The 58,420-nt window shown below is 51.7% G+C and overlaps 2 protein-coding genes and 1 long non-coding RNA gene across 7 annotated transcripts; all 3 read right to left on the bottom strand.

The window, feature by feature from the left end:
- Positions 1-1,622: 1,622 nt before the first annotated feature.
- On the bottom strand, positions 1,623-22,373 carry NYNRIN (NYN domain and retroviral integrase containing). 4 transcript variants are annotated; one of them, XM_032343961.1, is made up of 9 exons: positions 21,795-22,373; positions 21,439-21,653; positions 11,196-11,863; positions 9,542-11,074; positions 8,536-8,666; positions 8,348-8,444; positions 6,516-6,617; positions 6,188-6,289; positions 1,623-5,077 (listed from the first exon to the last, which is right to left on the bottom strand). In XM_032343961.1, the coding sequence occupies exons 2-9, from the start codon at positions 21,634-21,636 to the stop codon at positions 2,230-2,232; spliced, it is 5,679 nt and encodes a 1,892-aa protein (XP_032199852.1). In that variant the 5' UTR covers positions 21,637-21,653; positions 21,795-22,373; the 3' UTR covers positions 1,623-2,229. The 4 variants fall into 4 exon arrangements, with proteins under 4 accessions (XP_032199852.1, XP_032199850.1, XP_032199853.1 ...); XM_032343959.1 differs by having other exon boundaries at positions 21,439-22,373; XM_032343962.1 differs by having other exon boundaries at positions 11,196-11,380; positions 21,439-22,373.
- A 9,599-nt stretch (positions 22,374-31,972) lies between these two features.
- On the bottom strand, positions 31,973-39,475 carry LOC116591206. The gene is made up of 3 exons (XR_004285867.1): positions 39,364-39,475; positions 32,557-32,642; positions 31,973-32,101 (listed from the first exon to the last, which is right to left on the bottom strand). It is a non-coding gene; the product is annotated as an uncharacterized LOC116591206 (long non-coding RNA).
- A 3,442-nt stretch (positions 39,476-42,917) lies between these two features.
- On the bottom strand, positions 42,918-52,850 carry NFATC4 (nuclear factor of activated T cells 4). Of its 2 annotated transcripts, XM_032343957.1 has the most exons (11): positions 52,562-52,850; positions 51,830-51,958; positions 49,611-50,706; positions 47,882-48,044; positions 47,097-47,296; positions 46,612-46,784; positions 46,030-46,170; positions 44,948-45,003; positions 44,546-44,672; positions 43,770-44,351; positions 42,918-43,037 (listed from the first exon to the last, which is right to left on the bottom strand). In XM_032343957.1, the coding sequence occupies exons 2-11, from the start codon at positions 51,927-51,929 to the stop codon at positions 42,970-42,972; spliced, it is 2,706 nt and encodes a 901-aa protein (XP_032199848.1). In that variant the 5' UTR covers positions 51,930-51,958; positions 52,562-52,850; the 3' UTR covers positions 42,918-42,969. The 2 variants fall into 2 exon arrangements, with proteins under 2 accessions (XP_032199848.1, XP_032199849.1); XM_032343958.1 differs by lacking the exon at positions 51,830-51,958 and having other exon boundaries at positions 52,562-52,847.
- Between the last annotated feature and the right edge of the window lie 5,570 nt (positions 52,851-58,420).

Raw genomic sequence — 58,420 nt, 5'->3', positions numbered from 1 at the left:
TTACGCCATACTCGGCACCCCAGTAGCCTCTTTGCACAGATAATTTCATGTAACCCTCGCACCATCCCATAACTTGGGAATCGCTACCCTGCATCAGACAGATGGGGAACCCAAGGCCTCAGGAAACAGATCATACAGGTAGCGGAAACAGAGTCAAGCTCCAAGCCGAAGTCTATCCTGTCTCCAATCCCACAACGCGGGGCCAGCTCTGTGGCCGTTCTCTCACACCAGCCTTAATCCAGCTCTTCCAAGAGCTGGAAAAGAGCGTCCCCAAGGAAGCGCCCGGCCCTGGCCCCCTCCCAGCCCTGCCGCAGAAACGGCTGTGGGGCCTGCCACCTGTCGCTGCTGGGTACTGGTCTCACCTGTGAAATAAGAGTGTGGGTCAGAGGAGCTCCGGTGGATGGTGCCCAGGCCCTCAGCTCCGCATGTCAGCCTGGGACTGCCTCCCACCCTCCCCACTCCCAGAACTGAGTCCGCAGCTAAGAATAGACACCAGCTCCATTTGGATCCATTTATTGACAAATCAAATGAAAAATCATATAAAAGGATATAAGATCATAAATGTGGTTAGCAGCAGGGGTGGGGGGAGATGCATGTGGGTCCACCACGGAGGAGCAGGAGGTTGGCATACCATCGGAGGGAGGAGGCAGAGAAGCGGAAGTGGAGGGAAAAGAGAGAAGGGATCTGCTAGCAATCTCACAGCTCACCTTTCATTTCTCAGCTGTCACCCATCCTCTCCGGGACAGAATGGACAGCTGGAAATGATTTAAGAGTAACATCGAAGCAGTTTGTCTATAAGAGCTGGGAGATGGGGACTTGGAGAGGACTCAGGGATTTCCTCCCTTGAACCTGTCGCCACCACTGTTTAAAGCGAACTGAGAGTTGGGAAGCAACTCAGCCACCAACTAGCTGTGTGACTTTGGGAACACGGCTTCCCCCTCTGAGCCTCTTGGTAAAACCAGCAGATTGGACACGACAGTAGGCAATGCCTAGCTCTAGCAGTGCCAAGTGCTTTGGCAATCTGGGCCGGGCCAGGAGACTGGCTCCACTTTGGAGAAATAGAACCACTCAGAGGCCCTGCCAGAGTGACACAGTGCTGGCCTTCACCTGGAACTACTCTGTTGGTGGAACTGGCAGCCACTCAGAGGGGTCAGTGTTAAGCATACACACCTAGGAGAAATTCACTCTCCCTACAAGATATCTCTGCAGAGTGGCTCGGAGGGAGCCGAGGTTTGCTGTACACATAAGGCAGGTGCCGGGGACAGGTGATGCAACCAAAGCAGCCACACATGGTGCAGGGTCTGGGGGACACACGGCACAGTAGACATGGAAGGAGAGGGCTGTGGGCTTTGGGTGTGGTTGGGAGGGAGAGCCATGCCAGCACGTCACCATGTGCCAGACTGCTCATTTCAGATGCCCTGCCCCCCTTGAAACAGAGGCCTGGGCCCCTAGGTCTAGCTGAAGTAGCTTGTCAGATAGAGATGCCACACTTGGCATCGAGATCCTTGATTTCTGTATGTTGACGCCGTTGAAGCAGGGAACAGGGACTTGTCTCCATTGTCTGGAGCCAACTGAGGTAGGCTGACTGTCTCCCCTTAACATTCCCGTGACAAGTGGGATGCTCTCTGTGGCTGGCCATACTCCTACCCTGGCTCCGAGCCCCGGGCTCAGGACGGCCAGCCCCTCCTTGACAGCTGGGCAGACCTAGCCTAGCCTGAGGAAGGTGGCCATGAGACTGGGAATGGGCTGTGACAACCTCATGGATTTGTGTCAGCTGTGATAACTCGAAGGGCAAAGGGTCCCCAAATGAACAGTTCAGGGGAAGTCCACATTACAGAAGGGAATGTAGTTCCGATTCTGAGGCCCAGAATCACACCAGAAGTAAAACTCTGGGGGACATGTGTATACACCTGCCTGCGTGTGACAGGATGATGGGAATACTCGGGGAACGACATTGAGCCTGGCCTACCCTTCCCCCAGGGTGAAATCACCAGAGGCCCATTGTCTCACAGCCTTTGACACATTCTCCCAATACCCCAAACTGGGGATGTTTCCATAGAGACACTTGTCCCCAGTTCAAGGCAATTCAGCAAAGCTTTGTGAATTAACTTCTCCACAAAAGGCACAACCGAGGCCCCCAGGGGGCTGTGAGACCACTCCCCGGGGCTGGGGGAGGCCTAGCAGCAAAAGCCCAGGACCTTGGAGTGGGGGGCTCTCCCACCGCCCCGGTCATTGCTCCAAAACCTTGAAGGACAGGGGTGTGCCACTCTTGGCAAAGGCCTTCATCAGACTGCTAGGATAGATGCAGCCAAGCTTCTCCGGAGTTGGGAAGCCCCAAACCCTGTAGAGGGACAGGCTCAGGCGATCCCCAATATAGAAGGGGCCCACCCATTTGGCACTGCTGCCATTCCTGGGGAGGGACAGCAAAAGGACTTGGTCGCCCACATTCCACTCCTTCTCCTGACTCTCCCGCTTGAAACGCCTGTTCTCTGCCTTTTCACTAGCCTTGTCGGCCACCCGCCAGTGCAGCTCCAGCAGCTCCCCAATGAGCTGCAGCAGAAAGACATCCATCTTGAGGCCTTCGATATTGGCACTGCTCATCTCCCACCACAGGGGCTTGCCGAGCCTCACTTCGTCTCCTGTCAGGATCTGGACAGGCGTGGCCTGGGTGGAGGAGGCCCTGAAGGCCAGGTGCAGCAAGGGCAGGGAGGCTGCCCACTTCTTGCCATGCAGGAAGATGAACTCCTTGAGGGCCCTCTTGAATTCCCAGTAGGCGTCGGAGCTGGTCAGGCAGGGGAACTGGAGGTCCCGGCTCAGGGAGGCTGCCTGGGCTCCCAGTGCCAGCCCACAGCTCACCAGGACGTGCCGAGCAAACTGGGGGCCCTGGGCAGCCTCCAGCCTCACGGGGACGCCCCACCTGGCAAACACATGCTGCAGCAGCACCTGGGCCACCGCCGTGTGTGTGTAGGGCTTCAGCGGGAAGGCCTCCACCCACCTGGTGTTGGGGTCAGCCACGATCAGCACATGCTTGTGGCCCTCCTCGCTGATGGTGATGGGGCCCACCACCTCGATCTGCAAGGTGGACCAGGGGGCAGTAGACCTGAGAGGCCACGGGGACTCAATGACCTTCAAGTCACTGCCGGTGAGGTTTCGTGGGATACAGAACAGGCAGCTCCGGCAGTAGTCCCTCACATGCTCCTGCATCCCAGGCCACCACCCCAGCAACCGCAACTTCTTGTAGGTCTCCTCGGGCCGCTGGTGGCCACCCAAGGGTGGGTCATGCACACAGAAAATCAGGTCCCTCCGGAGTTGCCTCGGGACCACCCAGACCCTGGGCCTCTTATCCCCCTTAAACATGAGGAGGCCGCTCTCCTGGTCGAGGCTGAGGGAGTTAAAGACAGAACTGAAGGGGGAGGAGCCGGGCAGTTTCTGCCCGACCCGCAGTTTGGCAATGACCTCAGCCAAGGTGCTGTCACTCTGCTGCAATGCCAGCAAGTCAGGCCTCTTGCCCATGGTGTGGGGGGACACGACGGGAACCGGCAGGTCCTTGGGCAGGTCCCACCACTGTCCGCCCCCCTGTGCGCCCTGTTTGGCCAGGGTGTCCACTGTCACGGCAAACAGGGAGCCCCTGTAGGAGGTTCGGTAGATAAATGGGAGGGAGGAGAGGCCAGAGGTGAGCGAGATGATGTATGAGAGCAGGCTTGGGTGAGGTAGCGGGGCCCCGTCTGAGGAGAGGAAGCCTCGAGCCCTCCACAGGGGCAGGAGCTCCCAGAGGAGGCTGAAAATCCAGTTGCAGTGCGTGAGGAAAACCACTGGGAGGCGGGACTGGCCGAAGCGCTCCAGGCCACAGGCCACGGCTGCCAGGTGGGCATAGGTTGGTGTGTAAGGGGAACAAGAGAAGGAAAGGGAGACCGGGGCGCTGGTGGGAGACAGGACATAGAGACCAAAGCCGGCACACCACTCGTCCTCACGGTAAAAGCAATAGCCCGACATATGGATGCAGACGAAAGTGGACAGGTCAGAAAAAGGAGGCAGGACCTGGAAAAAGCGAGGCATCGAGGATGCGGGCGTCAGCAGCCGGTTTTCTCCCAGCAGGCCTTGGAGAAGGGTCAATTCCAGGGCCCTCTTGCCTTTGTCCTGTACCAGGAGGGACCATCGGATCAACCATGCTTTGGAAACCCTGCGGCCCTCCTGGGTCTCGGGGCCCACAGTGGTCCGGGAGGCGTAAGAAAGGTCCAGGACCACTGGGGTGTCTCCAATGCAGCGGGAAAAATGTTTGAGGGCCCAGGCCACAGCATAGGGGCTGTCTCCCCCTGACTGGGGGCCCTCACTCTCCTCGTCGGGGAGGAGAGGTTTTGAGGTATAGGCTATGGGGTGCTTCCTCCCTGAGTGCTCCTGATAGACGACGGCCGTCAGGGCCACCTGGCTCACTGTCACCTCCAGACGGAAGGGCAGCTGGGCATTGGGGGCCGTCAGACAGAGGGCAGACACCAGGGCTCGCTTCAGAGCCAGGAAGGCCTTCTCGTGCTCCCAGTCCCACTGCCAGTCCGGCTTCTGCTTGAGGAGGCTGTGCAGGGGGCCCACGAGAGCTTCGTAGTCGGGGATGACATCACGGTGGGAGTCCATGAACCCCACGAAGAAGGACAGGGCAGTGAAGTTGCTAGGGATGGTCAGCTGAGCCAGCTGGGCCAGGACCTGCTGGCAGGGTGCCTTCCCGTCCCAGGGGATGCCCAGGTAAGGAGAAGCTGGCGCAGGAAGGAGATCAACGTCTAGGGCCCCGTCTGGGGGGTCGTGGAGGCTGAGGCACCGGAGGATTTCCTCAGAAAGGGAAGAGCACTCAGCCATGAACACTGAGGCCAGGGAGGAGTCTGGGGCGTCTTCTTCAGGCAGTTCCTGCGCCCCCTGCCCCTCCCTCTGCTCCTCATCCTGCCCCTCCTTCTCCTCCTGGACGTCCTCTATATTCGGCAGACTCTCGGGAGGCACAAGGTCGACACCGTCACTAGGCTCAGAGGTGCTGGCTGAGCTGGGAGGAAGGGTCTTCCACACCTTCAGGAAGTTGCCCACATCAGTGTCCAGCCTACACCAGAAGAGCAGAGTGGAGGCGCTAAAGGGCCTCGTGGAGGACAGAGGGGCCCCGCAGCAGAAAACCACATCTGCAGAGCCTTGCCTCATGGCCAAGTGTCCCTGTGGCCGGGCCAAGTGCCAGCCAGGGACACAGCAGAGCCTCTGTCAGGACCCCGCCCACCGGCACCCCCTCCACCTCCAGGCTGGGCTGGGCCTCCCAGAGATGCAGCTGCCCCCTGAAGCCTCACCCAACCAAATCCTCATTAACCAAGCAACATTTTCAACCAGATCTAAGCTGATGACTTGGTAAGAGTGAGGCGACTGGCACTTCCAACTGGCCCCAAGAACGAGCAAGCCAGGGGAAGATCAAGAGAGGGAACAGGGCCCGATGAGGGATCGGGAGGGAACAGCAGACAAACGCAGGGAGATGAAACTGAGCGAGCTGGCCCTGGGAACAATCACTGTCCATAAGGTCCTGACCAGAGTTCCCCACGGGGCCCCAGCAACTGGGAGGTGGGCAGTAAGGTAGCTCAAAGGGAGCGGATACCAGGGCATCTGAGTTACTGCAAACCTGGCCCAGGATGACGGTCATATGTGTCTAACCCCAGCTGTGAGAATCAAAGACAATACATAGAGGGAAAAATCCATCAGAATAGACTCTAGCACAGCTGGCCTCGTTCACCAGGAAACAAGAATGAGGCTGTCCACAGCAGCCCCGGTGCGATAGCATAACATGGAAAATGTCAAATGAGCCTCAAATAAAGATTCGCTACATCTGCTAGGTACTTGTGGAATGGAATGCCACACAGCCATTAAAATGAACCACGTGAATTCACGTGGCATGGATCTGGGGAAAAAAAACAATAAGACGTTGAGTACAAATGCCAGCTGTGGCAGGGTGCGTGCAGTATGAAAGCATGTAGGCCAAACTGGAAAACTGAAAACCACACTACGGTTGGTTTATGGAGGCATCAATGCGGGAGAAGTGTGAAGACCTGAAAAATCTAACTACTCTGCTCATCATTAAGCACTAGACAAACGTTGGCTAGCACTGAGGCGTTTCTAGTCGGTCCCGGGGTGGGGGAGGCAGGGGCTGGGAAGCAGCAGAGGCCCAGCCCATTACCTGTTTGGCTTCTTCAGAAACTCGTCCAGGGTGGGACCATCACGGCCCAGGGGGTCATCTGGCACCATGAAGAGATTCCCCGCAAAGGTGAAGGGTAGCAGGCTGGACCCAGGAAAGAAGAGACGTGGTCATAGGGGAGGCCTTGACCCACCCATGGCCCCATTGCCCTCCCGGGTGTCCGTACAGGGAATGAGACCCCCATCTCCTCTTGCAGGCAGGTGCTGGTGGGCAGAGCTCCAAGGCCCCTCTCCCGGGCCCAACACCCACTGTCAGGGGCTGCCTGACATCCCCAACCAAGGAATAGCTCCAGCCCCGGGGATCACCTCACCGATCTTTGACCATCAGTTTCTTGGAATTATTCATCAGGATGTGGAGCTGCTCGTTGGTAACGATGATGCCGTCTGTCTCCTCTGCCAGCTTCACCATGAACCTGCAGGGAGAGGGGCTGCTGCTCACCACCAAGAAACCCTCCCTTGCCACGCCTTTGGGGAAAATGAACTCGCAGTGCACGCGGAGGTGTGCTGACCAAAGAGGCTGCCCCAGTGGTCGGGGAGCCAGGGCTCGGGAGCCCATGCCCTTGTCTATGCAACCATCCGGGGTCACCACTAGCCCCTGAGTGGGGGAGGTTGGATGCACACCCCCAACCATACAGGGGTCTGTACATACAAGCACAGACCCCTACTGAAGAGACACACATTCACAGACACATGCACAGACACGCACACGGGAACCCGCACACTCGCCCGCATTCACACATGCGTTTTTTACCGCTACTGTTTCCACATAGACAAAATGGACAAAAAATACCTACCCTGTATGACTGTGAGGATTAAACTAAGTGAGACGGGACACTGAAGTGCCTGCCTCAGTGCCTCCCACACAGCATGCACACAAATATTCCATTATTCCTCTTCACTAGTGCACAACATTCCCATACGTGCCAAGACAGATATACATACGTCTCTTTGTACGTATACACGCTACATATATACACCTGTATGTATGTATGTATATACATATAACCATATATAAAAACACATACCTGAATAAACAAATCCACTTTTCCAAGGATCACCTCTCCTTGAAAGAGGGCTGTGACCAGGAAAGAAAGCAAAGGCCACCTACTTCTCGGCATTCCCCGGAAGCGGCCATTCTGGTGGCCGCAAGCATGCTATTCCACAAGTGCCCAGCAGAGGGGCCTCTGCAGAAAAGCCACCTTCCCTCAAAGCCAGCCCTGAAATTGGAGGCACTTCAAGACCTTATCAAAGGGCCTAGCCCTTGAAGGAGGGATGCCTGGGCTATCATGCCCAGCCCTTCCCAGCCTGGGTAGAGGCCAGGTCTTGGGAAAAGTGGGCAGAAGCCGAACTTCTCAGTGCCCAGCACAGGAGGTGCCTAAGGGCAGCCAAGACCTGCGTGTGCCCGGCATCGGCTCCAGCCTAGGACCAGTGACCAGGGCAGGACAGTCCCTACCCCCACAGAGGCAGCATCACAACCCTCACCCGGAACCACCCCCACCCCCACCCCCGCCCGGGGCATACTGTCCTTCAGCCACGCTGGGGACTAGGTGTTTAGGACTGACAAGTAGGGAGGTCCTAGGGCTTTATCAAGGAGACAGGGCCAGTCAAACTCCATTTTCAGAGCCCAGCCAGGGCTCCAAGCACATGCAGTCACACACATGCCTCCTCCAGGTGCCAGGGCTGGAGGAAGGAAAAGACTGAGGCAGTTCCTTGAGACATGAACTTTAGCCCAAACTGGAGCCCTGAATTAGTCACTTGGGGAAGCAGCTCACTAGAAACACCGGAAGTCCCCTGGGCTAGTCTACCCAAAGTGGTGGGTCTCAGCTGGTAGGTCACAGGAGAAGAAAGCCTGTTGACTAAGGGAATGCAGCTGCAGAGTCCCAAAATCGGACTCACCCTTGGCCTTGGGTAGGGCCAATCTTGGAGCCCTCTCCTCATGGCATCCCTCCCTCTGCCTCCAGAGGGCCCCATGCCCCAGGCCATCCTCTCCAAAGTGCCCCTCATGCCCCTCAGAAATGCCGGCCTCCATCTCCCCAGAGCAGGGGAGGCAGGACCCCGCCTGACACAACTGCCCAGCCCCCCTCCGCCACCACCCAAGCCCACCCCCTGAGCCCTACAGAAGGTAGGCCTGGGACTGGCACACCTGTAGTCGTAGGTGGTGATCTTCTTGCCATTCTCTAGCTGGGAGGGGGTGATTGAAAGCATCTTGAGGGAGTGCAGCTTCGTCAGGAAGTGGCTCTCTGGAGGCGAAAGGCAGAAGACAGATATGCTCAGAGGACAGGCCACCAGGCAGAGGCCACAGTCGGGACAGAGAGGCAGCGGGCAGCTCACCTCTCACCCTCCGGTTCTTCTTCAGCTGCCAGGTGGGTACGAACACAGTGACCTCTCGGTGGCCCCGGTTCCAGAAATACTGCACCGCCATGGCAATGCCACGGCAGGAGAAGAAGTGCTGGAGGCCATGCCTGGAGGGGCGGGGGAGCGGGCAGGAGGTGAACAAGTTCCTCCTGAGGAACATGGCCCTGCCCCTCAGCCCTCCCTCAGAGCCAGGCAATGCCACGCACCCACATCTGCGCCGACAATGCCCTTGTCCCTTTCCTCCATCATCGAACATTCTGGAAAGACCCACTCTGTAAGTGTGTGTTCGCATGCTTGGGTGGGGGGTATGTTGCACACCTGTGTATGTGTGAGTGCGTGCACGCGCGTGCGCATGCGCATGAATAGGGCCCTCCAGGGAAAAGGAAAAAGAAGGCAACCTCTACACCCAAAGAACTCAATTCAGGGCTAGAAGCAAAAGAGCAGCCATTGCCACTACGTGTCTGCTGGGAGCACGTTCAGCACAGTAACTCCCATCTTCTGTGGGGAAAGACCACAGGTCTCCCACACACCTGGGCGAACACATGTACAGCAGTAAGCTCTGGGCAGGCAGGATGGTCTCTAAGGGTTGTTAGCGGAGGCAGGAAAGGCCACATAAAGGACACCTGGGCTGGGCCGCCAGGCTCCGGCTCAACACTGACCGCTGGCCTGGGGTTGACAAACACCGTACCACGTGGGACAGGCCACAGTGGGAGCACAGGCCTTGGCAGGGGACAGATGGGAAGCCAAGGCCAGCCTGGCCCCTTACTAGGCTCTGGAATCTGGGGCAAGATTCATCACCTCTTTGGGCCTGGTTCTGCTTCCATCAAAGAGGAAGAAGAGAAATCTCCCTTCTCGGGGCTGTCTTAACCTTTCCGTGCACACTGCCGTTTCCCCATTTGAACCCTGTGGCCCCACCCGCAGAGGTCAAGAGGGGATGCCACACTCTGTCCCCCTGGGCCACCCCACACCCATGGGTACTCACACCATGGCCACACTGCTACCATCGATGACCACTCGCCGCAGACCCTGGTTCCCAGGTTCCCCCGACAGGTTCAGCTCAAAAGGTGTGTTCAGGGCCTCGTGGTACCTCTGGAAGCTGGTCACCGTGCTGTTTGCCTGTGGATGGCGAGGCGGCTGCCTCGGGGCTCCCTCCCGCGCCCCCAGGAACCCCTCTGTCTGAGCTTGGTGCTTACGACTGGGAGCCGAGGTGCTGCCGGACTGGGGGCCCTGCCTTTCGGCCTCCCCCTTGCCCTTTGGGAAGGAGGCGTCACCCCTTGACGAAGACTGGCCCTCGCTCGGGAGTTTGGCCGCACCCAAGACCGGTCCCGGATCTGCGAGTGTCTTCTGAGCCGCAGGAGTTTTGGGAGCTCTGGGGGCTTTGGGGCCAGCAGACCCTGTTTTGGCTAGAGGCCCAGTTTGGGCTTTGGGAGCTTTGGGCCCTGCAGGTGACGATTTCGCCGAAGGCGTTTTCTGAGCTGCGGGAGCTTTTGGATTTGCAGGTGCCCCTGGAGTTGCTGATGCCGGCGGAGCCACGGCTGTCTTCTGAGCCGAGGGCACCCCTGGAGCTGCTGGCTTCGTGGGGGCCGAAGGCACTTCGAGAGCTGCAGGTTCCGCAGGGACTGCCAGCGTCGTCTGGGCTGTAGGCACTTTGGGGACAGCAGGCAGCCCTTGATCCGCAGGTGGGGTTTGAGCTGTGGCCACTGCTGCAGCCATGGGCACTTCAAGAGTTTCAGGCACTGTTTGAGCATCAGGTACTGATGGCGCGGTCAGCCCCCCTTGAGCCACGGGCCCCCCCTGAGCTGTAGACACTCCTTGCCCTGGCAGCAGCGCCGGTAAGGGCCCCTCTTCTGGCCCCTTACTGTCCCACTGCCCGCTTCCTTGATCCCCTGGCTCGCTTCCAGTTTGCAGTGGCGGTACAGAGGTCAAGGGTGGTCCTATCTGGGGAAGTCCGGGGCTAGTCTTGTCCTTTACACCTGAGCCCCCTGAGACTACCAATAAACTCATGACTTTCGGGGGGGTCTCCGGCCTCGGGCAGTTCTGTAGGGCTGCCTCTCCTCCTGGTCCCGCCTCTGGTCTGCACTCGGGGCTTTCCATGCTGGACAAAGGAACCAGCTCCTTCTGCTTCCACTCGAGATTCAAGGGCAAAGGATTCTGCCCTGGTAGCTTGAACTGAATGGGGCCTAGGGGCCTCTGCCAGAAGGGGAAACTGAAGCACGCCTGGGACAGGAGCCAGGCCAGGTGGAGGGAGTGCAGCTCATTGATCCTCCAGAAGGTGGCGGCGATAGCCCCAGGCCACAAGGGCCCAAAGGCAGGCCCAGGGGTCCAGGCCTTCCAGGGCGGGCACAAGCCCAGGGCTGACACTGGGGGCTGGAAGGGGACTTTGTCTTCCGCTCTCTGGCCCGGCTTCTGCTGGGACAGGGCCTGTGCTTGGGGTGCAGAGTCCTGGCTGCTGGTGGCTCGCGCTGGCCCTTCCTCTCGACCGCTGTCTGCGCCACCATGGCTGTTGGAATTGACCCTAGAAAAAGCCCACGTTTATTGGAAGGGTGGTTAAACCACAAAAGTCCCCCACAACTTCCTTGGGGTGGGGGAGCAGGGAGAGGATCAGAGAAGCAGAGAGCTTCTTCAGCAGAACTTACCGTACCAGCTGGTTTGCTGTTTCCTGTTGTGTGTTCTGGCCCGGCGCACCCAAGACCAGGGCCCTGGTGGCTCCCAGGCTGGTTAACCTCTTGGAATGTTCTTGATTCCTGTTCTGGAGGGTCCCCACCTCCAGGAAGGGCCCAGGACCGTCTCCCACAGACACCATGGCCGGGCCTTCCTTCTGCTGGTGAGGAGGGCAGATCAGGACCTCGGGGTCAGAGCGTGACTCGGAAGTGCCGATGCGGCCGAGCCACTCGATGATGTCCTCCTTGCCCGCAGCGTCCCGCACCAGGCTCAGCAGCAGCTCTTGGACCGCTGGGGGCAGCTGCAGCAGATCCCCTGCATACTGGTCACCGCGGATCCAGACCAGGGCCCCGAAGGCCCTGGTCACCTCGGCCTCCCAGATCCCCCGAGGGGTAAGCAGAGCGGCAGGGCCCCAGCGCAGCCGCCCCACCAGCTCCTCCAGCCAGTTCTGGGTCATGATGAAAGACTCAGTCAGCCCCCCCACCATCAGGGAGCCAGGGGGGCCAGGCACCAGGTAGGCCAGAGTGCTCCAGCAGAGACAGTCGAGAAAGAGGCCCTGGGCCCCAAGGAAGGCGCAGTGCAGGGCCTGTGGGTAGCGAACCTCCTTCCACAGCTCCGGGCTGCACAGGCCCTTCAGATACTCCTGAAGCCACAGTGGGGAGAGGAAGCACAAAGGAAGTCATCCTTTTATGGGCTTGCACTCACTGGCTTGCACTCCCCACCCCAAGGCCTGCCCCTCCCCAGGGACTTGTCCTACCATAATCCCATGCTGCCCCCATGGCCAGCCCCTCTCTCCTGGTCCTGCCCCCTCACACACTCATTTCTTCCCAGGAAACTCTCCCAAGAGATGAGGGAGGCACCCAGGGGAAGGGGAAAACACCTAGACTTGGAGTCAGGGCCTTAGCTCTAGTTCCAACTCGGCTGCACCAGGTGAGGCAGGTTAACTGTGGAACTTTACCTGTTTCCTGAGACCTCTGTCCCTTTGCCTGTAAGATGGCAGGTTAAGTGAGATACCCCAGTCCTAACCTGCAATTCTAGAAACAGGAGCCAGCTAGAAGGGGAATTGTACACTACTGAGTATCCTCCCCGTGCCAGGAACCTATGCGACCTGGGGCAAGTGATCCACCCTCCCTGTGCCTGCGATTTCTCATCTGTAAAATGGGGTAACAGTCCTCCCTCATGAGGCTAATATGAAGCTTCAATGCATTAATACAAAGAAGTGCTTAGCCTAAAGTCTGGCTCAGCCTATTCCCATTCTGCATGCTCAGAAGGGACACCTCACTTGCCCGATGACACACAGCTACAGGCTGACGGGCCAGGAACACAATCCACATCTGTCTGACCCTGAAACCAGGGCTCTTTCTACCTCCTCAGACTACACAGTGACCGCAGGGTAATCCTCTGGGATTCTGGCTTAATCCCCCTACAGAAGGTCTCTAGCACAACCCATACCTATAACCATGGTAACTCTGTTGCCCAGAGGGAAGAGGGTAGGAAGTAAGTCACTGGCCAGCATCCAGGGGAGCCCCACAGATATGCATGATGGCTGAACCAGAACGAAGGCCTCTGGCTCTCTGGGCAGACCATCTCCTCACGTTTACAGGCCTCACACACTCAGGCTTCAGCAGCCGCTGGGAGGGGACAGGTTGGAGCTCTCCCCTGCGCGGCTAAGCCATACCCGCATGGCCCCATGAGTTCCATGGGAGCATGGACACTCCCACTTCATCAGCCAACCCATGTCGATAACACTCGCCCTCATGTCCCTCCTGTCCCTCCACATCCCCACATCCCTGATTGTCATCCCTCTTCCTGTTTTCCCCTAACAGTTCCATTAGGGTGCAAAGGCTCCATTTTAGATCTCCAGCAGCTGTTCTAAAGACCACTCCAGCCCCCCGCTCAGAACTGTGCTTACCTCTTCTACCTGCGCTGGGCCACAGGCCTCCAACCCCTTCCCCAAAGGGCCTAAAATACACCTAGGCACTTAGGCCCAGGTCTAACCTCTTCGAGATCAGTCCAAAACCAGCTCAAAACCTGATAGACATCCCAAGCCAACCCCTCCCACCCAGAACCTTAGCAGGTCCCACTGCCCAGCAGGGTGAATCTGGATAGAGCGGGATAACTGTCACAGACCTTAACCAATCCCCACCCCAGCACCCTACATTCCAATTACTTGAAAAACAATATGTAAAAATGAAGAAACATGCTAGAGAAGACGACTGTGGGTGGTTTCTTCTCTTTGTGCAAAGAGCTTAAAATAGTTATTGTTCCATTAACTGTTCAATATTTTTTAAAAGACAGATTAAAAACTAAGACCATTTTCCAAATAATAAATGTGAACTAATATTCATTGAATACTTACTGTGTATCAGGCTTATATACACATGATCTCATGAGATTTCCTCTCTCAGCCCTAGAAGGAAATGGCTACCATCCCCATTTTAGATGAGCAAGGAAGGGCACAAGTCCAAGGTTACACAGATAGTGGGCTGGGATACTCAGGCACCCTGACTCCAAAGTCTGGGGCCTTAGCCATGGGGCTGTCTATATCATTCAGCAAAAAAAGGTAAAGAAACAACACAGTTGTAAGCTTGAGCCCCACGTTGGGTATACAGATTACTTAAAAATAAAATAAAATAAATAATAAGTAAAATGTAAAAGTAAAAACAAATAAATAAAAAGGTAGACTGAGGCAAAGTTGTTTGAGGAGTAGTTACAGCTGGGGAGATCAACCAGCCCCTCACATGAAGGCTGGGCAAGTACCTTCACATACCATGAGGTTTGCTCTCTAGACAAACTAGCAGGCGGGAAACAAGGTCCTGGGATTAGAGGTTCACCACCATACTTGAGGGTGTGGAGACCATACAAAAAAACATGAAGGAAGAGAAGAGGGCCAAATGATGAAGTCTGCAATGAAAGCTGAATGCAGAGCAACTCATTCTTCCCATTCAGCAACTCAGCAGCCAGACCGTGACCCTCCAGGACAGAACAGAGAAATACATTCTGGAAATCTGGCCAGCCAGAGAGCAAAGACCTAAAGATCACCAAACAGGCTCCCTGATAGACAGCACCCTCAGGTCTCTGCACAAACAAGTTCAAAACCAACAAGAGTCAGCCTCGTGCAAGGATTACCATGACACATGGGAAAAGCTTCTAATGTGAAATAAACACACAGGGGCGCCTGGGTGGCCCAGTCCCTTAAGCATCCGACTCTTGATCTTAGCTCAGGTCTTGATCTCAGGGTCAAAAAAAAAAAGTAAAGATGGAAGGAAAAAAAATAGAAAACATACAGAAAGGGGCAGGGAACAATCTGAAGGAAGAGAAACAAGGCAGAGAGAAGAAAACTCCAAAACATTTACTATCATTGCTCTCTCAGGGAGATAATATACAACACTGGCACATTAAACAAGAATAGGATACTATTTTTTTTTCCAAGATTTATTTTTTTGAGGAAGAGTGTGTGTGCAAGCGGGGAGGGCTGGCAGAGGGAGAGGGAGAATCTTCGGGCAGACCCTGGTTAGTGTGGAGCCCGAGGCAGGGCTTGATCCCAAGACCCTGAAACCACAACCTGAGCCATAACCAAGAGTCAGCCGCTTAACTTATTGAACCACCCAGACACCCCTTTGAAAAGAGAATTCAGAGAAACATAAGTGACTTTTTTTTTTTAATTTTATTTTTAAGTAATCTCTATACCCAAGATGGGGCTCAAACCTACAACCTGAGATCAAGAGTCACATGCTCCAACAACTGAGCCACTCAGGCACCCCCATAAATGACTCTAAGATATTAAAAAATATGATGGCAGTGGAGCACCTGACTCTTGATTTCAGCTCAGATCATGATCTCAGGGTCATGGGACTGAGCCCCACGTCAGGCTCCATACCCAGTGAGGAGTCTGCTTGAGATTCTCTCCCTCTCACTCTGCTCCTACCCTCTCCCAAATAAATATATAAGATCTTTTAGAAAATTAAAAAATAAAAAGGTTGGAAGATAAACTTCATGAAAACTCCAGAAAACAGAGCAAAAAGTCAGAATTGGAGAACAGGAGAAAAAATAAGAATAAGTACACCAGGCCAGAAAGCTCAATGTCTGAAGAGGAGTTCCAGAGAGGTTAGAGAAAACACAGGGGAGAATCATCAACGAAATAGTTTCTGAAAATTTTCTAGATCTGAAGAACATGAGTGTCCAGACAGACAAGCCCACAGAGCACCTGTGCCACAGAGCACATCTGAAGATGGATGAGACAGACCCAAACAAAGGGTTCCTACTGAGAAACCTCAAAACAGTGGGGAAACTACAAACTTCCAGAAGGAAGACATTTCACACACAAAGGACCTAGGTCCTGGAAGAGCTTCAGATGTCCCAAAAGCAAGAAGTCAATGGTGTAAGGCCTCTGCCTTCAGCTCAGGTCATGATCTCAGGCTCTCTCCTCAGCAGGGAGCCTGCTTCCTCCTCTCTCTCTGCCTACTCTCTCTGCCTACTTGTGATCTCTGTCTGTTAAATAAATTAAAAAACAAAACAAAACAAAAAAACACCTTTGGGTTGCGGGAGGGGGTTTCTCGGGAAGCTACTAAGGAATATCTTCCAGCTAATCAACAAAGGAAACCAAGAAAGGACATCGGAACAAAGCAAAGAATCTCCAGGATGATGACAAAGACAGATCTCTGAATGGATCCACCCATTCAACAAATCATCACTGAGCACCTACTAGGTGCCAGTCACTGTTCTAAGAGCACAGGCATCCGCAGGCAAGGGGGACAGCTAGTTGAGTCTAGAGGGTCAGACTCCAGAAACAAGCTCGTTGAGAGCAGTCACCAGCATACCCTTCAGCACTGTACCATCTTTCTCACTTGATGACACCACCGATGGATGTGCTCCACCAACCCAAGAAAGAAAAAGACATTCAGTCTAGGAAACAAGGCATTTAACAAAGAAAACAGGCAAATGATGCCAAGGACAGCAAACTGAAGTCTCAGATGCCAGCTGTGCAGTCCTGGCTAGACAGAAAGATGTCCTCAGGGTGAACAACACCCTGAGCACATAGATTGACCTTCTAGAAAACTGTAGTGAGAGGCTACTGAAATTGTAAGAATTGGCTACAGGTACAAAGGAAAACCAGCAAATTGAAAATAAGGGGTTCTTAGCCTTAGTGAAGCACAAAAGTCAGAAAGAAAACATAAGCAGAATACAGGGCAATGCCCAGATGTGAGTGACGCAGGTTTGACAGAAAACTGAAATATCTAACTCTATTGGGAAAAAAGAAAGGATGACGATGTAAAGGACTAAAAAAACTAATAGTACACTATCTGTTATTTAACTGAATTTAAATTTTAGGGGCACCTGGGTGGCTCAGTTGATTAAGCAACTGCCTTCGGCTCAGGTCATGATCCTGGAGTCATAGGATCGAGTCCCACATCAGGCTCCCTGCTCGGCAAGGAGTCTGCTTCTCCCGCTGACCTCTCTCCTCTCATGCTCTCTCTCTCTCTCTCTCTCTCTCTCTCTCAAATAAATAAATAAAATCTTAAAAAAAAAAATTGAATTTAAATTTTAAAAAGAGAAAAATACATGAAAAAAATAAAACCAATTAATCAAAAGATAATATACATATATACATATATATACATATATATACACACACACATATATGTGTATATATATACATATACTTTTTTTTTTTAGGAATGTGGAGATGAGGAAATGCCACAGGGAGTACTGTCTAGGAGGAAGAGCACAGAAGAGGCAGTTGGGAGGAACACAGCAGGGAATCATGGTGTCCTATTGTCTGCTTTTTGAAAAGTATTGGACTTTGTTTTTTTTTTTTTTTTTTTAAAGATTTTATTTATTTATTTGACAGAGAGAGATCACAAGTAGATGGAGAGGCAGGCAGAGAGAGAGAGAGAGGGAAGCAGGCTCCCCGCCGAGCAGAGAGCCCGATGCTGGACTCGATCCCAAGACCCTGAGATCATGACCCAAGCCGAAGGCAGCGGCCTAACCCACTGAGCCACCCAGGCACCCAGTATTGGACTTTGTAATTGTGCATTACCTTTATAGAAGAAAAATTAAGTTTAAAAAAAGAGAGAGAGATTAGTTGCCCAAAACACAATTAGGTAAGAGATTGACAATCAGCCCCTGGGGGCGGTGGGGTGGGGGGTGGCGCGATGATAGCCCTGATTTGTAGCATTTGACAATTTCTATGGCATAAATACTCCCACAATGGCTGATTTCAAACTACCAGTGGGGCGCCACTGGTTTGCAAACTTCCTGAAACAGTAGGGATTAGTAGCACCCAGCTCCAGCAAATCCCTGACCACCAACTTCCATGTGACTTGCTTACGGAGTGGATCAAGGGACCTATCAGCTTCCATATGACAAGCCAAGCACAAAGTCAGCAAACCACGCCCTGCCCCACAGCTCTCTGAACCCAGTCTCTGGTTCCCCCTCCCCTCCCTCCATCATCTCCAGAAAGGAGGCATCTCCAGAAAGGAGGCATCTCCAGAAAGGAGAAAAGTGAAATGTCCCCTCTCCTCTCTGTGCTCAATGCTTCCTTGCCATTGTCCAGGACAGTGCGCTGAGCAGGGCTTGTCCCTGGGAAACTCTGATCACTATTAAAACTCTCCTTTCAGGGACACCTGGGTGCCTCAGACAGTGAAGTGTCTGCCTTTGGCTCAGGTCATGATCCCAGGGTCCTGGGACCCAGTCCGGCATTGGACTCCCCGCTTGGTGGGAAGCCTGCTTCGCCCCCTGCCTGCCGCTTCCCCTGCTTGTGCGTGCTCTCTCGCTCTCTCTAATAAATAAATAAAATCTAATTAAATAAATAAATAAAACCCTCCTTTCCACTTGCTGATCTCACCTCAGAGAGGCCAGGCCCCCCCCCAGTGTTTGTTTCTTGCCACCTGGGAAGGTGATTTCTGGCAAATGACTTCATTATTTCTTAAATCCCACCACAAGATAACAATTTAAAGGCACTCGAGTTCTACGGACATTTTCCTGGAAAGCCAGTGAGTAGAATTTACCCAGGCCCTCCTCCAGATGAGCCGGTCTCCTTCACCCCTCCTCCCCTCCCCATCCAGCCACCCCCATGCTCACCCCTCTCCCATCCGTCAGCCTCTGGTCTCACTAGTCCTCTCTGCCTGTTGGCCTGAGTATCACAGCACGTTTATCAAAGTGCAGGCTTCGGTGTCCCCACAGCTGGGATTAGAGTCAGCCCCAGCACCTCCACATGGAAACCACAAGACATCATCAGACTTGAGAAATTGTCACGGATCAGATTGCTCGACCCTGGGGAGCATTTCATCTTACTTTAATTTCAGCTTTTCATTTTACAAACAAGGAGACTGAGAATCAGAGACAAAAGCAGTCGTTCAAAGTTGTACAGTAATAACTGACATCTGTGGTGGCTGGGTCGGTCGGTTCAGCGCCCGGCTCTTGGTTTTAGCTCAGGCCACCAGCTCAGGGTCCTAGGATGGAGGCACCTCCCCCACCCCCATGGAGTCTGCTTGAGGATTCTCTTCCTCTTCCTCTGCCCCTCCCCTCAAAATAAACAAATCTTTAAAAAAGAGTAACAATAACTGACATCTATATCACATAGCTCTCCACATTCGCGAACATTCTTTTTTTTCTTTTAAAGATTTTATTTATTTCTTTGACAGAGATCACAAGTAGGCAGAGAGGCAGGCAGAGAGAGAGAGAGAGAGAAGCAGGCTCCCTGCTGAGCAGAGAGCCCAATTCGGGACTCAATCCCAAAATGCTGGGATCATGACCTGAGCTGAAGGCAGAGGCTTAACCCACTGAGCCACCCAGGTGTCCCCACATTTGCGAACATTCTTAAGCCTGCATTATTTCAGCAGACTCACAACCCCTCCATGATATGGGTGTTATATTATTATTTTATAGATGAAGAAATAGGCTCCAGAGAGAGTCAATTATTTGACCCAGGTCACCCAGTTAGAGGCTAGAAAACCCTGATCTCGAATTCTCTCTGCCACATCCCTCAGTCCCAGACACAGCTTGGTGACAACAGGGTGAGCCCAGATCTCCTGAGTCCTGGGACAAAGCCTTATCCTCCCACCCTCCCTGCTCTCCTGCTCCAAACCTCCAACCGTCGTCTCTTCTCTCTGCTCATTTTGTGCAATAAGAGAGGGACTAACCTAGAAGACCCTCATGTTATATTTCCATCTTAAACAGGGCCTTTCCCCGAGGGAAGACAGAGGGGAAGGAGGGGACAGGTAGGGGAATCAAGAAAGCCACTGGTTTCTTGGGCCTGGGGTGTGAGGGAGGGAGTGGCCCACGGAACCCTGAGACAGTAGTAGGAGCAGGAGCAGACAGGTCTGGAGAAGCTGATCCAGGATTTAAAGCAAGGGGCAGGAGTGCTAGGCACCTCTGAAAATACAAATCAAAAGGGTGAGTTGTTCTATTTCAAATTAATAAAAAGATTAAGAATTGGGGCGCCTAAGTAGCTCAGTTGGTTAAGCATCTGCTTTTGGCTCAGGTCATTTTCCCCGGAGTCCTGGGATCCAGCCCTGAGAGCCTCTAGCCCCGAGTGGGGCTTCCTGCTCTGCGGGAGCCTGCTTCTCCCTCTCCCTGCCATTCCCCCTGCTTGTACTCTCTCTCTCTGTCAAACAAATAAATACAATCTTTAAAACAAAAAATAAAATAAAATAATAAAGATTAAGAACCCAAAACAACCCCAAAGGCTCCTCTTATTAGCCCACCCTATTCTAGCTACGGAAAAGTCTGAATCTCAGGGGCTCCAGCCCATCCATTCTCTGGGCAGGCACCCCTCCCCTCCCCCTACACCTCTGTCAGAACTGGAAAAACCGCTGACCAAGCAGCTCAGTGGAGGGGCTGAGGGAGGAACTTTCCAGCCTGCCTGCCTGCCACTGGCCAGTGTATTCTGGGCTCCCCCACCCATGGCCTTGACCAATTAGGATATTGGCATGGACCCAGCTGGAGAAGGGGTGTGTGTTGGGGGGATGGGGAGTGAGAAGTGCAAAGGAAGTGGGTGACCTGGGACCCAGGGAAGCTGCAGCATTCCTACCAGGAAAAGATAAGGAAATCTAGAGGAAGAGGGAGACCTTGGCCATGACTGGGAGTCAGAGGGAACCCGAGAGGCCCAAGTGGAGAAGCTTGTGAGAGAAGCCAGAGAGAATGCAAGAGAGGTGCACTATGACCTAGCCTGTCCAGCACCCAGCCCCACACAGCAACCCCTTTCATCTGAAAGCCCATAGCCCTCCTCCAAGATTCCCACCCATCCCCAAGGACCGCTGTCTTCCAGAGCATCTGCGCGGGCGCGCCCGCGCGCGCGCGCACACACACACACACACACACACACACACACCCAGCCCCTGCAAGAGGCTGCCTAGGGCATCAAGAGTGTTGGGCAGGGAACCCAAAGCCCTGGGTTCTGATTCCAGCACTTACCACCCTCCCCCATCCCCACCTGACACTGTGATGTCAAGCAAGACCCTTACCCTCTCCAATCCCCAATACCACATCTGTAAAATGCCAGCATTGCTCTAGAAGGGTCTCTAAGGGCACCTCCTGTCCAGCACTCTGAGAGGCTCCAAGGGGGCAGCTCAGGATTTACGGAGACTTAAAAGGAGACAGAAGGACCTGCGCCTTCCAGCTTCTTGGTAGAGAACAAAGAGATACTGCCGAGGCCATAGAAATGCTAAACCTGGGCGCCTGGGTGGCTCAGTGGGTTAAAGCCTATGCCTTCGGGTCAGGTCAGGATGCCACGGTCCTGAGATCGAGCCCTGCATCAGGATCTCTGCTGGGTGGGGTGCCTGTTCCCCACCCCACCCACCCCCCGCCTGCCTCTCTGCCTACCTGTGATCTGTCAAATAAAGAAATAAAATCTTTTTAAAAAGAAGGAAAGAAAGAAATGCTGGACCTTAAGTTGTTCCCCAGATGAGGGAGCAGGCTATGGATGCTGGGGTCCTGGCCATGTAAGGCTCATGGGGGAACACACACCATGGAGGTTCTCTCAGCGCACTTGAGAGACAGAAGTAACATGCAGGAGAGAGCCGAAAAGAAAAAGGGAACCAGAGGGAAGGAACCAAGGCTGCAGATCTGGAAAGACAGGAGACTGGCCCACTACCTGACCGCCATAGTGCCTAATCCAGGTCGAGGGACCTCTGGGGACCCCCGCCTCTCCTGGGCAGGGGAGCGCGAGAGGAGTCTGGCTGGGAGGGGCGGATGGGGTAGGGACGAGCTGTTTACCTTGGCTTTGCTCATGTTCTCCTTGGGCCCCTCGAGCTGCAGCCAGAAGTAGGGGGTGTCTGGGCGGCTCTGGAAGGCGTTCAGCTTGACCCTGAAGATGCGCTGCACTTGCAGCCGCTGCCGCTGCACCCGGGGCTTTGATTTGGTCTGCACCATGAACCATTCCTGCGCCGGAGGGTCGCCCCCGGACAGGAGCATGGCTGCCCCGCCCGTCCCTGGAAAGAGGGCGCCGACAGTGTCACCGGGCTCCCAGCGCGGGAGGCACCCCAGCCGAGTGCCCGAGGAGCCCAGGCCACGCCCCCTCCTGCGAGGGGCGCGCCCCCCCGCCGGGGCAGCGGTCCACCCGGCTCTCGTACCCTCCCGCCACCGCCCGGGCGCCGGTCCGCCCGAGCTGCGTCTCTTTTGGCGGCGGCTCCCGCGACAACCTCTTCCTGCCAGGGGCTGCAGCTGGGGGTGGGACCGCTGGGGCTCCCGCCGCCCTTCCCTCCGCCCCCAGCCTTTCCCCTTCACCACTGCGCCAGCCCCCGCAAGATGAACCCTCTCTCCGCCCCCCGGGTGGTTAGAAGGGGCGCGGAAGGCCGGGGGAGGGGGCGACGAGGTGGGGGGAAAGGACGGGAGGGTCCTCGAAACCTTCGCCTTCCACCCAAGTTTTAGGCCGCGAGCCAGAATCAGGGGTCAAAGTTAATTTCCTTCCACGTTCCCCTTTCCTGGGTGGAAGGAAGAGGAAGGGGAAGGAGGGGCGTTCGGTGCGGGAGAGGGGGCTTGGTTTCTGGGACTTTCTCCCAGCTCCTCCCACCGCGCCCCTCCCAGCCCTCCCTGGAGTAGCTAACCGGTGCCACTCCTCCCCCTGCACCACTACCCCGCCCACCCCCACCCCCTCAAGGAAAGGGTTAAGGGAGAGCAGGGTGGGGAGCGGGGGAGGCCGGGGCCTGAGGAAACTCCGGGCTGGAAACCTAGCAGGAAGCTGAGAGAAAAGGCCCCGCCTCCCCACCCCACCCCCAAGTCTGGGGACGGCCAGCCGGGGCTGGCAGACAGCCCAGACCCTCCTGAAGCCCCCAGGGCTGGAGGGGCGGGAGAGCCGCCCGAGTTTTCAGACTCGCGTTGTTTATGAAAGCCCCTTTTAGCGAATTTCAGTAATGCCGGGAGGGGAGGCTCCAGGATGGGAGTGAGGGTCTGGCCTGGAACGCTGCCTTTGAGGGTTCCCTCAACCCTTGACCCACAGCCAACCGTTTGGCATCAGCGGTCAGGGAGCAGCTCTGGGCTGGGGGAGGCCAGCCTCCAACACCCCGCGCCAGAGGCATCACCGGCACAAAGAACACCTTATGCAGCCTTGTAGCCTGAACAACCTAGCTCTGTGGAAGGGCACAGTCTGGGTCCTGGGCTTCGGTGACCTTTATTTTACAAACCCCAAATGAGACCAGTATTCCAACAGGCACGAGTGTACCTATGGGGAAGGGCAGTGGACTTTAATTTTAGGCCGGCCCTGGAACATCTGGCCGGCCTGGGCCATGACATGACTGTGTGCATGAAGATGAGGGGCGGAGAGCACCCCACTGCAAGGAAAGGGCCCAGCTGGCGAGAGGAGGGGGCTCATACCACTCCTAGTCTGGACTGGACACAGCCCATCCTGTCCCAGCCCATCCCCACTCCTGCTGCTTCTCCCTAGACTGGAATCCAGAAAAGGAGGAGGTGATGTGCTGCCTCTGGCTCCACAGCCTTCTGCTCAGGCCCCATCTGATGTCCCTGTCCTGCCCTTTTAGAGCACCTGGAAGCAGACCCCCAGGGGGGATGTCAGGTCCTCTCCGCTCTCTTCCTACCTGTCTGCTCTCCCTTGATCAGAAGAGACAGACTCCTGCCTCTTCTCCTCGAAAGCAAGGTGAGAGCCACCTACCCCTGGTCCTCACTCATCCCTGAATAAATACAAAACTCTTGTTGACCTTTTCCAGCTGACTGTGGACCCCACGCACAGTGGCATCTTCAAGGAAAACTCGCAGTTTAATCCTAGGTTCAAGGGGCCATGTGGAGGATGGAAAGAGGTCAGGTTTAAGAGTCAGGTACTTGATAAATGGATCAAAGAGGGTAATTTACGTAAACTCTTGTGATTGAATTTCTTCAGCTCATAAAAATGGGGATAATAATCCCTACAGCACAGGCTATAGATCTGACCGTACAGGGACCACACCTGGCACATTTTCTGGCACAGAGTAGATACCCAATACATTTTAATTTTCCCTCCCTAGATCTTGTCTCTTGTCCCCACCTCACCTCTGGCCCATATGTCACCATAGCTTCCCAGAGATCCCCTCTTTCCCACTGTCAGCAGCCTAGCTCCTGGATGGGGCTTTCCTCACCCTTCCTGCTAACCCATCCCTCCTTCTGCTTCTCCTCCTGGATATAGTCAATTTAATTAAATAGCCTGGATCCAGTCCTGAATTCGCCAGTGATGAGTTGTGCACGATTAAGCAGGTAGCTGAGTCCTTGACCTCTCTGGGCTTCTTCATCTAAATTCATTCACTGGGCCAAATCCATTCACTCATTCAACAAATTTAGTACATCTTTATTGTTTACTCTAAGCCAGGTCCTTGGAGTATAGCATTGACTAAATTAACTCCTGGCACTCATGGACCAGGAGAAGAAAGAAGAAGAAAACAGCTGTAATTTCAGGGCATGGTAGGTATTCTAGAGGAAAGAAAGTAAGTTGTGCTGATGAAGGGCCAGATGGGGCCTCTCTGGTGAAGAGGAAAGTTCAGCTAGAGGGAGAGCAGAAATGGGCACTGAGATGATAATGTACAAAGCTCTTAACAATTTTTGATCCAAGCCTCCCCCAGCATGAATCTTTTTAGTGATTCCTTGCCTCCAACATAGGTTAAGACTTGCTCGATTGTGTTAAGAGGCTTTCCTTGCCCTGGCCAAATCTACCTTCCCAACCTTGCATGGAAGGCTCCCAGCTCAAGCTAAGGAGAATTTGATCTGTCTGGGCATGTCTAGCATAGGAAAGCACACCCTGCCAGGAGCCTGTTTGAAAAGGAATGAGAAGCCTCCAGAAAAAGATAGAGATTAAAGGAGGGGCCTCCCCAGGAGCCTGACAGATAGGCTTTTTCCAGTTGCTGGAGGTGGGGGTGGGGTGCCCTGGGATCCAGGCAGCCTGCCTGGGACCTTGGTGTGGGAGTAACCCAGAGCAGAGACAGGCTTCTCCCTGACTTTGCCAGAATCCTGAGCAGCTTGCCCTCTCCCAGTGGAACAGAAGTGGCTTCCCAGAAGCACAAAGAATGGTCAGGACGTAAGGTTGCTCCAAATAACCAAGCAGAGGCAAGAGCCAAAGAAACGAGATTTACTCAAGGGGAGAGTGATGGCTCCCCATATTGGTCATGAAACACATGGTCTCCTCAAAAGGAATGGCTGAAGGAAGTTTACAGAATGTATCTTTATGGGGATATGGGCAGGGTGAGGGAAAACCAGTAAAAGGTTCTAGGGCTAGTGTGGGGGAAGCTGTTACCACCATAGGCCTGAAAGGGAAAGGGGAAGAAGTGGTTACTGGCACCAACTAATGGACCAGAGCTGGAGCTGTAGAGGGCCACAAGACAGAGCTGTGGCCTTAGGTAAAGACCAACAGCCACTGACAAGCTGTGACCCAGCATGGAGGGAGCAGACTTCCAACTTGCTGCCAGTGACGCATTGGCCAAACTCGGACGGAAGCCAAAGGGCAAAGAAGTAGGGTGGCGGCAAGGCCATTGAGGTCAACCTGCTGGACACTGGGCAGGGCGTTGGAGAGCAAAGAGGAGAAATAGAAGGGACACAGAATGGCCAGCATACCCCTTTGTCTGTAACATCCGTAAGATGATGAGGCCCAAGGAAATTGGGGATGCGCTAATTTCTCGTGCTCTTCCCCTCACACACCCTCTCAGCAATAGGGATGAATGTCCCCACGCTCCCGCTCAGAACAGGGGCTCAGGCTCACACTCAGACTCGCCTTCAAATCCCAGCTCTGTCTCTCTATGAGCATTGCAAGCTGCCACAAACCGGGGGGGTGGCTTAAAACAATGAAAATGTATTCTCTCGCAGTTCAGGAAGCTAAAAGTCTGAAATCAAAACACAACACGTAAAACCACCATTAGCAACTGAGTGCATGAATAGACAAACTGAGTGGAACAGACCAACAATGTAGAAAAGAAGAGGAACTGTGCACTGAAATTTAGTGTGTGACAAGGATAGCCTTTCGGTCCGTGAAGATAAGATGAATTTTCCATAAAGATCTTGGGACAATGGGGTAGCCTTCTGAGCTAAAATAAAATATCCACACCTCACCTCGTCCACCAAAACAAGTTCCTGAAAAATCACCTATTTAAATATTGAAAAAAAAATCATAACAATACTATAACCATGGGAGAATTTTTTTATTATTATATTTGGGAGAAGCATGCTTTTCTAAGAATGACACCAGATCAGAAGTCATCAAAAACATGCTTAATACATTCGGTTATGTAGGGGCGCTTGGCTGGCTCAGTCCACAGGGCAAGTGACTCTTGAACTCTAGTTTGTGAGTTTGAGTCCCAAGCTGGATGTAGAGATTACCTGAAAATAAAATCTTAGGGAAAAAAGAAAGAAAGAAAGAAAGAAAATACAGGGGCTCTTGGGTGACTGAGTCGGTTAAGCGTCCGCCTTCTGCTCAAGTCATGATCTCAGGGTGCTGGGACTGAGCCCTGCATAGGGCTCCCTGCTCAGCCGGGAATCTGCTTCTCCCTCTCCCTCTTCTGCTACCCCTACTTGTACTCTTTTTCTGTCTCTCTCTCTTTCTCTGTCAAATAAATAATCTTTTAAAAAAATACATTCAGTTACATAAATGCATTTTCCCCCCACAGGAAAATAAACCTCACAAGCAGAGTCAATAGACAAATGAAAGCCAAGAAAACTGATTTGCCAATTATATCCAGACCAAGAGCTGATTTCCTTGATATTTCAACAGCTCCTACAAATCAATAAGAAACAGACTAACTCAATAGAAAAATGGACAAAGGATATAAACAGTTGACAAAGGAGGAGATATAAATGGTTCTTAAACATATGAAAAGATGCTCCCTTTCATTCTTGATAAGAGAAATCCAGATCAAAACTATGGCAAGACTTTTCACCTACAGAGTGGCAAAAATCAGCAATGTTTGCTAGCAAAGAGTTGGCCACGCTCAGACCCTCCAAGGACAGCAGTTAGCAGAGCCCAGTGATCACACTCTAAGAATGTATTTTACAAATATATTCTCACACACGCTTAAAAAAAATAGAAACAAGGATATTCTTTGCAGCATTGTTTGTCGTGGCAAAATGTGGATGTCCATTCATGCAATGGGATACTATCATTCAAAAAAAGTCAGGGGTAGGGCCCCCTGGGTGGCCCAGTTGGTTGGGCGGCTGCCTTCCGCTCTGGTCATGGTCCTGGGGTCCTAAGATCAAGCCCCACATCGGGCTCCCTGATCAGAGGGTAGCCTGCTTCTCCCTCTCCTTCTGCCTGTTGCTCTGCCTACTTGTGCTCTCTTTCTCTGTGTCAAATAAGTAAATAAAATCTTAAAAAAAAAATTTTTTTTTTAAGTTGGCACCTGGGGCGCCTGGGTGGCTCAGCAGGTTAAGCCTCTGCCTTTGGCTCAGGTCATGATCTCAGGGTCCTGGGATCGAGCCCAGCATCAGGCTCTCTGCTCAGTAGGGAGCCTGCTTACCCACCCACCCACCCCCCGCCCCCCCCCCCGCCCCCGTTGCCTGCCTCTCTGCCTACTTGTAATCTCTGTCAAATAAATACATAAAATCTTTAAAAAAAAAAAAAAAAAAAGCAGGCACCTAATATGTCCTAGTATGGAACTAGGTCCAAGACCTATACAAGCGAATTTTATAAAGCCCAGTGCAAGAGAAGGAGGGCTGGGAGGGAACCACCCAATTGCTGATTGCCCCAGCGCACCCACCAGTACTGTGTGCTAAGGAAGCTGAGGCTGAAGGCCCCCCCACCCACCCAGCACAGGCCCCCGTCATGTGCTCACACAGTCTTATGTTTTTGTGAAAAGTACAAAAGATATTTTAACCCCATTGTATAAGACTACTGTGTCTTTCCCTTCAGACTTCCCTCTGCCACACTTACCCAAGGGCAGTTTTGGGATCTGGCAAAAGGGAAGGTGAGATGAGATACATTAATTGTAAGTTAAGTGAGATAGATTTATGGGACTTGTGGTAACTTCCACACAGAGTTAGGTTATTGCTCACCAGCCCTGTGCTGAAATGGCTTTGAGAAATATGCCTTTTGGGACGCCTGGGTGGCTCAGTTGGTTGGACGACTGCCTTCGGCTCAGGTCATGATCCCGGAGTCCCAGAATCGAGTCCCACATCAGGCTCCCAGCTCCATGGGGAGTCTGCTTCGCTCTCTGACCTTCTCCTCGCTCATGCTCTCTCTCACTGTCTCTCTCTCAAATAAATAAATAAAATCTTTAAAAAAAAAAAAAAGAAATATGCCTTTTGCCTGACCTCGGATGGCCACACAAAGATTGAAGTCACGCAACTCACATCAGGCAGGTGTTTTTTTTTTTTAATTTTATCCATTTATTTGAGAAAGAGAGAGAACATGAGCAGGATGGAGAGGCAGAGGGAGAGGGAAAAGCAGACTCCTGGTTGAACAGGGAACCCAATGTATTGCTTGATCCCAAGACCCCAGGATCATGACCTGAGTCAAAGGCAGACACTCAACTGACTGAGCCACCCAGGAGCCCAGTTAATAATTTTTTACTACCATGCTATTTTTCCGGATCTGGGAGTGTTTGTGGTATTTATCAGCTTTTTACAATGTGTGATTTAGGGGCACCTGGGTGTCTCAGTGGGTTAAAGCCTCTGCCTTTGGCTAGGGTCATGATCTCAGGGTCCTGGGATCGAGCCCCACATCGGGCTCTCTGCTCTGCGGGGAGGCTGCTCCCCCATCCCCCACCTGCCTCTATGCCTATTTGTGATCTCTCTCTCTGTCAAATAAATAAATAAAAATCTTAAAAATAAAATAAAATGTGTGATTTAAATAAAATAAAATGTGTGATTTAGGGATGACTGGGTGACTCAGTTGGTTAAGCAACTGCCTTCAGCTCAGGTCAGGATCCTAGAGTCATGGTATCAACTCATGGGGCTCCATGCTCAGCAGGGAATCTACTTCTCCCTCTGACCCTCTCCCCTCTCATGCTCTCTCTCTCACTCTTTCTCTCCCTCTCAAGCAAATAAATAAAATCTTTAAAAAATAAAATCAAATTTGTGATTTAGTTTGAGTTTTCTAAGTTTTGTACCAAAAAATTAAAAATAAATGCAAAATATCTTGCTAACCTCTGTCTTTAATTAAAAAAAAAAAAAAAAAAAAAAGCCATTGTCAAGAATACCCCTCCTGTTGGCCTGGACCTCATGAGTCCCAGTAGCCTATATGTCTCTCCTGTTTGTCTCCCCAAAAGGGAAGCTTGTTGGTGGAAGACCTGCTGGGTGAGTTGAGCCTCAGATAAGCAATAGGGAGTGGTGGGGACTGCAAATATTAGAGATGGAATGTACAGTGTAAAATGGACAAGTTGTCGCTCAGCTCCAGCAGCATGTTGCCAAATATCCTCATTTTTCTAGAAAAAATAGTAAATCCAATCTTTATGTAAAGTCTCATTTTGTTTTGACACCACCAACTGTGGTAGACTGCCAACCATGGCCACAAATTCCTCCCATTCCTATAGGCGCACCCTTGGCAATGGGACCTTGCTGTTCTGCCCAACAGCAGTAGAGTCTGCTTCTCTGCTCCCCACTAATTCTGGACTGGCCTGTGTCTGTTGTTGACTGAAAGGATGCAGTGGGAGTGACACAGGCAACAATGAGCCAAAACCTCAAGAGGCCTTGTGACTTTGTCTTTTGCCCTTTTATTTATTTATTTATTTTAAGATTTTATTTATTTATTTGACAGACAGAGATCACAAGTAGGCAGAGAGGCAGGCAGAGAGAGAGGAGGAAGCAGGCTCCCTGCGGAGCAGAGATCCTGATGCGGGGCTCGATCCCAGGACCCTGGGATCATGACCTGAGCCGAAGGCAGAGGCTTTAACCCACTGAGCCACCCAGGCGCCCCTCTTTTGCCCTTTTAAATTGCTGAGTGGCCCAGGATCACCTAAAGGAGGATGAGACCCCACAGGGAGAGAGGCCATAGGGCCAAAGAGAAGCAAATTAATCCCAGCCATTCTAGCTGTCCCATCTGGGGAGACGTGGGGGTGAGGCCATCTAGGACCCACTAGCTAAACTGTCCCCTGAATGCAGCCACCTGTGTGTGCCCAGGTGAGACCAGCAGAAGAACCATCAGAGTAAACAACAGAATGTTGAGGGAAAGTAAATCATTATAGTTATAAGCTACTAAATTGGGTTGGTTTGTTACAGAGCAAAAGAAAAGAGGCAGAAATTATTAAAACACCACATTAACCAAATTCCAAGTCACCATTAGCGATCTCTTCAATGTGAATCCCTGGAGGATTGGAACCAAATCTTACTGATTATAGCATCCCTAGTGCATACCGTTGCCTGATACTTCCTACTTAATAAATCCTTTGTGAAGAGGGTGCCTGGGTGGCTCAGTCGTTAAGTGTCCACCTTCAGCTCAGGTCGTGATCCCACGGTACTGGGATCAAGCCCCACATTGGGTTCCCTGCTCATCGAGGAGTTGGCTTCTCTCTCTCTCTGCCACTCCCCCTGCTTGTGCGCTCTCTCTCTCTCTCTCTCTCTCTCAAATAAATAAATAAATAAATAGAAAGAAATGATGGATTAGTAGTGTAAACTGAACACTAGAATGGAATTCTGATCGTTAATGAACAGTTAAGTCAACAAGAATTTTGGTGACAATGTGTTACATCTTGGGAGAGCTAGAGAAGATCACTCTGACCAACTACAACCTCGAAGAAACCACGGGGAGTCTTGATGGAGGCAGGAAACAGAGTGGAGCCAGGCCACCTGAACCTGGGAAGCTCCAAAACCAGGCACAGTGACAGTCGGTGGCCAATGGGGTGGTAAATTAGGAAGCGTTGGGATTTTCAGGATGGAGAAAATAATCCAAAAACAATCCAAAATGGAACTGAAATGTAATCTTCTCTACCTTAGAGAAAGCTTTAATGCTCTGCAGCATCATTCCTGTTAGGGGTCATAAAGCATTCCAACATTTGGTTGAATTTAAGGACTATGGCTTTATTTGCACAGCCAGGGTGTGGCAGCTGGCCAGGTACCAAGGCAGGCCAAGGTATTGGCCCACTTTCTTTTTTTTTTTTTTTAAGATTCTATTCACTTACTTGATAGAGAAAGAGATCACAAGTAAGCAAAGAGGCAGGAAGAGAGAGAGGGGGAAGCAGGCTCCTTGCCAAGCAGAGAGCCCAATGAGGGGCTCTATCCCAGGACCCCGAGACCACAACCTGACCGAAGGTAGAGGCCCAACCCACCAAGCCACACAGGTGCCCCGACCCACTTTCTTCTTCTGCCCTTTGCCACCAGGGGGACAAAAAATGAAAAAGACCTCTCTCTGAGGCTGAGCAACGTCCTTAAAGGACTTAAAAGAATGGAGGGAAAAGAGCTTGGGGGGGGCTCAAAACAGGATCTTCCCCTCATCTCCACATACACCCAGCCTGTGTACCCCTTCCCCACCCCACACCCTCAGAGGAGATGAGGACATCCTATTGTTTATTTATTTAGGGACCCTGAAGGTTTCTGCAGGTTCCTCTGTCCACTGCCATTTGCGACATAAACTCCTGGAGTGTTAGAGTTGGAAGAGATTTCAGGCACTGTTTGAACCAGCCCAAATTCTGTATTTTTTTCCTTAAGAAGTGAACGATAGCCAGACAAGTGCATGAATCCTAAAAACTTTGATTAAAAGTTTAAAGTTCAGGGGCGACTGGGTGGCTCAGTCAGTTAGGCGTCTACCACCAGCTCAGGTCCTCAGGTCAAAACTCAGGGTTCTGGGATCCAGCCCTATGTTGGTCTCCCTGCTCAGTGGAGTCTGCTTCTCCCTTTCCCTCCGCTGCTCCCCTGCTTGTGCGCTTTGCCACACTCTGTCAAATAAATAAAATCTTAAAATAAAGTCTGAAGTTCAATCTCTGGGCTGTCTGGATACCTCATTCAAAGGGAACCCTTGATGTTTGTGTTTTTTTGTTGTTTTTTTTTTTTTTAAGATTTTATTTGAGAGAGGGGGAGAGAGAGAGTACGAGGCGGGGGGTGGGGGCAGAGAGGGACAAGCAAACTCCCCCTTGAATGGGGAGCCCAACGCAGGGCTAGATCCCAGGACCCTGACAGCCACCCAGGCACCCCTGTGGATTTTTACTTTGAATCTGATTTCACCCACGTATAAGGAATCAGTTACAGGATGGTGGGAAAGATCACTGGACCTACAGTTGGGAGCTAGCCTTCCAATCCCAGCACTGTCTCTGGGCAGCTGTGACTCTGGACATTTCTTAAGTCTTCTGTGCCTCCGTTTCCTCATCCACAAAACAGGGATAATTATAGGAACCGTGCCAGGATTGTTGGGAGAGGATTAAATGGGATGAGCTATGTAAAGGGCTTGAAGAGGTCCTGGGAGCAGAGTGAGCACCCCTGTTACCTATTTTTGTCGTGGCTATCCTCAGTGAGTGTCTCCGAGCATTAATTTGGGATTACAGCAAATCTGGAGTTAAAACACAGAAATCACTCCCTAATATGCACACAAAATGGCAGCTTTTATTATTCACTGTAGAAGGAGGCACAAAGAATTATAAATGTAAACACTGGCTCTGCTCTTTAGGACCTCACGGTCTGGCAGGGGAAACAGGAGAAGCTCCCTAGAAGTACAGTTAATGAGGCAAATTTATGATTGCCAAGCGCCTAACGACCGGTGATTCTGAGAAGTGGGAGCCGGTCTGTGAAGGGCGGTCGGAGAAAACGCGCCAGAGAATGCGATGTGAAGTTCACGTAGGCACAGGGGCGTTGTTTTTCTGACCTTTCTCCTCCTCTCGCCAGCCCACCCTTCCTTCCCCTTGGTTACTGCTGCCCCCTGGTGTCAGTCACCTTCCCAGCACTCCAGGGTGATAATCCGGACCTTGTTCACCCCGGGGCAGTCTGGAAGGGGAGGCGGCCACTTACCCACCGCACATCCGGGCAGGACTTGAAGCTGAACTGGGTCCCCCGCCCCGGGAAGAAAGGAGGTCTCTCTGCTTCAGTTCTCCAGCCTGGACAAGGACACAAACAGCAACTGCCTAGGTGAAGGGAAGGGGGATGGAGGCAGGGTCCAAGTGTTTCACATACGGGGGCTGCATCTTCCAAGGTTACAGAATCACAAAGCTTTGGACGGCGCAGCCCCTCCCTCTACAAGAACTTCAGCTTCCCTCCCTTCCGGCATCAGTATATAAATCTGCGTGTGATTTTCCTCGAAATGAGAAAATTGAAACCTCAACCTCTTTCAGGACTTGTGGGTAGATCTTTTGTAGGACGTTGCCCAATTTAGGTTAGACTGAGGTTATGGGATTTGGGAAAGAATTTCACAGAGGTGATGTGTGCTTCTCAATGCATCACATCAGGGGCGTCTGAGATCAACCTGAATTATTGCTGATGATGTTAACCTTGATTGCTCGGTTAAGGTAGTGTTTGCTTGGTTTCTGTGCTGTAAAGTTGCTCTTTTTTCCTTTCCATACTCTATGTGTTAGAACAAGTTGCTAAGTCCATACCATGTTCAAACGAAGAGGAATTAAGTAAGCCCTGCCTCTTAAAGCAAGGCATATTAAAGAATCTGGGATTGTATTTTTTTTTAAAGATTTTTTTTTTATTGACAGACAGAGATCTCAAGTAGGCAGAGAGGCAGGCAGAGAGAGAGAGGGAAGCAGGCTCCCCGCTGAGCAGAATGCCCGATGAGAACCCTGGGATCATGACCCTAGCAGAAGGCAGAGGCCCAACCCACTGAGCCACCCAGGCGCCCCTCTGGGATTGTATTTTAAAACCATCATAGTAATTAGTGTATTTTGGAACAGATATTTTGCAGCCTGCAAATATCTTGTTCTTCCTTAAAGTTATACCTACTGATTTTAGTTAGCATCCATCGATGGATCTTGCCTGTAGAATTATTAATGTGATGATCTAATGATGATTTTTTAAAAAGATTTATTTATTTGACAAAGAGAGAGAGCACAGAAGAGGGGAGGAGCAGAGGGAGAGGGCCTCCTGGATGAGCTGGGGAGCCCAATGTGGGCCACAAACCCAGGACCCTGGGATCATGAGCTGAGTGGAAGGCAGACCCCTAACCAACTGAGCCACCCAGCCGCCCCTAATTGTGATTTTCTATTTCACCTATTCCTTCTACATTTATTTTTTTTTAAGATTTTATTTATTTATTTGACAGAGAGAGATCACAAGTAGGCAGAGAGGCAGGCAGAGAGAGAGAGAGGGAAGCAGCCTCCCCGCTGAGCAGAGAGCCCAATGTGGGACTCGATCCCAGGACCCTGAGATCATGACCCGAGCCCGGCTCAACCACTGAGCCACCCAGGCGCCCTCCTTCTACATTTTTAACTGGAATTCTTTAAAGGAAACTTGTCCCTTCTCCACCAGTGAGTTATTTATTCAGTCGTTTATTTGTGTCTATACGGACTTATATAGATTTATTTTATAATTTGTATTATAATCTAATATCATTGTTATTTATTACATTGCTCAAATTGTTTCAGCCTTGGCTATTAGGACATCTTTGAGTTGGTTCCTGCATCCTTTTGCTATCCATCCCACAGCTTGATTTTTAGCCCTAATTTTCTAGAAATTCAAGTTGCTCCAGGTTTATCTTGCATTAGATAGTCCAGCCCTAGAATTAGTCATTTTCCCAAGGAACCCTTGTTCTTTTTATTGAAGAATGGTATTCAGAAACCAACATCTGGATGTTAGGTGTGCTCATTGTTAACGTGGTGCCCCTTCTTTTGCGACTTCTTAGCAGACAAAACTAGCAAATATATGTATGTATATTTACTCACATATACACACCATTTATCTCTATATTGTTTGTATGTCTCTATATATAATACAGATATATAATATATAATTATTTATAATATAATTATAAATATATTGTGTTTTATATATTAACAAGGTTTTATATGTTATATAAACTATTATACAGATATATAATACATATAATAACTATGTATATATTATACAGATATCTGTGGTTTAGGGATCTATATAGAGTGACATCTATCTATATAAATCTGTCACATATAGTCTCTAATACTATGTGTATATGTATATAAAACAATCAGGAGGGGCACCTGGGTGGCTCAGTGGGTTAAGCCTCTGCCTTCAGGCTTGGGTGATGATCTCAGGGTCCTGGGATCGAGCCCCACATTGGGCTCTCTGCTCAGCAGGGAGACTGCCTCCCCCTCTCTCTCTGCCTGCCTCTCTGCCTACTTGTGATCTCTTTGTCAAATAAATAAAATAAACAAAATATTAAAAAAAAAAAAAGAAAGAAAACAAGCATGAGCTCTCACTGGTATATCCAACTCAAATCCAGTCCCACAAGGCTTATTCTAGCCTTTTTCCCCAACTACCACCTCTTTCTCTGACTGTAAGAAACTTATGTCCCATTAGCTATTGTTTATCTACTTATTTATTCAAAACTAATACATATGTTAAATCATTTCAGAATTGTTTACCTGTAACAAATTTACCAACTCTAATGTCTATATATGATTCCTTTTTTTTTTTTATGTATGGTTCCTTTTGTCTATAGCCTTACTGTATCCAGTCAAAAGATTGTTTTCCGGGGGCGCCTGGGTGGCTCAGTGGGTAAAGCCGCTGCCTTCGGCTCAGGTCATGATCTCAGGGTCCTGGGATCGAGTCCCGCATCGGGCTCTCTGCTCGGCAGGGAGCCTGCTTCCTCCTCTCTCTCTCTCTGCCTGCCTCTCTGCCTACTTGTGATCTCTCTCTGTCAAATAAATAAATAAATAAATAAATAAATAAATAAATCTTTAAAAAAAAAAAAAAAAAGATTGTTTTCCAAATTTACTTATTTTAGCTTTTCCCCCACTCCCACTACCTTTTTCATATATATTTGTAATACAGTTACATTCATATGTGACATCCTGGGACTGATGATTTTTTTTGTTGTTTGGACACAATAAAGTTTAGTCTCCGTAGAGGTCTATGGATTTTGATAATGGCATAGTCTTGTACTCACCAACCTATCATACAGAACAGTTCCATGGCACTAAAAATCCCTGTGTGCTGTCCTTTTACAGTCAACCATTCCTTGTTTTCTAATCATTCCCCCAGACTATCACTGGTGTTTCCTTTCCCTATCATTTTGCCTCTTCCAAAATGTCAAGCCTAGGTCAGGAGCCCCAGTTTCCACAGTATTATGAGTTTCCCCTGTCTTGGCATTAAACTTTCTGTATTCACACTTCTCACCCTTCTATGTCCTTGTGAAGAAGTATATCCCAAATTGTCTCAAGCAGATGTTGAGTGAGTAATGTCACTAGAATGTGAGCCCCAGAAGGATAGGGATGTCTCTGTTATGTTTGAAGTTGTGTCATTGGTGTCTAGAACAGTGCTTGGCATATAGCTGACACCAGTAAATATTTGCTGAATAAATGAGTAAGTGAAGATTCATATTTGTGGTACCAGCCTCCCAGATAGTTCATATGACCCTCACTTCCTGCTGTTCCCTGAGTAAATCAGGGCTACGCTCTGTAACTAACAAAGTATAATGGAGATGACCAAAGCTAGCTTGTAAAGTTTCCGCCTTGGCTTCTTGGATGGCTAAATGCTAGGGAAAGCCATCTGCCGTGTCATGAGAACTCTCCAGCAGCCCAGTGGAGAGGCCCACAAAATGAACGGAGACCTTCTACCAATAGCCACCATCAACTTTCCAGCCTAACTGAACAATCTCAAAAATGCATTCTCTGATTCCAGCAAAGCTTTGAGATGACTGCAGCCTCAGGAAAGACTCCAAGCCAAATTGCTCAGCCAAATCTCTGATCCTTGGAAACAGTGAAAGATAACTTTTTATTGTTGTTTTAGACCACTAAGTTTTGGAATAATATGGTATCTCAGAACAGATAACTAATTGTGTATTGTCCTAAATAAAAGAACTTCATGACAAACTGCATTTAGGAAACACTGGATTATATAGGTAAAAGGATATATTTACTGGAGGAATCTTCAGAGCTTTTAATATGCTAACTGCTCATTGAAAATACCCATTCTCATTTAACTGTTAACTCCTTGTTCATCTTGTTACCTTTCCAGTTTGGAGATGTCCGTTGTAAATAAACCTACAATCTCCCAGCATCCCAAATAAAATGGAGATTGTCCAAAAACAGCAGGAAAAGGAGAATCTCCTGAGGATTGAGAGAGTTGGCCTTAAAATTCCTATTCGTCACTACTTCAAGTAGCTACTTCACAATCACCTTTCATTTGGGAATTTCATGCCTCATGGCTGCATCCACCCAGCCAGCATCAAAAGCCACTGCTCTCCCATGCACTGTCTGGGTCCAAACATGGGCACCCTTGCTTAACTTGCCATAACACAACTGAGATCAGAAAGATGGACAAAACTTTATGTGAAATTCAGTGTGGTAGATTGAATTGGGTCACCAAAAGAGATATGTTCCAGTCCCAGCCTCTGATACTTTTGAATATGATCTTATTTGGAAATAGGGTCTTTGCAGATGTATTCAAGTTAAGATATAGTCATACTGGATGAGGGTAGGCTCTAAATTCAGTGACCGGTGTCTTTCTAAGAGAAATTTGGACATAGAGACACAGAGGAGACACAAGGAAGAATTACATGTAATAGAGGCAGAGATTGGAATGATGTTTCTGCAAGCCAAGGAACACCAGAGATTGCCAACAACCAGGAGAAGTTGGAGAAGAGACTAGAACAGATCCTCCCTCAGAGCCTCCAGAAGGAATCAACTCTGCCAATAACTTGATTTCAGACTTCTGGCCTCCTGAATTATGAGAGAAAAATGTCTATTGTTTTAAGCCACCTAGTTCATGGTGCTTTGTTATGGCAGCCCAAGGAAACTAAGACATTTGAAAAGGGCTAAAAAGGAAGGGCACCCGGCAGGCTCAGTAGGAAGAGGATGTGACCCTTGATCTCGGGGTTAAAAGTTCGAGCCCCATGTTTGGTATAGAGATTTACTTACATATATACATACATAAATTAGAAAGAAAGAAAGAAAGAAAGAAAGAAAGAAAGAAAGAAAGAAAGAAAGAAAGAAAGAAAGAAAGAGAAACAAAGAGAAAGAAAGAAAGAAAGAAAGAAAGAAAGAAAGAAAGAAAGAAAGAAAGAAAGAAAGAAAGAAAGAAGGAAAGAGTTAAAAAAAGAGAGCTGGGGCACCTGGGTGGCTCAGTCATTAAGTGTCTGCCTTTGGCTCAGGTCATGATCCCAGGGTCCTGGGATAGAGCCCTACATTGGGCTCCCTCCTCATTGGGAAGCCTGCTTCTCCATCTCCCAACCCCCCTGCTTGTGTTTCCTCTCTCACTGTGTCTCTCTCTGTCAAATAAATGAATAAAATCTTAAAAAAAAAAAAAAAAGAGCTAAAAAGAATTACACAGATGAACATAAAATGTCATGTTACCTACACATGGAACTATCATCTTATCCAACCTTGGCCCCCTGACTTACTGCCCTGCCAGGATCCTGACCCACTGTGGTAGAGGACGCTTGGACGCACTCAGGTCTAACTAGACCCCTCAGGGTTCAGGTCTAAGAGAGAAAAATAGAACAATGATCCTTCCAATGCTACACAAGGTCTGATGATAAATCCACATTTCCTGACCCTGGACTCTCTTCATCCAGGATAACTGACATTGTGAATATCCATTTCTTTCAGGGAATGTCTTGTCCACACCCCTCCCCCACCCCTCAAAGGGATGGGTTCAATAGATTCTTTCAAAACATAGTCATCTACCGTTACTAGAAGAGATACACAAATAGTGGGAAGAGAAGTTTCAGTGAGCTTTCTGAAAGATCCAGAAGCCCCCATACTTCCCCACCATTACACATTGTTCTGTAACTGCCTATTATAAACTCTTGAGTTCCATGAGAGAAGGAACCATGTTTGTCTCACTTAGAGTTCTATCCCCCCAATAGCTCTCCCACAGGCTGCTGCATAGTAGGACAGTGAAAAACATTTACAGATGAGGCAGCTAGCGCCCAGTTAGGTCTGGGACATTCTAGAGATCACACAAAGAGTTGATGGTTGAGTTGGTGTCCAAGCCCAGGAACTTTTTTATTCCCTGACCTCCCACTTTATTTGAACCTATTTAGCTAAACTGATCAGTACTTAAAGCCCAAACTTTTCTTGCCTAAACTACTGCAAAACTGTTTCTGAAATCCACTATTTCTCCCTATAGTTTCTAAATCTTAAATCACGCATGTGCACGTCCACACCTGTAGACCCTCTAACCAAATCTTTGGTCCTTTGCATGACTGGTTAAAGCAGCTCAAGTCTGATTCCTTCCCAGGGTGTGGGACCTCCTATTTTATCTTGACCTCATGTTTTAACCCTCAGTCATGACCCCCTCTCATATCTCTTTTGTTTGTCCAGAAAATACCCCTTTCTCCTTCAAGACTGAGCTCAAAATCACCTGCCTTTGTAAAATGTTCTTTTACCCTCCTTCTCAAGCTTAGCTCCCAGTGTTTCCATAGCAACAGACCATTTCTGCCTCTTGGGCAGCTCACATAAAATCACCTCAGCCTTGTCTCCGGGGAGGAAGGTCTCCCCTACGAGTGACTGGTTTATCTGGTTTATCTACAGCAAGGCCCCAGTGTGATGCCCATGGCCCTTGTGCCTAGCACGGGGCTTGGCACACAGTAGGGGCCCCGGGAGGCTTTGTGGGGAGTTGGCCAAGTGAGCAATGAGACACTGTGGCCACTAAAACTAGCTTCCAAAAAAGCAGCCATACCTCTTTGCCCTTCCCACATCTGGAATTTCCAGGAAGTGCCATTTTTTCTGCAACCTTCTTCAGGACAACCGAGATTATCCAAGCAGCAAGACAGAGCCAGGTGAGGGGAGAGATGGGTTGCAATGTCAAGAATGTGTGTGCCCTTCCCCTCTCTTAAGAACACCTTTCCGGGTGAGCCTCACCCAGGACAGCCCAGGCAAGAGCTATGAGAAGGGGGGCAGGGAGCCATTTTATTAGAGTCTGGAGTGGGAAGGAGCACACAAATGACTCTAGCCCTCAAGCATTCTTGTGTTAAATGATTACCTAGGGCACTCTTTTTTTTTTTTTTTAAGATTTTATTTATTTATTTGACAGAGAGAGAGATCACAATTAGGCAGAGAGGCAGGCAGAGAGAGAGGAAGAAGCAGGCTCCCTGCAGAGCAGAGAGATTGATGCAGGGCTGATCCCAGGACCCTGAGATCATGACCTGAGCCAACAGTAGAGGCTTAACCCACTGAGACACCCAAGTGCCCCTAGGGCACTCTTTAAAATGCAGGTACCAGTGCACCAGAGTGGCTCAATCCCTTAAGCATCTGACTTGATTTCAGCTCAGGCCATGATCTCCGCATCATGGAGTCAGCCCAGAGTCAGGCTCTATGCTCAGCGTAGAATCTGTGTGTACCTATCCCTCTGCTTCTCTAGCTCTCTCTCTCAAATAAATAAATATATAAATAAAATGTTTTTTTAAAAATGCAGATACCTGTGTCCTTCCCCCAGAGACTATAATTGAGTAGGTCAAGGGTTGCCTAACAATTTACATTAAAAACTAAAACGAGGCACCTGGTTGGCTCAATCATAGCTTGCAACTCTTGATCTCGGGGTTGTGGGTTTGAGCCCCACCTTAGGTGTAGAGATTACTTAAAAATAAAATCTTTAGGGGCTCCTGGGTGGCACAGTAGTTAAGTGTCGGCCTTGGGGTTGGGTCGTAATCTGAGGGTCCTAGGATCAGAGCCCTGCGTTGGATTCCCTGCGCAGTGAGGAATCTGCTTCTTCCTCTCCCTCTGCTGCTCCCCCTGTTGTGCTCTCTCACGAATGCTCTCTCTCTCTCTCTCAAATAAATAAAAATAAAATTTTAAAAAATAAATAAAATAAAATCTTTAAAAAACAAAACAAAACCAAAAAACTCTCCCCAGTGATTCAAATGCAAGAAATCTCAGACCACACTTTGAGAAATCATGGCCAAAAAAGTCTTTTCCGGCTCCAGCTGAAGATCTGGCCTCCTCCTCTCTCTCTCTCTCAAATCCAGCCTCAGGGACCTAGATGCCTGTAGGGATCCTGGGAAGAACAATGACCTTGAGAGACTGACCCACATCAGGATTCCAATAGGAAAAGACGTTAAGCCTCTAAAGTGTGGGCCCAGAGGGCAGAACAGGCCTGGCACAGCAAGTCGCAGGGAGGTGGATGTCAGCCACCCCTCTCAGGAAGACTCATGGCCTATCTATTGGATCCCTCCCAGCTTAAGGCCTGCTCTCTAGAGGGAATTCTCCCACCATCCCTGGATAACTCTCTCTAAATTCCCTGGCATGGCTACAAGGCCCCTCAGAATCCAGCCCCTGCTCACTTCCCCAGTCCTTCAGAGGCCCCATTTCCAGAACTTAGCCTGCACCGCACCCCCACCAGACAGAAGCTCCCTGCTCCTCCAGGAATGCCAAGCCTTCAACCTATTAGTCCTCCTTCCTCCAGGATTGGGCCCATTCTGCTAGCTTGGTCTAACCTGCCCATCCCTTAATTTCATCATCCTGAAATTAACCCCTTAAACCCACAGCTGGATGACGTGTTCCTGATCTCTGCTCCTTTTATACCCTGTATTAAAATTATTCGCTGCCTACCTCGGCCCTCAAGACCTGACATACTATCTGTACAAGAAATATTTACCAGAGGGGCGCCTGGGTGGCTCAGTGGGTTAAAGCCTCTACCTTCGGCTTGGGTCATGATCCCGGGATCCTGGGATTGAGCCCCACATCGGGCTCTCTGCTCTACAGGGAGCCTGCTTCCCTCCCCCTCCACCCCGCCCCGCCCCGCACCTGCCTCTCTGCCTACTTGTGATGTCTGTCTGTCAAATAAGTGAATAAAACCTTAAAAAAATAAAAATAATAAAATAAAAAAAAATAAAAAGCACCCAAAGCCCAGTGAGCTGATCATTTGATGTCAGTTTGGTTCACAGAAATTTGTATTCATGAAGACAAAGGAAATTGATTTCAGGGCAGCAACCCAGATGGAAGGGGGTGGGGAGAAGGTATCACCCTGGTTTTCCAATCCTCCAATCCAGCTTCTGTCACACCTGCCCCTGAAAAAATAGGTATTTGACCCTCTGGGCATAGAGAGGCCCCAGCAGCCTTAGCAGCATATTCCTCAAGTACTAATTCCCTGAATATCTTTTGAGTATGGCCCCCTGCAGCCAGTCCTCACCAACTCAGCCTGGTGGTACTCAGTGCCTACTGTTTACCAGGCTCCAAGTGAGCAGGGCAAACAAGGTTTGAGTCTCCCCAGCCCACTGGTTGGTCCCAGAGCCTGTGAACTGGGGTAAACCAGATTTCCAAGCCTGGCCTGTCAGTGGTGACAAGTGGGTATACCCTCAAGGTAGGCCAGAAGGTCATACAATGCCCTGAGCCATGGCGAGTGGTGGTCAGAGACATTAGGGAGCTATTTGGCTTCCTAGTTCACCTCTGAATCACAGATCTTTCCAGAACGTCTTCACGGTCCCCAGTGGTGGGAGAATCCAGTGTAGATGGATCCATGCCAGCCCTCCCTCATCCCCAACCCTACTCTAGGGAGATAAGCCTTCGGTGGGGCTTGAGCCCCATGGGTGAGGGTATCTGAATAGGGGCTGGGAGCAGGAGCCCAGGAGTGTTTTCAACCTGCTAGTTGATTAGCTGTCTAACCTTAGACAAGCCCCTTTCCCCTCTCTGAGTCAAGATCCCTCCTTTATAAATGGGGGAAAGGGACTAGACTACTGTTTTGTAACCTTGACTATGAATCAGAATGATCTGAGCAGCGGCAAGAGAAAGGAACTTGAAAACACACGTGCCTGGGCCCCATCCCAAAGCTCCCAAAGAATCTGAATTCCCATGGAGGAGAGGCCTCCTCCAGCCCTGGCCCCCAACCTCACCCTAGCTGGAGAGTGTCTAGAGTCCCTCCAAACCTTCCCCAGCACCCCTCCACTGAGAAACTCTTTGGGATACAACCTATAAGCCTCGTTGGACCAGGGCTAGAGTAAGCTGCCCCATCTCTCTTTCTCTAAAGACTTCTGGAGCCTGAAGCACTAGTCAGTGAGCAGTTTATTATCCATCAATTTGTCCCCAGCCTCCCAGCACCGTGGCTTGTACACAACGAGACACAGCCTTCACTCCGGTCTGTCCTCACTCCTGGCCTCGGGCCCCACTCCCATCTTAGCCCTCCAAGGCAGCACCAGGCCCAAGGGCCACACCTCAGCGAGGGGCAGGGGAGAGGAAGCATATCAAGCTGGAGAAAGAGGAGCCAGGTCGGCCCAAGCTTCTGAAACCACCAACCCGGGATGAAGGGAAAGTGGGCGAGGCTGGGCAGGGCTGGGGTTTGCCAGGCGACGCTTCAGGCAGGAGGCTCTTCTCCGGGAGGTGCAGGGAAGCCACTCAGGTCTCGGCCAATGATTTCACTCACTGTAAAGGAGGGGCAGTTGAAAGACTGGGCTAGGAACGTCCCCTCCTTCTCCAGAGACCCCCAATCCATTCCAGGCAGGCCTCAGTCTACGATGCCTCTAGGCTCCTCCTCCACTGGCTTCTCTTCCACTGGGCCTCAGTTTCCCCAGTGTGTCTGGATACCTGGTCCCAATCCAATCTCGCTCAGTTCCATCCATGTGGGCTCCCAGGCCCCCATCCCAGCCCTGTCCTGCTGGCTTGGCCTGCAATGTCAGGGCAAGTGCAGTCAGCAGTGCTGCGGGTGGGGGTAGCCAGTGGGAGGAAGGAGATGCAAAATACCAAGGCTTGTCACCACCAACCCTGACCACAGTCACCATGTGGAGGGGAAAGCTGAGGCAATATGCTCCGGCGGGACCTCTGAGAGCCCCTACCCCTCTCTGAAATACAGTGCCTGAGTCCACAGATGGAGGGAGCTAGGCTGCATGACTTTTAAAGTGCTTCTAGCCCTGAGACTGATCTGGGGCAGAGAACCAAGGCAGAAGGGCTGGGGCCGGTACTCCATGCACCCTTTGGAACTAAGTGGAACTGGATTCAGGTGGTCACATGCACCAAGCATGTGCCTCCTGAGATCCTCTGACTGGCCCTAAGGGACCAAGGATGCCCAATCACGGAAGCCAAACTCCAGCCCTCAGCAAACATGCAGAGCAACCTCTTACACACACTCACACTCACAGCCCCCAGGCGCACACCCACCTTCCTCCAGCGTGATACCCTGGATAGGGACACTGTCTCGGAAGCCGCTGCCGTAGCCACCCCTGGATTTCTCCTGCTCCGGAGCCCCCTCCCCAGGGCCATAGCTCGGCCCTACCTCATTGTATCCCTCAGTTGGTGTGGGGGGAATGCCACTCTGGGGAGGGAAGGGGCCTTCAAGCGGTGGGGATGAAGGCAGTGGAGGCCGAAAGGGAGCTGGAGGAGGGAATGGCAGCCCCAAGGGAAATGGGGAGCCCCGTCCTCCGTAGGGGTCACTGGGGAAGGGCCGGGGAAGGAAGGAGACTGGAGGGGGGCGGGCACAACCTGTGGCACCCCCGGTCTCAGGGAACATCCGCAGGCCAGGTCTGTAGGATGGTGGGGGCCCCGTCTGGGGGTACAGAGGGGGTGTGCCATAGCTGAAGCCTTCTGACAGGTAAGGAGTTTCATAAGCAGGGTCTTCGTGGGGATAGGAGGGGTAAGGGGGCCTGGGTGGTGAGAAGTCCATGTCAGTGCCAAAGGGGGGGCCAGGTGCTGAAGGGAAGCCGCGGAGAGATGAGTCCGGTAAGGGCTCCTCCTTGAAGATCACTGGGTAGAAGGGACAGCAGGAGAACACGCTGGTGAGAGGGCGGGCTGTCTCCCCACCGCACAGCCTCCAACCACCTCTCCATCTCCAGGCTTCAGCCACCCTTGGCCCCCAACCATGGGGGCACTGCAGCCCTCTGCCCCACCCCCGCTCCCCGTATTCCCACACCCCCACCATGGGCTGTCCTCTAGCGTACCAGGCAGAAACTTGAAAGTCTGGGTAGGACTGCGCTTTCTCCGCCCATTGGAGACATAAAAGTAGACCTGGACTGGCCGGGACACCCGCTTGTTGCTGTACTCAGGGACAGTCAGGGTCAGCGTCACCTGGAGAAGAGCACTGGATGAGGCAGTCAGCCCTCAGGGATTTAGACTCAGCCCATCCCTCCCAGGGACCCAAGCTCCACCTCCTGGTTTGTTCATTTGCTTCACAGCAAAGTTCATTCCCTAGAGATGAACCTGCTTCCGTGGTAGACAGACCGCCTCCTCCAGAAAAGAAAAGGTAGCTTCTGGACTCCATTCCATGGGCAAGGGACAGAGCTGTGAATTTCCTGACTTCTCCCACCACCCGCCCAGGGCACGTGCCCGAGTGACACTGGTACCTCGTTGCTCTGCAGCCGGTTCACTGTGGCCTCCTCCTCCCACTGCAGCTTTCCATCTGTGCAGGAGGAACAGAGAGCTCCAGCCCAACTCCAGGGGCCCTGCCCCCTGCCCCCTGCCATTTCCCCTCCTGCTAGAGCTGAGGTCAGACTCAGAAGTCCCCTATGGGGCCTGGCTCACAGAAGAGCCCACTGAGCGTTTATTCAATTGGATGGAAGAGGCAGCAAACTGAAACCAAGAGAAATGGCAGGGCCAGCCCAGGAATCAGACAGAGTTCATGACGGAGGCGTGAACCCTCCCATCCAGCTCCAAACATCCCCTCCCGTCATAGTGCTGGGAGGAAGTTCAAGGGTAGGAAAGGGTCCTCGCTTGCAGGAAGTCAATGAGACCCCAATCTCAAGACTCAGAACCTCTGCACCTGCTTTGACATGGTCTCAGGGTGCTAAATTTGAGTGTAAGAGCTGGGGCTCTCGATAAGCAGGGTTGGGGGAGGTGGTGGTTTTACCTGGACCCCTTGGTCTCCCCTTCTCCAGCCCTGCAGCTGACCTGAGGCCCCCTCACAAGCTTTGCAATCACAGTTGTGCTACCAAGCCCATAAGTCAGGGGGTTTCAGGAGCTGTGATGGTCTAAATCCCCTCTCCCCTTCTTCTCTATAGCCTATCCACGTGGGAGTAAATTATGTCAAAGCTGACTCCTCTTTAATAAAATGAATGTGGATTTCCTACATTTGTTCATCATCTTGAGCATTTTATTTTATTTTTTTAGATTTTACTTTTAAGTAATCTCCACTCTCAATATGGGGCTAGAATTCACAACTCCGACACCAAGAGTTTCATGCTCTACTGACTGAGCCAGCCAGGGACCACCCCCACCTCCTTTGAGCATTTGAGATTGCTGTCACACATTTGAGATTGCTGCTCCCCTCAGGAAGCAGACAGGACAATAGGAAGGGCAATGTAACTGTTCCCTTTTACAGAGAGGGAAACGGAGGCTCAATTTGCTAGTTTAGTGATAGCACCCGAGATCATTCATCTGCCGGTTCCAAACTCTTCCTGCCTGCCCCCTCGCTCCCGTGGATGCTCACCAGGGCCCCTCTCGATGAACACCACCTTGGAGTCTGGCAGGAAGTTGGAGCCAGTGAGCACTAATTCCTCTCCTCCTCTCACGGAGCAGGCACTGGGGCTGTAGGCCTCTACCTGGGGCAGCTCCTGGGCTGAGCGCTGGGCTGCAGAGCAGGGCAGGAGAGAAGCTGGTGGGGCTGCACACAAGAGGATGGCCTCCTTGCCCCCACCCTCCTTGGAATCACTGCCACAGGACCCCGGAGGAGTCCTCCTCAGCAGCAGACACACAGTAAACCAACGGTATCCCTGGGGTCATACAGACCAGGTAAGGAGCCTGGGCAGAGAGAGAGATGAACAAGGTCACCAAAGGCCAGAAAGTTACCCAGACAAGGACAGAGCAACACAGTGATACTCTAGACCAGCCCAGACAGTCTGAGAACACTGCCCCCATCCCCTCCATAAAAGAAATAAGTGCTGAGTCCTTTTCAGGGCTACCTGGGACAGACAGGACACAGGATACGATGCAGAAGAGATGGGAAGCCAGACAGACATACAGAGAGGGAGCGGCAGGAGACACAGAGCTGGCACAGGGCCTCTTTGCTCACAGCACTCAATGGGCACTGATGCTGTCTGCACTGAGATGACCTTCCCACTGCCCTGGGGCACGTGCACCCGGAATACGAGCCGCACTCGCGTGTTCTTGCGCCCGATGTCTGTCTCCCCCTTCCGTAGTTCGATGTCTGAATTCCGGAGCTTCAGGATTCCAGCACAGTCAATGCTGAAGGCAGAGAATGGAAGGCAAGCCCCCCGCACCAGCCCAGGTGAACAGTGATGACCCCACAAGAAGGAAACCCCCACCCTTCATCCAAAGCCCTGAATGATTTCCTCTGGGAGCCTGGGAGAGGGTGATTTTCTAATCAAAGGTGGTCTCTCCAAGGTGCCCCCTAACCCCCCAAGTCCTCTTCTAGATCGTGAGAAGCCCGAAACCTCTCCTAGGGGTGATGTCTAGCTCTTCTGGGAAGAGGAAGACCTCATGGAAAAGGTCAGTCCTAAAGTCTGAAGACTGAGGGGAAGTGAAACGGGGACCTACTTGGCTGCCATGTTGTTCTCAGGAAGCAGGGTCATCTCCAACACTTTGGTACCACTGACGACAGCTTCATAGCTAGCTGTGGCCACCATCTTGCCCGTGATACGGTGCACCTGATAGAAGGCATGAGGCCGTAGGTTCCGTTCATCTGCAGTGCCAATGAACATCTGTAGGGTCAGTGGCTTCTCACTGTAGCCCAGGAGCTGGCAGAAGGAGAGAGCAGCCACCCAGTTGAAATCCCCACTGTCTCATCCTTCATCCATCCCTGGGTTTTCAGTCGACCCTGGGGATGAGGATGGTGAAAGATAAAGGATATCCTGGAAGGGACTCCCAGGGGGAATTGGGCATCAGCTGTGGAGAAAACGTGGCCTGGAGTTCACAGTGCTATTCTTGGAATAAGGCCCAAACTGGGTTGGGCAAAGGGGAAAATCTTCCAAGAGAGACTGGCCCAACTCAAGAGACAACCTAACTCCCAGTGAACTTTGGCCTCAGCCTCACCCCATCCCCCACATCTGGCACGCCACCATTTTCCAGAGTAGACATGAGACTGGTGTCCCATGGGAAGAGTGGAGCGGGGGTGGAGGGACAGAGAAGTAGAAAGTATATCCGGGTCCTTGAAGTGCACCCTTCCTCCTCTAACTCCTGCCCCTCCCCCAGGCTGCCTCCAGGGTCATTGCTGAGGGAGTGTGGGAAAGGGCAGTGCCATGGGTCGGCACAGCTGGAGCCCATCTGCAGGGATCTGGGACTGGAGGAGAGGAAGTCTATCAGGCCTGCCCTCTGCCCCTTACCTTGACTACAGGGTGACCACCAGGGGCAGCTTTGACAGCTCCTCGACTGCCCTCAGTCTCATAGTGGGCCCGGTGGTGGGCTCTGGGCTGCACCTCGATCCTCAGCTCCAGCTGCTCATACTGGCTGGGCAGCGGCCAGTCCAGCGGGGGTAGGGCGGAGGTCCTGGAGAGGAGAGAAGAGCACTGACCATCTGTAGCCTCAGACCCGTCAGGGAAGCACTAGGCCCAGCTCCCTGCGATGTGAGGGAGGAGGGGGCGTTGGGTGTGGGAGAAAGGAGACCACAGTAGAAATAAAACAGTTGGAAAGCCCAGAAGCAGGGGGAGATAGGAGACAACCCTATCAGAACCCCTTGAGATGAGGGGTGTGGAAGATGGCACCAGGCCTGAGACTCCTTTCTTTCCAGCTCTGAGCACAGGGTTTGGGGTGGCGAGGGTTCATTCACCAGGATACAGTGGTCAACCTAGACCTAATCCTAATCCCCAGACCTGGACAGGAAGAGTTAAGTAAAGAAATATCACTTCAAGGGGCGCCTGGGTGGCTAGGTGGGTTAAAGCCTCTGCCTTCGGCTCAGGTCATGATCCCAGGGTCCTGGGATCTAGCCCTGCATGGGGCTCTCTGCTCAGCAGGAAGCCTGTTTCTCCCTCTCTCTGTCTCCCTGCCTCTCTGCCTACTTGTGATCTCTATCTGTCATATAAATCAATCAATCAATCAATCAATCAATCTTTAAAAAAAGAAAGACCACTTCGGACCAGAAAAGTCCTCAGAGGTTCACCCTTTGTTTTTCAAATAAAGAAATTGAGGCCCCAGGGAGTAGAATCCAGCAGGCCAAGCAAGACAGTGACTGACAGAAGCCAGGACTGTTTCAAGCACCGTTTCCTCTAGCTGGGGCTGGACAGGTCAGTTCCAGAAAGCCAGGGATTACAGATGGGCAATTTTCCTGTATTGAGCAGGAAGATATCCTCCAGGTGGTGGCTGGCAATGTCTGGAGACACTTTGAGTAGAACCAACTAGGGGACAGGGTGCCACTAGTACCTAGCAGATAGAGGCCACGGATGCTGTTAAGTCACCCTACAGTGCCCGCCACAGCCCCATAGGACCCTGCTCTACAGAAGCCCAAGGCGACAGACGTTAAGATTTCTTTCCCCAGGAAACTTTTCTGGATGGAGCCAGCTCAATGAGACATCCCAAGATTCAGGATGATTGAAGCGGGCAGGGTTCTTTGAGAGTGAAAGGGGTGGAAGAACTCTAAGGACCGCTTGTTTTCATAGGAATTCTTTGACTTGCAAGCTGTTTTATTCAAATTAGCAGCTATGCTTTTAATCAGTAAGTCATGGCCCTAGAAATTAAGTGAGAGAAGAAAGACTTCCTGCTACCCAGCCCAGGGCTTAAATCTAGCCAGGCTCACGCCCAGTGCAGAGCTGGGGGCAGGGGACATGCTAGAGGCCAGGCACAACTTCTTTACCTAAGTGGTCCTCCTGGGAGGTAGGGAGGTTTTTCCTTATTGGTCCACAGGGAGGGATTGTCCTTTTGCAAATTAGGTTTGGAGGGGGTGGGGTTTGGGTTTGGTTTGGCTTAGTTTAATTCTCCCCAAAATTGAGTAAGGTCGAAGATTCTCTTTTGAAATGCCAAGGGCACAGAACCAGGACCATCCTTCTAACCCATTCCTTGACCTTCTGCTCCCTCTGTGGGATGGCTGGAGACACAGGTGGGGCTAGCCACAATCCTCACCTGAAGATGGGGCTGTGTCCCCCAATCCGGGCCTTGGACCAAGCCAGGGGGGAAGGCACTGCCAGATAGTCCATGCCGGCCACCTCCTTTCGAGGCCCCCCGGGGGGCGCCGCAGTCTCCTCAGCCCCTGACTGCAGCTTCCCATTGCATGGGGCAGGCTCCTCAGACCGAGGCAGGGCCACCGCCTGCTCGCTGGAAGTCCGCCGGGTCTTCTGCGGGATGCTCTCCGCCGGCTGGGCTCCCACGTAGTCAAAAGGGCCAGGGGAGCCAGGGTCCCGGGCCAGAGGCAATGGTGGTGGTGGAGGTGGCTCAGGGCCCTCCTCCCCCAGGCTGCCGCGGCGGGACAGAGCTGGGGAGGCCGAAGATGGGGTTCCCGAGCTGGAATAGCGCCGCTTGCCACATGGAGAGGCCGGCCGTGGGGAGGCTGGGGTGGGCCCAGGAGCGCTGAGGAGTAGCCAGCTATCCTCTGGCCCCCGGCCTCCAGGGCTCGGACCATACAGGTTCCAGGGATCGTCGGGGGTCCACGGCCTGGGGGAGGCCCGGGGCGAGGGCAAGGGGGAGCCCAGGCCAAAGCGCGAGGCTGCCTCATTCAGCTCGGACTCCACCTCATCGCAGGCTGCGTACAGGGCTGCCTCATCTGAAGCGTCGGAGAAGAAGCTCCACGAGGACAGGCTGCTGCTGCCAGGGCTGGGGCTGAAGAAGGGACCCCCGCCATGGCCCCCCGTCTCTCGGTAGCCCCCAAAGCCTTCTGGTGGTGGGTAATCCCTGGGGGAGCCGTCCCCCCAGGCATCGGGGTTGTCCTCCAGCGTGGCCGGCGGATCAGGGGTGGGAGAGATGGAAGTGATGCGGATGCTGGGGCATTCAAGAACACGACCTCCCCCAGTCCCCCCGGAAGCCCCTCCCGGGCCCCCCAGCCTCACTGACCGGGCGGGCTGGCTCTCCCAAGTGCCAGGTGAGGGGGCTGGGCGGGGTGGTGGTGAATGCATGCCAGGCCGAGGGGGTGGAGGCCGGGGAATGCCAATAGGGGCAGCGCCATAGGGAGGGGGCTCCCCCAGGGCCAGACGGCAGCATGGCGGGGCGTCCTCTGAGTCCAGTTCTGTCAAAATGGGAAGGGAGGGGGACAGAGAGAGTGATGCCACAGGAGATGGGGACAAAGAGAAGCAGGTGAGATGTCTGGGTTCCTTGAGCCTCCAGCCCTCCAAATCCTGTATGCCACCCCCTCCTCAGCATAAGCGGGGGGATCCCTGAGATGCCCTTAAGAGCCACAAAGACAAAAGCAAAGTTGGACCTCAGAAGGTGAAGTACATAGATCCAGACGTCCCAGGCCTTTTCTCACTCGGAGAACCTGACACTCTTGAGGCCCTGGCCCTGGGACCTGGGGTACCAGACGGGGCGGGTCTTAAGGTGAGGGAGGCGACTGGAGAGGGGCTGGAGCTGGGCCTGGAGGCGTGTTTAGGGAGGCGCTGGGCTGGGCTGGGGGCGACTCACACATGAACCCAATTAGCAGCGGTTCCCAAACCCCGAAACGGTGCTGGCAGGAGCCCCAGTTGCCATCGCAACGGTGGCCAAGGGGTGGAGGGGCGCCGGGGCTGTGGCGACAAGGGGAGGTGGCTCCTCCTTCACTCCCCCCATCTGTGGGCGGGGGTGCAGCGAAGGGGATGCTGCGTGCGGGCCCCGGGCCCGGCTCCGGGGAGGGGGGCGCGGGCAGCGCCGATTCCGTGAGAGCGGCGGCCGCCGCCCCCGGCTCAGTCCCCGCCATCTGCCTCTCATTGCAGCCGGCGGGGGAGGGGGGAGGGGCGCCCTGGCGGGGCCCGAGAGCTCCCCCAGCCCCCGGCGTCGGGTCCGCGGGCCCAGGGCCGGGTCAGCCAGCCACACGCTCCAGAGACTCTTCCCTACCCCAGACCCCTTCCCCTGGTGGCGCCCGGGACTCTCGGGGCCGCTCTTCCCGCCCGCCCCCCATCCCAGTGACAGACGGCCCAGCCGAGAGGCGGCGCGCAGCCAACGGCACCCCCACCCCCACCCCAGTCACGACCTAAAAAGGAGAAAGTGGTGCCGGGCCCCCAGCCTCACCTCCGCAGACCCCCGTGCCCCGCGACTCCCCGCCACCTCTAAGCCCCTCATCCTCCACCCTAGGTTCCCCGCCCTAAAATTCCCATACTCGGGATCTCCGGGCCCTTTCCCTCACTGACCCCGAGACCCCTTCCCAGCCCCGCACTAACCTTCCCCCGACCCCCCCGCGCCCAGCGGGGGGGTCTCCTTTTCCTCCCCGAACACCAGCTTAAATTCCAGCTCCTCATCCTCGCAGCTTGCGGCCCCCATGGAGCCGGCCAGAGCCCCCAGGTCCCGGTCTGGGTGGGAGGGGGGAGCTCAGGAGGCTGCCGTATCCTCACCCGTGGCTCCCTCCCTCCCCTTCTTTGAGACGCCCCCTCCTCCGCCGCTGCCTCCTCCCTCCGGACGCCCCCTCGTTATTATAGAAACTTTTCCAAACTTTTTTCCCCCAAACTTCTTCAAAGCACCCCCCCCAGCCTGTCCCTGATTGGCTGCCCGGGATGCTCCAGCCCCTCCTCCAGGGATGAGATGAGAAAACCACGCGCCCCTCGTCCTCCCCCACCCTCCCTCCCTCTGTCCTCTCTCCAGTCCCTCCCCCTCAAAAAAAAAAAAAAAAAAAGAACAAAACTGAATTGGAAAACTGTCCTTCAAGCGTGGTGCGACCTTACTAAAGCTTATTGGCCCTCACTCATGACAATCATACCCCGCAGGGAGCACTACCACCACACACACACACCCCCAACTTAGTCTAAGTTGAGGGCTCCGGGTCCGAGCGCCTTAGGGCGGCTGCATCCTGGGCCTATAGTGTGGAGAGCCCAGGGAGATCCTTTCCTAAGTTCTGAAGAGTTGTGCGGTCAGCTACTCTCAAAGAAGGACACCTCTCCTCCCCTTTCCCTCCAAACCTTGAGGCCCAGGAGGCTCTGGGGTTCAGAGTAGCTACAGGCTGCTCTGAAAAGAAAAAGGTCATCGTTCCCTTGAACCCGCCCTGCCTGGGCCTTCTGGAAGCCCTGCCGAGTCAGCCCTCTCAGGCACCGTCTCTCCGAAACCCTCAAAGGTGAAGAACGTTTAGGCGTTTGGGGGAACTGTTCAAAGGTCCATAGCCCCTGATTGGGCGGTGATCCAGGCCGGGCTTTACCGCTGCCCGAGTCCCAGCCACCCAGAGGGGCCATTAATTAGCCTCCACGGGAAGTCGGCTCCCCCCTCCCAGAACCGTAGTCTGGAATGACTCTCTGATCCGATAGCATCCCGCTCCGAATAGCCTGACAAATCCTAGCCAGGTTTTCTAGGAGCCCGAAGCCCGACGTCCCTGTGGGCCCCAGGGTTGGACACCTGTCACCTGGGCGGGGGGAGGAAGGAAGATTCGGGCTGGAGTTCCAGGAAGGGCAGGCAGGTGGGGCCTGTTGGGGTAAGAGGGAATTAGAATGGAGATTCTTGACTCGGAAGCCGGACCGGGGTGTGGGAGGTACCATCCCCCACCCCCGACCAACACTGAAGGTGTACTTCAAACCTCTTAAACAGGCCGCAGCGACCTTTAACCTGTATCCTTCCAGCTCAGGGCTGCGCCCCCTGAGGCGCCCCAACCCCGCACCTAAAGGGTTAAGTTAGGGCCCTCGGGTCAGACGTTTACAAACACTCGGGAGCCGGGCGGGGACCGCGCCCGTTACTCTAATGAGAAACAGGCTCTGCGGGGCAGAAGGGAAGAGGGGAGGGCTGGCTCGGAGGGCCGGAGCTCCGCATCGGCAGAGGCTGCTCCCCTCCCTTCCCTCCCGTCCTCGCGTCCTCCCGCTGGCCCGCCCTGGGGACCCCCCCAGCCCCCGGGGACCCCAGTGACGTGCGGAGCGGCTCCGGCTCCGAGCCCAGGACCGCGACGCTGGAGGGGCGGGGATAAGAGGCCAGGCCGGCGGGGAGAGAAGAATGTTCCGAGGCAGAGCGGGGAGGCGGCTTGGTTTGATTTTTCTTTCTTTTTTTTTCCCCCCCTTTGGTTGGTCTCCTCAGGTTACATTTCCCTTCCAGCTTCATCTCGGAAATAAAGGAAGGAGAGACCCACGGGGAGGGAGAGCGAGGAACACCCTGAGACCCGCGACAATCCTCCCCCTAAGGCGGGTGGGGGGTGGTGCAGAGGGAGGAGGGAAGCGGAGGCTGGACGGGCACGGGTAGAGACCCCAATCCAGCCCCTGCTTCCCCACACGCCACCCACACGCCCCCCCTCCGCTGCACAAGCAGACGCGCACATTCTTTTCAAATGTCATATTTCCTTTGATCCTGGGCAGCGTTTCTCCATGTGTCTGGCTCAGCTCCTGCCCAGCCAGCCACCTCCTCCTCTCACCCCGCTTTGTATATTTTCCTGGAGAACTCTCCCCTCCTCCAAGCATCTGGAAGGCCCTGAGGGCTGGCGTCGGCGCACATTCCCCCGGCGACTCGGGCCTCGCCGCCCAGTGACTCAATTTCCCCTCTGCGGGTTTCAGGGGGAGGGTGGGGAACAGAGGGGAGAGTTGTTGAGTGCCCAAGTGGTACGAACGAGCCTGAAGACTGCTCAGAGAGCCAAGCTTCTCTCTGGGGAAGTGGAGGGGGGTGTCCCCTGGAGTCTGAAAATCCTCGATCCGTCTGGGGTGCGGCAGAGGGACGGAATTTATGGCTTCTGCAATGTCCTGCCTGTAGAAGAGCCGGTATTTGTAGGTTTAGGTTGCCCTACACTTCTGCTCCCCGGCGACCACAAAGACCCAGCCGCCCTCCCTTCGGGTCCCAGGTTTCTCGCCTGCCTAACCTTTGTTCTCGCTCCGCTGCCCCCTAGCGGGCAAACCTGATCACAGCTCGGCTGTGTCATCTTGTGCTGGTGGAGCGCTTTACTTTTGGCTCTGCACTTCCACTGGCTTGATTCAATGGCCTTGGAGATGGACAATATTGGGTTTTTCTTTTTTTTTTTTTATAATTACACAGATACATTCTCCTTGTAAACGATTCAAGCCATATAAAACTATATAGCAAACCGTGGTAGTCCAATATTTTGTATACATTTATTAGCATATATGCACACACACTTGCTATTTTCAGGAACATGAGACCCTTGCTACAAGCATTTTTTCTTGACCTATTTTTTATTTTGTTTTTTTCCGTTAACAAATGGCTTGGATATCTTTTCTTGTCAGTACACGTGCATCTCAAAATGGTAATAAAAGTGTCGATCTCTTCAAGGGAGGTTAGTGAACAGCTAGGTCTGTGGGTCTTTTACCAGTGCTAACTCCTCCGTGCCACATTTTACATAGGAATCAGTCTTGGCCTGGGCACCCCCAGAAAGGTAAGCCTGAGACAAGAGTGACATGTGGGCAGTTTATTGTGGAAAACAATCCCCAGAGACAAGCCTGGTGGGGCATAGGAAGAGGGAAGCTAGGAAGGCAGGCCCAAGGATGTGATACTGAGTTGGTTGCTGTCTGGAAAACTGGAACATTGTCCAGCTGGAACCTTCTGTAGAACCATATAGACTGTGATTCAAGATACATAGGAGGGGAGCCTGGGTGGCTCGTCAGTTAAGTATCTGGCGTCGCCTCAGGTCATGATCCTGGGGTCCCCTGATTGAGCCCCACATTGTCACTGTCATCATCTTGTCTTCTCATTGCTGTCACAGGCATCAGGCTCCCTGCTCCTCTGGGAGTCTGCTTTCCCCCTCCCTCTGCCCCTCCCCCTGCTCCTCCTTTCTCTCTCACTCTCTCAAATAAATGATTTTTAAAAATTTTTTAAAATATTTATATAAAGAGACAGGTATATTTATCCACTCACTCTTAACCCCCAGTGGCCAAAAGGTGCCCCTTGAGAGTTAATTCCCTCACTCTTCAAGATTTACACAAGTGTCAGGAATGGTAGATGCCGCACAAGGCTGCAGCAAAGGAGTCCCTGGGGAAAGGCAAAGATAGGAGCTGTAGTTGGGAGCAGATACTGTCAGGTGACACCTGCAAGCAGTTGGTTGCCAAGGTAACAGCTAGAGTAAAAAGATGGATGGAGAATGCATGAGGCGAATAGGATGTGTCCTGTACAAGATCATTCATTCATTCAGACAAAAAATACGTACTGAAGCACCTCTATGTTCTGAGGCAGTTCTAGGCATGGGGTACCTATACTTACAAACCAAGCCCCCAAGAATTGCCAGTTATTACCAAGCTAGAAATTTATTTCTTACTTGACATCTGCCTCTTTGCCCCTGTAACTGTAGAAAAGTATCAGTTTTATTCATGCAGTATCTATCTACTTCCTTTCTATTCCCTTCATTGCCATCCCAATTTAGACCCTGATTCTTTTTCTGACTTAGACTCGCAATAACAGCATCTAATGTCAACCTCACACATTTGACAACTGAAGTTTATATATCATTTTTAAAGCCCATCTCTTCTGTAACAAAAAATTATTTTCAGGGGTGCCTGGGTGTCTCAGTGGGTTGAGCCTCTGCTTCGGCTTGGGTCCTGGTCCCGGGGTCCTGGGACTGAGTCCTGCATCAGGCTCCCTGCTCAGCGGGGAGCCTGCTTCCCCCCACCCCGCCTGCCTCTCTGCCTACTTGTGATCTGTCAAATAAATAAATAAAATCGTTTAAAAAATTATTTTCAGATTAGTCATAATCTGAAACATAATCATGACCAGAAAAGAATATAGAGAGTACAAATTTTCTTTCATTGACCTAATTTGTTCATAGTAATGTCAGTACTATATGTCAGTAATGCATATATATGTATATATCTAACACACATGCATATATATCACACACACGTATGTATGTATATATACATATATGTGTGTTACAGTACAAGAAAGGAAAAAAAGAATGGGTTAATTGTAATTATATATGTATATTTTATAAATAAAAAGGAGAAACATATTTTCATATTGGTTTGTCATAGGAATATATTATAACATTACAATTTATTTTCCAGATCTTAATTTTTGTAAATTTGTCAATGATTTTGTAAAAACTGACTTTCCCATATAGACAATAGAGCCAGATTTATTCATCTATCTCACTCAATGGTTGATCAAAGGAAACTTTTTTTTTTTAAGATTTTATTTATTTATTTGACAGAGAGAAATCACAAGTAGATGGAGAGGCAGGGAGAGAGAGAGAGAGAGAGAGAGGGAAGCAGGCTCCCTGCTGAGCAGAGAGCCCGATGCAGGACTCGATCCAGGACCCTGAGATCATGACCTGAGCCGAAGGCAGCGGCTTAACCCACTGAGCCACCCAGGCGCCCCAATCAAAGGAAACTTTTAAAAAATATATTTATTTATTTGACAGAGAGAGAGATGCCAAGAGGGAGAACACAAGCAGGGGGAGTGGGAGAGAGAAGCAGGCTTCCGGCTGAGCAGGAAGCCCAATGCAATGGGATACAGGGCTCCAACCCAGGAACCCGGGATCACAACCTGAGCTGAAGGCAGATGCTTAACGACTGAGCCACCGAGGCACCCCCAAAGTAAACTTTTTAATAATTTTAAGTGTTGGGGAGCCTGTGTGGATCAGTTGGTTAAGCCTCTGCCTCAAGCTTAGGTCATGATGGCTCCTTGCTCCGCAGGGAGCCTGTGGATGGGAGGCCTGGAAGGGAGCCTCCTTTTCCTCTACTTCTCCCCCCTACTGCGTGTGCTTTCTCTCTCTCAAATAAATAAAAATAAAATCTTTAAAAAATTTTAGTAATAATTTTAAATGTTTTCAAGATATAACCCATATACTATAAAACTCATCCTTTGAAGGCATACAACTCAGTAGATTTTAGTATATTCACAATGTTGAACAACCCTCACTATATATATCTAATTCAGGATATTTTCATCACCCCAAAAAAGGGTGATTAGTAATCATTCTCCATTCTCCTGTTCCTTAACTGCTGGAAACCACTAATCAACTTTCTGTCTCCATAGATTTGCCTATTCTGGACATTTATTTTTTAAGATTTTATTTATTTATTTGTCAGAGAGAGAGAAAGAGACCATAAGCAGAGGGAGAAGCAGATTCCCCCACTGAGCTAGGAGCCTGATGCAGGCCTTGACCCCAGGACCCTAGGATCATGACCTGAACTGAAGTCAGATGCTTAACTGAGCCACCCAGATGTCCCTGGACATTTTATATAAACATACAACTTTTGTGCCTGTCTTCTTACACTTATCATAATGTTTTCAAGGTTCGCCCATGCTGTAGGTATCAGTATGTCATCATTCCTTTTTAAGGCTATTAATTTTAATTTTGAAATTTTTCTTTACACAAAGCAACAGATATATAAATAGTTAGAAAAAAAACTGTTGCATTGGTTATTATTAAATCCTTCTATTAGTATATAACTTTTCACATGTTTACATCTTATCTCCCAATTAGATAATATATACCTGGAAGGAGCTACTAAGTTTTGGGGTGATTTGTTACAATGTTTTCTCAAGCTTGAGGTCCAGGAGCTAGGTGATGAGATCTGGGCCTCTCCACCTGAGCTTGGTGCCATGATTGATTAGACTTTAAGATTTTAAGGGGAGGGATGACTATGAGAGGGATGTGAATTGCTATGACCAACAGGCAGAATGGGACAGACTTTATTTTCCGGAGATGTATGTGTTTTTCCCATTCAACATGCCCTTCTTGCAGTGTAACTCCTAGTCCTTCCACCCAGAGATGAGAAGTCTATATTCTCCCCCTTGATTCTGACCAGGAGCTTATAACTGCCTTGACCAATGGCAGACAATAACTTTCAAGACTAGGTCATAAAAAGGATATGTCTGGAACTTGAAGGCTTGCTTGTACTTTC

The sequence above is a fragment of the Mustela erminea genome, chromosome 5 (assembly GCF_009829155.1).
Source record: "Mustela erminea isolate mMusErm1 chromosome 5, mMusErm1.Pri, whole genome shotgun sequence".
Lineage (NCBI taxonomy): Eukaryota > Metazoa > Chordata > Mammalia > Carnivora > Mustelidae > Mustela > Mustela erminea.
The sequence above is the reverse complement of the archived record's forward strand: the minus strand, read 5'-3'. Positions and strand labels throughout refer to the sequence as shown.

What these genes read in the sequence shown, in the direction of transcription:
- NFATC4 (XM_032343957.1), bottom strand. Translation starts at nt 51,929, where the DNA reads ATGGGGGCCGCAAGCTGCGAGGATGAGGAGCTGGAATTTAAGCTGGTG. An exon ending in GTTCATCGAGAGGGGCCCTG is followed by an intron (nt 45,004 to 46,029) that starts GTGAGCATCCAC and finishes CCTCCTGCACAG; the next exon opens with ATGGAAAGCTGCAGTGGGAG. An exon ending in GGGTATCACGCTGGAGGAAG is followed by an intron (nt 43,038 to 43,769) that starts GTGGGTGTGCGC and finishes CCTCCTTTACAG; the next exon opens with TGAGTGAAATCATTGGCCGA.
- NYNRIN (XM_032343959.1), bottom strand. Translation starts at nt 21,636, where the DNA reads ATGCTCCTGTCCGGGGGCGACCCTCCGGCGCAGGAATGGTTCATGGTG. An exon ending in GGTAGCAGTGTGGCCATGGT is followed by an intron (nt 8,667 to 9,541) that starts GTGAGTACCCAT and finishes CCGCCCCTCCAG; the next exon opens with GCATGGCCTCCAGCACTTCT. An exon ending in GAAGAACCGGAGGGTGAGAG is followed by an intron (nt 8,445 to 8,535) that starts GTGAGCTGCCCG and finishes TTTCGCCTCCAG; the next exon opens with AGAGCCACTTCCTGACGAAG.